The 63,714-nt window shown below is 33.5% G+C and overlaps 2 protein-coding genes and 1 pseudogene across 3 annotated transcripts; all 3 read left to right on the top strand.

The window, feature by feature from the left end:
* Positions 1-3,214: 3,214 nt before the first annotated feature.
* Positions 3,215-7,873, top strand: LOC146936429 (uncharacterized). Its single transcript, XM_085751271.1, has one exon. The coding sequence runs from the start codon at positions 4,679-4,681 to the stop codon at positions 7,685-7,687; it is 3,009 nt and encodes a 1,002-aa protein (XP_085607397.1). The 5' UTR covers positions 3,215-4,678; the 3' UTR covers positions 7,688-7,873.
* A 22,862-nt stretch (positions 7,874-30,735) lies between these two features.
* LOC146936428 (uncharacterized) lies at positions 30,736-42,312 on the top strand (annotated as a pseudogene). Its single transcript, XR_015029971.1, has 6 exons — positions 30,736-31,281; positions 31,313-31,583; positions 36,725-38,093; positions 38,186-38,247; positions 41,377-41,511; positions 41,751-42,312. The product of XR_015029971.1 is annotated as an uncharacterized LOC146936428 (transcript).
* Positions 42,313-54,610: 12,298 nt separating this feature from the next.
* On the top strand, positions 54,611-58,061 carry LOC146936427 (uncharacterized). Its single transcript, XM_085751270.1, has one exon. It carries the CDS (start codon positions 54,688-54,690, stop codon positions 57,859-57,861), a length of 3,174 nt encoding a protein of 1,057 aa, XP_085607396.1. The 5' UTR covers positions 54,611-54,687; the 3' UTR covers positions 57,862-58,061.
* The last annotated feature ends 5,653 nt before the right edge of the window (positions 58,062-63,714 follow it).

Here is a 63,714-nt window from a genome sequence, read left to right as displayed (position 1 = left end):
AATTAAAAATATAATTGTAGCAATTAGTTTTTAAGGTTATATAATTAATTTTTATTCGTTACAAAATTATATTACATAATATTAATAAGATATTATTAAATTTCAAATGTTTCTTTTTGAAGGAACGGTATTATTAAATTTCAAATGTTATAAAGTTAATTTTTTTGTAGGTTACATGAAATATAATCTAATTGTTTAATGCACATTTTATAATATTAAAGACGCTGATGATATTAAGATTAAAATGGTCAAATTAATAATTAATAGATATTAACCGTTATGATACTATATTTCTATATAAATAGTAGCGCTTTTGGATACGAGTACACAACAATCACAAAATATAGTTCTTCTTTTTCTGTTCTCTGGTTCTCTGATATCTATATTCTAAGTTATTTCTGTAATTTTTTCTATGCAAAGAAAAATGTCTACGAAACACGACTTCATCTCTAATGTTTCGTCAAGAAAACAATCGTGGACATTGGTTGTGAGGGCTGTTCGTGCTTGGTTTGTTCAAGACTACAAAAATAAAAAACTACCATTTTTCATGGAGTTGGTTCTAATGGATCGAAAGGTACTTTTTTCATATCGTTTTTGTTTTTTTTTGTTTTTTTTTTTTGTATTTTTTTTTGTTTAAAGTATAATGTTTTAATCTTTATTATCTACGGTGATCGAATTGGTGCGTCTATACGAAGAACATTGATCTACAAGTTCAAGGAGCAGCACCAAGAGGGAATGGTGTTCACGATTTCCTCATTTAATGTTGCTTGCAACAATAGTTCGTATCGACCATCACGCAGCGAATACAAAAGTCAAACTATCTAAAACTGCTTTGGTCCCAACAAACGTGTATTCGTTTACATCTGCACCTGATCTTTTCAATGAATCTTACGAGAATAACTACTTGATTGGTAAGTGACTATAATTTTCTTTCTATAAATTGGAAGAAATATTATTGTTTGTTTACAAAAATAACACAATAATTTAATTATTTTTTTGTGAAAATAATTTTATTTTTCAATGTTACGGTTTATTTTTAGACGTTATATAATTATCTTAACGGTTAAATTAATAAGGATGGTGGAACACCACTTGCTCATGCAACAAAAAAGTGTGATCGTCATGTTGTGCATGTCTCACCTAGGTATATGCTAACTTAAATTTGTTGAGATTTTTAATTAGCGTAAAGTGCTATCCTTAAGTTTGTTATTAACGCATCCAACCATTTGATGCAGGTTCAAAATCAAGATTCGAGTAGTTGATAACAGCGGAAGTGCACTTTTTGTTTTATTTGATAGAGATGTTTCCGGATTTTAATAAATCATGTTCTGACATTATCGAGTCCAACAACATTGTCGTATGTATTTTATCAACCTTTTTTATAATACAAAGCTCTAATATTATATTTACTTTGGAAATGTATAATTGTACACAAATAATAATAACAAATGTAAGATACTTTTATTCTTATAATATTTTGGCAGGGTGATCCATCTCATGATTTACCAAATGAGATTGCACAATTGGTTGGTACCGAGTTATTGTTTAAGGTTGACGTGAGTGTTAGATTCAACTCTATGTATGAGACTAGCTATCGTGTTATGAAGCTTAGCAACGAACCAAACATCCTTTTAAAGTTTAAAAAAGTTGAGACACTTGAGGTATCGTAACACTCTAATTGTTTGAAACAATTTTTGTGGATATTAGTTTCCTTAATGTAATACAAAATTGTAATTTTTATTATTTGTGTGCATATTTAAACAAATAGGATGATTTGGTTGAACCTGCAATTCTCGAAAACAGTTGGTCTCGAGAAAGACAATGCTGTCATGATATTTAATAACTATTTGAAGTTTATTTTATTTGATTTTTTGGAAGAAAAGTAAATGGCAGTTGTAATTATAATATATACTTATTTTACTCTAAATTGACATATTTTTCATATTATATGACTTAATGGATAAGGTTTCTGAAATAAGTCCCACAACTCCATTATTTGTGGACTCGAAAGGTGTTATTGAATTGGATTGTGAATCATTTGCACCTCCTAAGAAGAGAATGTTAGCAACAAATGAAGATTGTTGAACAACTGACGCAATTGTTCAACCGGTTAAAAAATTGTGAAGATAGAGAAATAGTGTCTTCAAGTGACTTTGTTTTGTTGCGTTCAAGTTGTTTGTCCATTATATCAATGTTTCATGTATGTTCTTAATGTACAAAAATAAGGTCCATGTCATTGACAACGAAATTACTATTTTCAATTGAATAAATCGATATTGTTCCATGTATTGACCCTTCAACTAAAAAATATTTCAATTTTCATATTATCAATTTACAATTTACTTGTGTCTTAAACTTTACATAAATTCTAAAATACATATAAATATTAAGACCGTTTTTTATATCTACCATCTAGGCCAGATATGTAACTCAAGACCACCAAAGCAATCCTGACCCAAAATATACCTTCTCTTTGTCAAAAGACCCGCACTGTGACCTCGAACCACCAAGTGAGAACGACGAAACCGTGATGTGAAACAAGTCACAGGGTGCAACACCAGTGACTATGAACGAGCCCAAATCGACCAGTGGCAACGTGGGCACCAAATCCACTCTATCCTCATATTTCAAGTGGTGCAACAGAGAAGCGACCACACCACTCACACGGCAATTAAATGATGACCTTGAAGGAGAGGACACAACAGGGAAAGCAGTGGGCGGCGGCTAGGGTATTGTGTTTGAGAGAGATGAGTGAAAAAAGAGAACTCCCATAATATATTAATTATTCATAGTATTTTTATATTTTAAGCATAATTGTACTTTTGCCCACTATTTTATCATTCTCACAAAAATAATTATATCTTTATAAATTTTAACTTTTTAATTCCCAATAAACGGTGATTTATTCTTTCAATTTTAAATATGAGGATAAAGTACCATATAATGTCAAAATTCTGGAATGAAATCAAACTAAAAAAATTCAAATAATATCTAAAAAAACTTATTTATGGGTAAAACCCATTAAAAATTTTAAATAAAATGTAACCCGTGCTTAGCACGGGACATTACACTAGTGTCAAAACATAAGGAACAATTATTGATCGAAAAATTTGTTTGATGGAGGAAATTTAATTTATTATAATTTATGCCTAAATTATATCAAATATAAGTGTATCTTCAATTGTATGAAGATTCCACATATATTCACACAAGATCAATTTATATATTTTTTTTAAGAAGCTAAAATGAAGTTTATTCAAAACACAAAGAGTCCTAGCAAGCATAAGGAATGCTTGGCTAGGAGACTTAAATAAGAAAATACAAAGGAAAAGTGTGTCGTATATATGCGGAACACCCAAACAAACACCTATGCATCAAATGCAAACTTCTACAAACAAACCAAAAACACCCTCCACCGAGGGTCCTCGAAACCAATAAAATTAAACACCAGAACCAAAAAGTTATCTCCAAAAACCAAAGTCTAAACGCCTAAGCAATAGCATAAACAAGTCTTATGCCAAATCGTTGCAAAACTCATCCAAAATAACCACCAATCCTACCAAAAATCTGTGTAACCACACTTAGCAGCAGCACCACAACACAAAACTACCATTAACCACCACAAAAACCACCATTAATCCTCACCAAAATTCAGTACTAACCACCACGAGCATCACCACGAAAACCAACACCAGCCACCACGAGCATCACCATGAGCAATACCACAAAAGACCCAGTATCAACACCACCATGGAAACCACCACAAAACACCACAAACGAAAAAAATCCCCAAAAACAAAAGAACTCGCAAGCTTCTAATCATCAACACCAAAATATCACCACCAAGATCAATTTATACTATTAATCTTTTTGTAGCAAAATATTGAGCAATAGTTTTGTACTAACCAATATGAACTGTGATGGTGGTGAATCTTTGATAGTTTCTTACGGTTGTTTTGGTAGTCCTTGTTCGTTGATCACTACTGATGCTTTAGGTTTTGTTTGCGAGTTCCTTGATAAGTAAGATCTCAAATCAACATCACTACACCAACTCCCAAGTGGATAACTGTACCATAATTAATGATAACACCATAAATTTAGAAAAATATTTTATGGTTATTAATTTTGTTATGGTTATTTCATTTTTAAAATGGTTTAACTTATAAACAATGTTATATGTTAAGACAATGAAGTTATTATATCAAAACTCTATCAATTTGAATAAATAAATATCGTTCATTTTTGTAAAAAAAAAATTACAAATGTCGAAATGATAAATTTATAGGCGTCAGATGAGGTATATTATACCTTCATTGAATTCATGATCATTCTATACATATACATTCAGGTGTGTGGAAAAATGAAAAAAACCTTAATATGACTCCACACATATATATTTGTTATTATTATTTTTTTTTGTTTACAACCACACATATATTTCATGTGGATAGACATTCTCCAGCCATAGATTCCAATAGAAATATTAACAATTATTTATGTTGCGATGTGTTGGTCCACCAAAGAAAAACCATAACTGAATTTTGCTTTTGAAAATATTGTATTTCCAATTTGGATATAAATATATACGTTGGTAACATTTCATCCACACTTACTTTTCTATTGATCTTCATTCACGTAAACCATTTGGTAACAATTTTCACAAAATCATTTATTCATCATGGTGTGGTTTCTTCTGTTTTTGCATCTTTTTCTCTTCCATTTTCCATCCCTCTCTTCTTCTTCTTCTTCTTCTTCTTCCAATTTTTCATGCCATCATTATGAGAGCTCTGCTTTGCTTCATTTCAAGTCATCCTTCACTATAATTTATGAATGTGATGGAGATCCTCCTTTGAAAACAGCAACATGGAAAAATGAGACTGATTGCTGCTCATGGGATGGTGTAACGTGTGACACCATCACTGGTCACGTGATTGGCCTCAACCTTGGTTGTGAAGGCCTTCAAGGTACATTCAATCCTAACAGTACCCTTTTCCATCTTGCTTATATTCAAAAACTCAACCTTTCTAACAATGATTTCTCTGGCTCTTATTTTCATTCAAAGTTTGGTGGGTTTTTGAGTCTCACACATCTTGACTTGTCTAGTAGTTTCTTTGAAGGTGAAATTCCAGCTCAAATCTCACATCTTTCCAAATTACAATCACTTCATCTCTCTAGTTTAGTTTGGAAAGAGACCACCTTAAAGAGACTTGTGCAAAATGCAACAAACTTGAGGGAGTTGGTTTTGGAGGATACAGATTTGTCTTCACTAAGACCAAACTCCATTGCTTTGCTTTTTAACCAATCTTCCTCTTTGGTTACTCTTAATCTTGCAATAACAGGATTAAGAGGAAAACTGAAAAGAAGCCTTCTTTGTTTACCAAGTATTCAAGAACTAGATATGTCAGGTAATGAACTTCAAGGCCAACTTCCAGAATTGAGTTGCAGCACTTCTCTTAGAATCTTGGATCTGTCATATTGTCAATTCCAAGGTTCAATCCCATTCTCACTTTTAACACTTCCACGTCTAACTTTCTTGAATCTCCGTGACAACGAACTCAGTGGTCGAATTCCAAATGCATTTCAGATGTCAAACAAATTTCAAGAATTAGATTTGAAGGGTAACAAAATTGAAGGTGAAATGCCATCCTCACTTTCAAACCTTCAACATCTCATTCAGTTTGATCTCTCATACAATTCATTTAGCGGTAAAATCCCAGATTTGTTTGGTGGGATGACAAAACTGCAAGAACTCTACTTATATTCTAACAATTTAGAAGGACCAATTCCATCTTCATTATTCAACTTGTCTCAGCTTGTTGAATTAGATTGTTCTGATAACAAATTAGAGGGTCCTCTGCCTAACCAAAATATAGGGTTCCAAAAGCTAACTGATTTGAGATTATATGACAACTTGCTAAATGGTACAATTCCTCCCTCTTTATTATCCTTGCCATTTTTGCTAGTATTAGATTTATCAAATAATCGATTTACAGGGCATATCAGCACAATCTCATCATATTCCTTAAAGTGGCTATATCTAAGTAACAACAGCCTACAAGGCAATATTCCAGAATCCATTTTCAACCTTGCAAACCTAAGTAGACTAGATCTATCATCAAACAAATTGAGTGGTCATGTTGATTTTCAACTCTTCTCCAACCTTCGAAGCCTAAGAAGACTAGGTCTATCATCAAACAACTTGAGTGGTGTTGTCAATTTCCAACACATTACCAAACTTCAAAATTTGAGTTCTCTGTGCCTTTCAGATAATAGCCAATTATCAATAAACTTTGAATCTAGTGTCAATTACAGTATTTCTGGACTACTTGAATTAGGTTTGTCTTCTTTGAGTTTGACTGAGTTTCCTAACTTCTCAGAAAAACTTCCAATGTTGGAATACCTTGATCTTAGTTATAACTTACTAACCGGTGACATCTCTTTGTCAATTTGCAATGCAAGTGGCCTTTTATTTCTCAGTTTGGCATACAATCAATTGACAGGCACCATTCCACAATGCCTTGCTAATTTATCATCCCTTGTAGTTTTGGATTTACAAATGAACAAGTTTCATGGCACTTTGCCAAGTAACTTTTCAAAGGAAAGTGCACTTGAGAGTCTGAATCTCTATGGCAACCAATTAGAAGGTCATATTCCTAAATCCTTGTCTCTATGTAAAGGGTTGAAGTTTTTAAACCTTGGCCGCAACAAAATAGAAGACAATTTTCCACATTGGCTTCAAACACTGCAATATTTGAAAGTGTTGCTTTTGCGAGACAATAAGCTGCATGGTGTCATTGTTAATCCAAAGATCAAGCATCCATTTCCAAATTTAACTATTTTTGATATCTCAAGCAATAGCTTTAGTGGTCCTCTACCAAAAGCCTATTTCAAAAAGTTTGAAGCCATGATGAATGTTACTGAGTTGGAATATATGAGGAATAGTATAACCTTAATCCAAAAACATAGGGACAGCCAAGCCTTTTTCCAACAACATGCACCCTACTATGATTCTGTGATTGTGGTGACAAAAGGGAACAAAATGAAACTGGTAAAAATTCCAAACATCTTTGTAATTATTGATTTGTCAAGAAACAAATTTGAAGGAGAGATTCCAAACATTATTGGTGAGCTTCATGCAATCACAGGGCTTAACCTTTCCCATAACAGACTTACAGGTCATATTCCCAAATCCATAGGAAACTTGACATACTTGGAATCTTTGGATCTTTCCTCAAATATGTTAACCGGTGCGATTCCTTTGGAATTAACCAATCTTAACAGTCTTGAAGTCTTGGATCTTTCCAATAATCGTCTTGTGGGAGAAATACCTCAAGGAAAGCAATTCAATACTTTTACAAATGATTCATATGAAGGAAACTTGGAGTTATGTGGATTACCCTTGTCAAAGATGTGTGGACCTGAACAACATTCTGCACCTTCAGCCAACAACTTTTGCAGTGAAGAGAAATTTGGATTTGGATGGAAACCAGTGGCAATTGGATACGGATGTGGATTTGTGATTGGAATAGGCATTGGATATTATATGTTTTTAATTGGAAAGCCTAGATGGCTTGTCATGATATTTGGTGGTGAGCCTAAGAGGAGAGTGAAAAGAAGGACAAGAATGAAGAGGAACCAAAGTTCAATCACGAATCAGAATCAGAATCAGATGGTGCAAATGTCTTAATTTTATTGTTGTAATTATTTTCTCTTTTGTCTGTTTGTTTTTTACTTTATGTTAAAACAAGCTTGATTCTGAGTGTGACAATCTTGTCACTCTTTTGATCCAGCTAGTTTGATTTTCAGTTGTAAGTTTGTACTCTTTTGATCATGCCACAAGTTGTGTTATATAATAAAATTCCAAGTTCATATATATGTTTGACCATTTTACCTTTGCTATTCTGTTTTTACCTCCTTTCATGTATTCTTGATTTTCTATGATTGGCTTTTCAAATGAGTTGTGTTCAATTTTTATGGATATATAAAAAAACAACGGGATTTTGATTGAAAAGGAAATATTAATTTTCAGAAGTTTGATGAGTCTTTTGAATATTAGTTTATGTTTTTTCAAATTTTAGATGATATTTGCTCTTGGTTCTGTTATGGCTTTTGCATCAAGTATAACAGGTTCATGGTGATTTCTACCAAATGGCTAAGAGTTATGTTATCCCAACAATTTTTATGGTAGAGTAGTTTGAGACTTCTGAACTATAGATACAAACACTTATTCTTTCTGAACACTTATTCTTTAGGAAGCAATAAACTAAATGTATTCTATAGAGAAGTCTCAAGAAATAACAGACATGGTAAGTGTGATATTTACAAGAAATAATGTCAGAGTAGTGAGTGTAAGGGGACTTCAAAATCAAATTTTTGCTTTGTAGTAGGTCAAATGTTTATTTGAAATTTAATAGGTCAATTTTACAACATTCAGTAGGTTATGTGAAGGATTTATCTATAGTATTTGTTGAACTTAGCCCAACATAAAAGTTTAATGTTCAAATTTGATAAAACTGAATTTTTACGATACTCAATCTCGATTTTTATCTCAATTCTTTTTCTCAAATATTGATAGGTTTGTTTTCCTCTGATCTATCTGACAATCGTTTAGTGATGTCGATGATGATACAGTTTTTCTCTGATCTATAATATTTTTTCCAGGGATTAAATTAAGTTCTACGATTTTTTTAGAGATTAAAATTGCACTTCACTATTAAAAATAAATTATAAAACAAAAATTAAAGTAACAGTATGAAGTGGAAGAAATTGCGAGATGAAAAATCAAACCAATCAGCTAGGGAAAAATTAGACCAATCAATGAGCTAGGGAAAAAACTAATAATTTTTTTTGAGGAATACTCGTAAAAATTGATAAGCCGTATAAAATAAGTAAAGATATGATGTGGAGGAAATTGTGAGATGAAATATCAAACAACTCATCTAGCAAAAATAACAAACCAATCAATGCACCTATAATATGATAACAATGACTTTGAAGTCAATCTGCATCTACAACCACAACTTTTTAGCCAATGGAATGTTGAAAGATTCAAAAAAGTCATTATCATGTAATGGATGAACAAAAAATGAATGATCCTTATTAGAATGACATCCCGCAGTGCATCGAAATTAAATCTTAAGAGAAATAGTTTTTCCATTCATTGCGGTCCTATTTAGCTTTGATGATTAGTTTGTTTAGCTGAAAGCAAATGATATCTTATTCACATAAAAATCACAACGTAACGTCAAAAGAATTGGAATAGTCATCATAAGATAATGATTGTGCTAGAAAATGAACGATGCTTATTAAAATGGCAAATGAAGAGACTCTGACTAGTAGAGAGAGAGAGAGAGAGAGAGAGAGAGAGAGAGAGAGAGAGAGAGAGAGAGAGAGAGAGAGAGAGAGTAATTTGGTTCGATTGAAGGACCAAGTTGACACAATTTATTTTTCTTTGATGCTAAATTGCTTAACTTTTCAGGGATAAATTAAGGTTTATGATTTTTTTTCACAAATTAAAATTGGACTTCACTCTTAAAAATAAATTATAAATCATAAAAATTAAAGGAACAATATTAAGGGGAAGATATTGTGAGATGAAAAATCAAACCAATCACTTAGGAAGAAAAAAAATAAACCAATCAATGGGCTATAGAAAAGTCATAAGTCAATGGGCTAGGAGAAAAAACTCATAATGTACAACCACAATTTTTAGCCAATGTAATCTTGAAAGAGTTGGAAAAGTCATTATAATGTAGATGACTTAGAAAACAAATGATACTTATTAGAATATTCTCAAAATACTTCAATATTAATTTTTTTAGGGGGAAATTTTCATTCATTACAGTTCTATCCGACTCGATATATTAGTATTTGTAGTTGCATGTAGAGGAGATTCAGTTTACACACTCATAAAAATGATATTGTAATGTTGAAAGACTCGAAACAGTCATCATAACGTAACATATAGGGTAGAAAATAAATAATTCTCATTAGAATGGCAAATAAAGAGACAAGGACTAATTTGTTTTTTTGTTACACTGACAATGACTATATAGAGAGACTAATACGACTCTTTCTATGATTTTGATAAAATTTAAAAATTAATGAATATATGGACCTACTAGGAAAAATCACAACCAACAGACCTTTTCAAGAATCGGCTTTTTAAGTTTTTTTTTATTTTTTGAAGAAAAGTTTTTTTTATTGGAATAGATTTTTCATCATACAAGAAAATTGTTCCTCTTATTCATAATATTCATCAACCTTTTTTTATAAATAATATTCATCAACCTAAAAAATTAAAATCCAGAAAAAAAATCTTTCAAACTCATTTAAAAAAACAATACCTATTCTTTGTGCACTATCTCATCTTTTCTTTCTTTCCTCTATTCTCTTTAATTTTTTTTCAAACTACATTTATTTTTAAACCTCTTGTTTTTTTAGCAGTTGCTTCATGCAAGTAAAAAGAAATATATATATATTTTTTATAAACATCTTGTTTTCACGGTTTTTGATCAAAAACTTTTATGTAAATTTTAAACCTCTTTTTTTTTTTTTTTAGCAGTTGCTTAATGCATATTTTTCTTAATATTGTTTCCTTACATACTGAACTACTAAATAATAATCATCTAATTTTTTGTAAAAAAAAAAAATCATCTTATTTTCTCCTATCGAAAAAATCTATTTTATTTTCTATTTATTTTCTCTTCTTTTAACTGTATTTTACTACATCTATCGTTTCTTCATCAACCAAACAAACTGTAAAGAAAATAGGGATTAAGTTGACACAATTTTTTTTCTCATAAACTAAAAATAGCTTGAACTTTTTGATGGATTAAATTGAGTTTTGTGATTTTTTTCAGAGACTAAAACCGGACTTCACATTATATATGTTGAGGTCGTGTTTTAAATAATCAGCTAGGGAAAAATCAAACCAATCAGCTAGGGAAAAATTAGACCTATCAATGAGCTAGGGAAAAAAAAAACTCATAAAAATTTATAAGCCTCATAAAATAAGTAAAGATATGATGTGGAAGAATTTGTCAGATGACATATCAAACCACTTAGCTAGGAAAAATAACAAACCAATCAATGCTCCTATAATATGATAACCATGACTTTGAAGTCAATCTACATGTACAACCACAACTTTTTAGCCAATGTATGTTGAAAGATTCAAAAAAGTCATTATCATGTAATGGATGAGAAAAAATGAATGATGCTTATTAGAATGACCTCTTGCAGCAATGTACCAACATTAAATCTTATGAGAGATAACTTTTCGACATAAGCTCTGATAATTGGTCAATTTAGATGAACACAAAGGATATCTTATTCACACAAAAATCACAATGTAATGTCGAAAGACTTGGAATAGTCATCATAAGGTAATGATTGTGTTAGAAGATGAACAATGCTTATTAAAATGGCAAATAAAGAGACTCTGACTAGGGGGAGGGAGGAGGGAAGAGAGAGAGAGAGAGAGAGAGAGAGAGAGAGAGAGAGAGAGAGAGAGAGTAATTTGGTTCGATTAAAGGACTAAATTGACACAATTTATTTTTCTCCGATACTAGATTGCTTAATTTATCAATGATCAAATTAAGTTTTACGATTTTTTTTTCACAAATTAAAATTGGACTTCACTCTTAAAAATAAATTATAAATCATAAAAATGAAAGTAACAATATGAAGTGGAAGAAATTGTGAGATGAAAAATCTAACCAATTAGCTAGGGAAAAAATTAAACGAACCAATGAGCTATAGAAAAGTCACAAGTCAATGAGCTAGGAAAAAACTTACAAGTCAATGTACATGTTCAATACTTTTGGCCAATGCAATCTTGAAAGAGTTGGAAAAGTCATTCTAACGTAGATGAGTTAGAAAACGAATGATGCTTATTGAACTGACACACGAATTAATGCATCAATATATTATTTTTTTGGGGAGAGTTTTTTCATTCATTACAATTCTATCCGACTCTAGATATTAGTCTCTGTAGTTGCATGCATAGGAGATTTGGTTTACATAACTCTATTTTTCATTCATTACAATTCTATCCGATTAGAAACAGATGGGAAGATAACACTATTTTTCTTTATCATTGCTTTAACCATTGAGGCCTACACAAGAGATACCTTCCACTCACTTTTTGTTTTTATTAATAATGCTAAAACGTAAAAATACACTACTCTCAAACCCACACCAATACATTCCCTACTAAATAAGTAAATGGTCTGTCATACCACTTTCTGAGGTATTTCTTCGTGTTGGGCGTTAGGCCTTCACGATTTTGTCATTATAAATTACATTTGACTTCGTTTGAGTTAGGAGTGTGTGTGTTTTTTTAATATAAACTACATTTGACCTTGATTCTTGCACAATGGGAGACTTTTACATGCATTAGAAAAATATGCGATGTTTTCATTCGCACATCATGTGATAAGAACTAGAAAATATGGGTGAAGTTATTTGACTCGGAGGATAGTGTGTAATTTTTGGGAAATTCTAATGTTTTCAGCCTTCTTGTAGTGAGAGTAGTAGGTCAAATGTTTATTTGAAATTTAATAGGTCAATTTTACAACATTCAGTAGATTAAGTGAAGGATTTATCTATACTATTTGTTGAACTTAGCCCAACATAAAAGTTTAATGTTCTAATTTGATAAAACCAAATTTTTAAGGTACTCAATCTTTATTTTTATCTCAATTGTTTTTCTCGAATATTGATATCTTTGTTTTTCTCTGATCAATCTGACAATCATTTAGTGATGTCGATGATAATACAATTTTTCTTTGATCTATCATAATTTTTTCAAGGATTAAATTAAGTTTTACGATTTTTTTGAGAGATTAAAATTGCACTTCCCTATTAAAAATATATTATAAAATATAAAAATTAAAATAACAGTATGAAGTGGAAGAAATTGTGAGATGAAAAATCAAACCAATCAGGTAGGGGAAAATTAGACCAATCAATGAGCTATGGAAAAAAACTCATAAAAATTTATATGCCGTATAAAATAAGTAAAGATATGATGTGGATGAATTTGAGAGTTGAAATATCAAACCACTCAGCTAGGAAAAATAACAAACCAATCAATGCTCCAATAATATGATATGATAACAATGACTTTGAAGTCAATCTGCATGTACAACCACAACTTTTTAGCCAATGTAATGTTGAAAGATTGAAAAAAGTCATTATCACGTAATGGATGAACAAAAAATGAATGTTGCTTATTAGAATGACCTCCCGCAATGCATCGACATTAAATCTTAAGAGAAATAGTTTTGTCATCTATTGCGGTCCTATTTAGCTTAGATGATTAGTTTGTTTAGTTGAAAGCAAAGGATATCTTATTCACATAAAAATCACAACGTAATGTCGAAAGACTTCGAAAAGTCATAAGTCAATGGGCTAGGAGGAAAAAAACTCATAAGTGAATGACTTAGAATGATGACTTAGAAAACGAATGATGCTTATTAGAATATTCTCAAAATACATCAATATTAATTTTTTTGAGGGAGAAGTTTTCATACATTACAGTTCTATCCGACTCGATATATCCGACTCGATATATTAGTCTTTGTAGTTGCATGTAGAGAAGATTCAGTTTTCACATTCATAAAAATGATGTTGTAATGTTGAAAGACTCAGTCATCATAACGGAACAGATAGGGTAGAAAATAAGTAATTCTTATTAGAATGGCAGACAAAGAGACAAGACTATTTGTCCCAAAAAAAAAAAAAAAAGACAAGGAGTAATATTTTTATTTTTTTTTACATAGACAATGAGACTAATACGACTCTTTCTATGATTTGGATAAAATTTTAAAATTAATGAATATATGGACCTACTAGGAAAAATAACAACCAACAGACCTTTTTAAGAATCGGCTTTTTAAGTTTTTTTATTTATTGGAATAGATTTTTCATGATACAAGAAAATTGTTTCTTCCTTCCTTCAAAAAAAAAAAATTGTTCCACTTACGAAATTACTAAACTTCTGATTATTTTTATAAAATATTAAAAAAATAATAATGACATGTCAGTGCCACGTCAGCACCGTTAAAGGTCACTTAACAGTAGGGACTAAAAGCTATAACAAAAAATTTTGTAAGGACTAAAAAGTGTGATTTATTTTTTATAGGGACTAAATACAAAACTGCAGATATTTATAGGGACCAAAAACTTAATTAACCCTTTTTTTTATAAGCATCTCGTTTTCACGGTTTTTGATCAAAGACTTTTATGTGAATTTAAAACAACGCATTTTTTTTCTTTATATTGTTTCCTTACATACTGAACTACTAAATAATAATCATCTATTTTTTTTGTCAAAAAAAAAAATCATCTTATTTTCTCCTTTCAAATAAAATTATTTTATTTTCTATTTATTTTCTCTTCTTTTAACTTTATTTTACTACAGCTGTCGTTTCTTGATCAACCAAACAAACCGTAAAGAAAATAGGGATTAAGTTGACACAATTTTTTTTTCTCATAAACTAAAAATAGCTTGAATTTTTTGATGGATTAAATTGAGTTTTGTGATTTTTTCAGAGACTAAAATTGGACTTCACATTATATATGTTGAGGTTGTGTTTCGAACTTTAAATTTCCCACTTATTCATTTTAGAGGTGCCTCAACAAGTAAATTTCTTGTCACTAAGCTAATTGATTTAAAAATAAAAATTTGACTTTACTCATAAAAATGAATCATAAATCGTATAAAATAAGTAATGATATGATGTGAAAGAATTTGTGAGATGAAAAATAAAACCAATCAGGTAGGAAAAATAAGAAACCATCAATGCTCCTATAATATGATAACAATGACTTACAAGTCAATGTACATGTACAACCACACCATTTTAGCCAAAGTAATGTTGAAAGATTAAAAGAGTCATTATAATGTAACGGAAAAGTCATAAGTCAATGGGCTAGGAGAAAAAAAAACTCATAAGTCAATGTGGATGAACAACCACAATTTTTAGCCAATGTAATCTTGAAAGAGTTGGAAAAGTCATTATGATGTAGATGACTTAGAAAACGAATGATGCTTATTAGAATATTCTCAAAATACATCAAATATCAATTTTTTTGAGGGAGAAGTTTTCATTCATTACAGTTTTATCCGACTCGATATATTAGTCTTTGTAGTTGCATGCAGATGAGATTCAGTTTTCACACACATAAAAATGATATTGTAATGTTGAAAGACTCGAAACAGTCATCATAACATAACATATAGGGTAGAAAATAAATAATTCTTATTAGAATGACAGACAAAGAGACAAGACTATTTGTCCCAAAAAAGAAAAGAAAAAGAGACATGGACAAATTTGTTTTTTTGTTACATGGACAATGACTATATAGAGAGACTAATACGACTCTTTCTATGATTTTGATAAAATTTAAAAGTTAATGAATATATGGACCTACTAGGAAAAATCACAACCAACAGACCTTTTTAAGAATCGTCTTTTTAAGTTTTTTTTTTATTGGAATAGATTTTTCATGATATATGGAAAATGTCCCTTCCTTCCTAAAAATAAAAAAAGAAAATTGTTCCTCTTATTCATAACTAGCTAAAAGACGTGCACATGGTGCCAGTCTTTCCGCTCTTTTTATTGCACTAACGTTTAAATTTTTTTTTTTTGAAGGAAACGTTTAAAAATTATTAACGGTGTTTTTATAATGAAATTTTGATTTGGATTAAAATTATTTGACTTGGAGGATAGTGTGTTATTTTTGGGAAATTCTAATGTTTTCAGCCCCTGCGTCCATTTATGTTAATAAATTCAATGGAAATGTATATTGGTAGAGTACTGCTATATCTCCCGAGAGATATTTCCACGAAGGGATAGCGCTATATCTCCGGAGAGATATTTCCACTTGGAAAATGCTAGATATCAAGAATGGATTTTCTTGATGAATTCAAGAATGACATGGCAAAATAATCACCCTTAGATTTTAATCTTATTTATTAAAGTTTCAAAAAAAAAAATACATAACACCCATCATCCCATGATTTCCGGCCAGGCTGAGATTTTATTGGCTAACATTAATTTCGGGACAATTTCTTGATAAAATCTTTCTTGATAAATAGCATTGCTCTTTCCACTTAGGGATAGCGAAACATAGTTTAGCCAATAAAAATTGCTGCTGTCCGGAAAAAATAGCAGTGTGGTTCCCCCTTTTTTTTTTTGAAGTAGCGGTTTGGCAAACAATCAAATAAAATCAAAGGGACAAAATGTTGCCAATGCCATCGTGAAATTTCCCAAGCTTTTCCCTCGCACTCTCTAGCATTATCCATATTGGTATTCTTTCCGGATGAGCTGCATATCCTTTATATGAGTTTTGTGTCATTCCTTTGTCTAGTGAATACTCATCCCAGAGATTAATCAATAGATATTGGGGAGACACTAAGCTTATCCAAGTGACATAGATGCATAATTCATCAATGAAAGAATGATAATAAACAATTCAATTGGGTTTATTACTAGATAAATCTGACAAGTGTTGAAAATATGCAATAGTTCACCAAAAAGAACACCTCTTTCCCCAAGTGAAATAATTCTACCTAGATTTTCTCATTCTCATTCAATTTAAACACTTTAAGAGGATGGTCACTTAAAAAATAAGAAAGTAGTAACTCTACCCAGTGGCGGAGATAGTCATGGGCTGAGGTGGGCCACGGCCCACCCCCAAAAATAAAAAATTCAACGATTATAGGTCTATTTTGCGAGATTTTATACAATTTTGTGTCGGTTTTAGGTGTCGGTTGATCCAAATTTCCGTAAAGTGGTGTAGTGGCCCACCCAAAATTTTTAAATAATTCAATTATAGGTCTATTTTGCGAGATTTTATACAATTTTATGTCGATTTTAGGTTTCGATTGATCCAAATTCCCGTAAAGTGGTGTAGTGGCTCACCCAAAAAATTTAAATAATTCAATTATAGGTCTATTTTGCGAGATTTTATACAATTTTATGTCGGTTTTAGGTTTCGGTTGATCCAACACTAAAACTCCTTTACGCGGTAAATTTGCACATGAAATAATTGGTCACTTGAATGGATAAAAAATAATTTGGCCCACCCCCAAAATATTTTCTAGCTCCGCCACTGACTCTACCCAGATTTTTTACACACTTTGATATTAGTCCTTATCAGTTCTCTTTGTTTTTTGTTTTGGCTTAGGTTTAGCTCTCTACAATTTGCAAACAATTGCTTTAGGTCCCTTTGTTTTTTCTTCTTCTTTATTTGAACATCAAGGGGTACTCACTTCACAAAAATCAAACCCCCTACCCCGGACATAAAACAAAGACGAGGGTTCGAAAAACCATTTGTAGTACAAACAATGACTTTCCATTTTCCTAGTGATATACTATCTCCAAAAGGTGATTTTGAACGCTTCAACAATTTCCTCCACCTCCATCTGCGCCGCTCAATTTTTTTCAATTGTTGCTTGCCAAATAAGAGTAAGTCCCTTCCGATGTTTTAGGTCCCTTTGTTTTTTTTTTTGATAAGCCAGGAGATAGGACAGACATCAAGCGACATCATCGACATCCCAACTAGGTTGGCACCCCGAAAGTCCTCCATCCTATGCCGCCTACCTCAAAAAAATTTATTAAAAAAAGGGGGAAAAAACAAAAGGAGGGTGACGTTAAAAAAAAAAAAAAAACTAACGAAGTGTCACATGGCTTAATTGTTTCAGACCACGTGACACTCTGTTAATGATTGGCTTTATTTTTTAATGTCACACTAACATAGGGATCTAAAGCAATTTTTTTTTACAAAGTGTAAGCATCTAAAACTAAACAGAAAAATTTACAGGACAAATACCAAAAGGTAGCGAAAATACAATAACATATTTAAGTCTTCTTTGTATGAGACTTTGTAAGCACCACTTTATAAACCTTCACTATGCGCATTTGCATCTATACCTCAAAATTATCGTTTTGCAACACTAAATTGACAACTGGATTGACCAGATTATTAAATCCAACCCTGCAGCACAATATCAGATCCATTTAAGCATAATTTAAGCATAAACAATAATCCAACAAACTTTCAAAAACACCATAGCATATGTGAGAGAAGTTCGATCCATTTTATTCCTGTTTGAATAAAACATCGATTTAATATTGGCGGCCTAACTTGACATAAAAATATGATTTAGTGGAATTTACTGTATAAGTTACAAATATAACTTTTAAACAAAATTAAAGTAGTAAAAATTAAAAAGGATTAAACTCCTACAATATGGTCCACATGAGTGTAACTCAGTAGGTATTGCATTATGTATGTAGGGGCTAGAGTTTGAATCCAAACATCCCACTTAGGGTGCGTTTGTTTTAGCTTTAAAAAAAATAGATTTTGTGTCAAAAGAATCTAGAGATTTTTCTTTAGAGATTTTTAAAAAAATCTGAAGTTATTTGTGTTTGTCTACTATCCATAAAAATCCATTTTTTAAAAAAAAATGAGTTCTAACATGTACATGTGTTATCTCCTTGTTGTTAAACAAAATAGATTTTGAGAAAAGTTAATCCTAATAGCTTTTCATTTTAGGGTCAAAATAGATTTTTTTGATAAAATGATTTTTCTAAAAATCCTAAACAAACACTTAAAAATGAAAAAAGTGATTTTTTTAAGGGAAAAAATAGATTTTTTTTGAAAAAAATCTGAAACAAACGCACCCTTATTTTAGTTTGCCACTAGGCAGTAGATTTGGTTTGATTTTATGAAATCAAATAAAAGAAATAGATTTGATTAAGAAAATATGGAGAGAGATGAGATCAGGTCTTCGAATCCTCTATGTTTCCCCTAATTGGTTACTGTACCTATTATTACTAATGATTCTCTAGTTTCACGATGGTTAACAAATTAGCCCTAATCAATCCCTTGAGTTACGACCCTCTTCTTAAACTACAACCCCTAATTCCTTAGGTGATCTAATAATCTTTGAAGGTTTTATGAACGTTAACCTAATATCACGAACAAACGATTATCCATTCCTAGACTAACCATGTTTATTAGAACAATTCAATTAGGTCTAAGTCGAAAGCTATGATCAGTAGTCATTCGTTCTCACAAAATCATGTTTATATTTGATCAGGATATAAAAAGCATTAAGAACAATTGAATTGAATAAAAACTAGAAATTCATTAATAGATAATAGAGTTTCACAGCAACATATGATCAATTAGGGTTACATAGATTCATCTCTGACCTAATCTCTAAGAGATTTAGCTACTCATAATTGAGATTACAAATAGCATAATCAATGAAAGAATTAAAACATACATAAACTGGGTTAGAGATGATGAAATCCTCTCCGCTGCAGCCTTCTGGGTGTCAAAATCGCACTTTAGCTTTCCAAAATCGTAATCCCCTTTGTTTGAGACTGACTACAGCTTAAATTGGCAATTCTGGATCGCCCACAATCGTACCACGATTAGTAAATCGTACTACGATGACTTCATTAAACCCTAATTTACTTTCAGCTCCTTCTTAAAATCGTATCACGATAGGTTGGATCGTATTACGATCCAGCTCCTTCAAAAACATGCTCTCTGACTTCAAGAAATCGTAGTGCGATGGTGAAATCGCAGTACGATTGGCTGATTCCAGTTCTTCAAATTTTGTTGCTTTTAACTGCTCCTGGACACTTTATATTGCTTAGAACTCTCCAAAATGTCAAAATAAGTCCTAAAAATTACGTAATGACAGCATGTCATCACAACCCCAAACTTAAACCATTCCTTGTCCTCAAGGAATTCATTTGCAAAATTGACAGTCGACAGTAAAATAACAAATACCTGATCAAGTAATAGTACCCAAAAAGTTCAATCACCTTACTAGCTAAAGATGAGCTAGTTTGACTTGTTCGCATCCACCAATTCACAACTCCACGCAACAATTCTAATAGGGTTCACAGTCGACATGTAATCTACATATTGCCATACGCTTGAAAAGTTTCTAAACGTCAATCAAAATCAATGTCAATGCACACTTTGAGGTCTTTAAGGGTGCGTTTGTTGGTCAGGATAGGGAGACAGGATATGATACATTAATCATATCCGGCTGAAATCTCATGTTTGATGCACCAATGGGATAGGATAAAATAAACCATTTTCCTATCCTATCCTGACTTTCCTTTGTAATTTCTATCCTGAGTATAGGGTGGGTTAGAAATTATCCTGATGGGATTAGAAGATCATTCCTAATTTATTATCTTGATATTCTTCCATTTTTAAAATATTGTCATTTTTAAAATAAATGATAGCATGTATTTTCTATTACAATTAATAACATGCCATTTTTACAATATTTAATTAATTATGAGAGCAATTTTTCATTTAATTACAATGATATCTTGTTTGTTATCATGTGCGCATCAAACACATGATAGGATTAATGTTTATCATGTCCTTATCATATCCTATCTCTATCCAGCTTTATATCATATCCTGCCGCTATCCTATCCTGACCATCAAACGGACTCTAAGGGTTATAACGGGGCTTAGGTGAAGGTGGGATAATATTTGGATAAGTAGGCTACACAAAATTTGAGTTAGGCATTCCTACGGAAGTTAAAGCACATCATTCAATCCTTCATTCATTCACCTTATGGAACAACAATTCTTGTAAAGGTACTAGAGAATATTTTTAACATTAGGGACAATCGAGTTTGAAGTTACTCGGATTTTCAATGTTTTGTCCCTTTCTTTTCATCATTCATTTTCATTTTTTTTTCATACACCATTTTTGTGTATATTTTTCATTGATAAAGTTCATTCTTCATTCTTTGTTCTCTTATTCTCTAGTACCCCCATCCCAAACTTAATTGGTTGCAAATTCCAATAGCAACCCCAAACTTAATCTTTAGCAACATTCTACAATGCCTAACTCAGAAAAAACAATGAGGGACAAGTCCTAAAAGTCTCTAAGTTTGTAATGTAGTTTGTCACCGAACAAAAAGTTCTAATCCTACCGGATCAAATTGGCTAAGAAAAGGATAAATTTAACAATTAAAATCAGGGTAGGCTTCAAAAGGCTCACAGGACCAAGCATTTTTGCCTCAGTGTGCTAATGACAAAGATCAATCAACAATAGAGAAAAATCGCAAGTTCTAGAAATGTAGATGCATGAAATAATCTAATATATGTAAATTGAAAAACAAAATTTGGCAATGAACCTTATGGCTGAGATTTCTGGGAGTTGTGACTACCTATCTTTACTGCCGTACACTTCGCCTTTGAAATACCAAGTCACTCCTCCTTTTGAACTTTTGGAATATCACTTTGATCAAACATTTGTTACTAAACTATAAAGAGTCAACTAACAAACAAATTCGTCAATAATAAACAAGTGCAAATTTATCACAAATGGGGAAATAAGTTGTTCACGGACTTTTGACATTGAGGGGAAAATAAAAACAGAATAAAACAAAAACAAAGTAAATCTAGTGGGTTGCCTCCCACTCAGCGCTTCTTTATCGTCACTAGCTTGACTGCTAAGGATCCTTAGAGGTCCTTTAGAATAGTCCTACCCTTCCTTTTGGTAGGTCGCCACCTAGGTATGGCTTAACTCTTTGTCCATTCACTTTGAAACTTCGATCTCCTTCAGGTGTTACTAGTTCAACAGCTCCATATGGTGACACACTTTTGACCAGGAATGGTCCAGACCATTTTGACTTGAGCTTCCCAGGAAACAGCTTCAACCTGGAATTATACAACAAAACTAGTTGTCCACAATTAATATCCCTAGACACTAAGTTTTTGTCATGATACCTTTTTGTCCTGGCTTTATAGATGAGCGCATTTTCATATGCTCTAAGCCTCATCTCCTCAAGTTCATTAAGTTTCAAAAGTCTTTTCTTACCAGCGGCTACTTGATCAAAATTTAAGGCCTTAATGGCCCAATAAGCTTTATGTTCTAGCTCGTCTGGAAGATGACATGCCTTCCCATAGACTAACTGATAGGGTGAAAACCCAAGATGAGTCTTAAAGGCTGTCCTATACGCCCACAGTGCGTCATCTAATTTCCTAGACCAATCTTTCCTATTTGACGCAACTGTTTTCTCTAGAATCTGTTTCAGCTGTCGGTTTGAAACGTCTACTTGACCACTGGTTTGTGGGTGATAGGGGGTTGCAACTTTGTGCTTAATATTATACATTTTTAGCACATTTTCAAGAAAATTATTGCAAAAATGCTTCCCCCATCACTAATCAATACTCTAGGGGTTCCAAACCTAGTGAAAATATTCTTTTGAAGGAAGTTGACAACCGTTTTGGCATCATTAGCAACACAAGGTATCGCTTCAACCCACTTTGTGACATAATCTACACATACTAGAATATGGAGATAAGAGTAAGAGGAAGGGAATGGTCCCATAAAATCAATACCCCAACAGTCAAATGGTTCAACTTCTATGATTCCTTTTAGGGGCATTTCATTCCTCTTTGATATGTTACCTGTCCTTTGGCATCTGTCACATCTTGTGACAAAGTCGTGGCAATCCTTGAAAAGGGTGGGCCACCAGAATCCACTTTGTAAGACTTTTGCAGCTGTTCTTTCTCCACTATGGTGGCCTCCATAAGCTGAACTATGGCAGTGCCACATGATACTATGTGCTTCCTCACCTGCAACACAACGTCTAATCAAACCGTCAGTACCTACTGTAACACCCATACTAGACGTATCTAGAAAGTCTAGCATGTGTATTATTTTAATACTGGATACATTAAAAATTTACAACAATACAACTACAAATGAATATATATATACAACCAAATGCTTTCGTACATAACAATACAACTCAACTTTCTAAAGTATAATAGATGCATCCTTGAATATCCACATCGTCCTGCAGCGGTACGAACGAACACTTGTCGCATCATCCATTCGGCTACTAGCTTGCTAATCAAACCTGTTTATCTGAAACAAATAAGGATTGGGATGAGACATAATGTCTCAGTGAGTTCCCCTAAATCCTAGGCTATAGGCAACCTCAGGGGAAATCTACGGTCACCACGTGTCTAAAATACAACCTGACGGTTGATTATACGTGTGTGGGGACTCGCATACTTAGACGGTCGTGCATACTAGGGCCGTCATAGTCTTATCTCACTTGTTATAGGCTTCACTTCTATACGTGTCATGGCGGTCAAGGGGAATCTAAAACCGCAATGCCAAGAATACGTTCTACGTATCGAGGCCTAATTCTAACATAATCATGACACGGTTCTAAACCGGACGATTAGGGGAAACCTAAGATCGTCATCGGCATATCTTTCTCTATTTGCTCTAATGCAAAATACGATGTTTCTAACAACGTATCTTATCTTGCTATCATACTAGTTTTGACGATCTACGTCTATGGCTCTATAACATAACATAAATATGTCTAATGAATATGCACAGTCAGATTCATTCATAAGTTAGCATTTAACAAACAAGCATTATCTGAGTTCATTTTACGGAAAGCCCCGAGTGGAGTAACCCCGAGCGCAATCCCTATCTATCCGATGGAAACCTATCTAAGGTATAACCAACGTCACTCTTATTAAAGATGCTTTTTGTCTGTTGGCTCAGTGTGGGGTCGGTGGTGCGTTCCGATGCTTTTCTTTCAACGTATAATAACTTTATAACCCCAAAACAACATCTAGGCAATGCACATAACATCAAACGATTCTTGAAATGAAAATCTTGGCAACCTTAACATGAATGGCAAGAGTGATTCAAGAGAGATTAGCCGAATTACTCGGGTAGCAAAGAACTAGGCATGGGATGAAAGTAGAGCCTTGACATAGCTTGTCAAGAACTAGAATAGTTAGTAAAGAGTAGAATGCTAGACATGAGTAGTATGTTGAATAGATGCGAAGTGATATAGAGTATTCTCTTCGTATAGAAACTAGAGTGCCATACGAGTGTGGCTAGACGTGAATTGATTAGATATCTCTTCACATAGCAAGTTAAGCAAGCATATAGTTTACCTCTAGTCGGATCGTATAGGCATCCGAGGTAAAAGAGATAGCATTTGTAGATTTAATACTCATGCATATATATAGACCAAGACTTTTAAGTTAAAAGTGCCATGTCTCTTGTGTCCACACTAGGTTGGCTCAAGGGGTTTCCATTAGGTGAAACGGGGTTAGCCGTAAGGAACCCGCATGTCACTTAGTAAGCAAGATGTAGTGGTCGTGTCTCTTGTGTCCACACTAGGTTGGTTCAAGGGGTTTCCATTAGGAGAAACGGGGTTAGCCGTAAGGATCCCGCACGTCACTGCAGGAGTTCCGTTGGTTATACCTTAGATAGGTTTCCATCGGATAGATAGGGATTGCGCTCGGGGTTACTCCACTCAGGGCTTTCCGTAAAATGAACTCAGATAATGCTTGTTTGTTAAACGCTAACTTATGAATGAATCTGACTGTGTATATTCATTCGTAGTTGTATTGTTGTAAATTTTTAATGTATCCAGTACTAAACTAATACACATGCTAGACTTTCTAGATACGTCTAGTATGGGTGTTACATTTGGTATCAGAGCAGACCTCTCCTAGTACGGTGTGGTTCGGGGACAAACCAGGCAGAAGCTGGTGGGCATGTAACACCCACAACGTGGCCCAGTAACAGTGGCGGAGCTAGGCCTGCCCCGCACTTAAACTGGATGAGTCGGACCACCGGGCTGTTACAGGATGACCCCACGTTGATAGGAGGAACCGAATCACATCGGAATGAGAGGGATCCGGAGGCCGTGTAGGTATGGGACTACATGGTTGAAGGAAGGCTTATAAGAATTGTTAGGTACTACCCATATCAACAAGATGCATCTTCTTTTCGGGAGCTCAATCCATAGGAACTCCACAGTTAAGCGTGCTTGGCTTGGAGTAGTACTAGGATGGGTGACCTACCGGGAAGTTTCCCGGTAAGCATGTGAGTGAGGACAAAGCATGCTGAAAAGACTCGTGTTGGTTTGTGGGGTTAGTCGGCAATCCTGTAAGCAGTCTGGGATGTTACACTTAGATAGAACCCACCATTGGGATTATGTGTTTAATTGCAAGCAAAACATGATTTTTAGTTAAGATTAGAGAAATGAGAATTTTATACCTTAGCCTTGATCTAGTATTGTACATGTTAATATTGCCATGAATGATGTTTTATAATGCATATATATGTTGCTGGATGTTTTGGTGCATTGCAGGAACCATTAGAATGAGTTTTGGGTCAAAAATTGGAAATTTGGTACCACAGACCCGAAGAACTACGCTATTAGCGAAATCTACGCTAATAGCGAAATTCATCAGGATGAGCTACACTCCAGGGGCGCTATTAGCGCATCCCTCTGGTTTGGCCAGCTAGCTTTTGGCTTGTTGGCTCATTGTCGGGTCGGTGGTGCATTCCATAGCCTTTCTTTCAACGTTTTATAACTTTATAACCCCAAAACAACATCTAGGCAATGCACACAACATCAAACGATTCTTGAAAAGAAAATCATGGCAATCTTAACATGAGTGGCAAGAATGATTCAAGAGAGAATACCCGAATTACTCGGGTAGCAAAGAACTAGGCATGGGATGAAAGTAGAGCCTTGACATAGCTTGTCAAGAACTAGAATAGATAGTAAAGAATAGAATGCTAGGCATGAGTAGTATGCTTGATTAGATACGAAGTGTTATAGAGTATTCTCTTCGTATAGAAACTAGAGTGCCATACGAGTATGGCCAGACGTGAATTGACTAGACATCTCTTCACATAGCAAGTTAAGCAAGCATATAGTTTACCTCTAGTCGGATCGTATAGGCATCCAAGGTAAAAGAGATAGCTAGCATAGATTTATTACTCATGCATTTATAGACCAAGACTTTAAAGTTAAGGTGCCATGTCTCTTGTGTCCACACTAGGTTGGCTCAAGGGGTTTCCATTAGGTGAAACCATCCCACAAGTAGTGGTTTGCATCTTTGAAGAACTTTTTCCTCTGAGGATAGGTCATATCATCAGGAACTATGTTACCGGCCTTAAAGTTTGCCATGTCAGCAAACCAGGGCCTTTCTCCAATAGCAAACAGCTGTTCATCGGGGAACTCGGCCTTGATGGCCTTCTCCTTTTTTGTAACCTCATCATTCTCCAGCCTTGAGAGGTGATCAGCTACCACATTCTCGACTCCCTTCTTGTCACGAATCTCAAGATCAAATTCTTGTAATAATAGGATCCACCTCAACAGTTGAGGCTTTGAATCCCCTTTAGTTAAGAGATATTTAAGAGCTGCATGATCTGTAAAAACAATGACTTTGGAGCCTATTAGATAAGAACGAAATTTTTCCAATGCAAAGATTACCGCAAGCAATTCCTTTTCAGTTGTGGAATAGTTAACTTGATTTTCATTTAAAACCTTGCTTGCATAGTAAATTGCATGAAAAAATTTGTTCTTGCGTTGGCATAGGACTGCACCAACAGCATAATCACTTGCATCACACATAAGTTCAAAAGGTAATTCCCAGTCGGGTGCAATGATTATTGGTGCAGTCACCAACTTGTTTTTAATCAAAGAAAAAACATTTAGACATTCAGAATCAAAATTAAACTCATTTTCTTTGATCAAGAGGTTACAGAGGGGTTTGGAAATTTTGGAAAAGTCTTTTATGAAACGCCGATAGAAACCGGCATGCCCCAAGAAACTCCTTACTCCTTTAACATTAACAGGTGGAGGAAGTTTCCCTATAACCTCTATTTTAGCTTGGTCCACCTCAATACCTTTAGCACTTATTTTATGCCCCAAAACTATACCTTCAGTTACCATAAAATGACATTTTTCCCAATTCAAAACAAGGTTAGTTTCGGTGCATCATTTAAGTACATCATTTAAATGGAACAAGCATTGATCAAAAGACTTACCAAAAACAGAAAAGTCATCCATTAATACCTCAATGTTCTTCTCTATCATATCAGAGAAGATGGAGAGCATACACCTTTGAAAGGTCGCCGGCGCATTACACAGCCCAGAGGGCATCCTTCGATAAGAAAACACACCAAATGGACAAGTGAAGGCAGTCTTTTCTTGATCTTCCGGAGCCACTGCTATTTGATTATACCCCGAATACCCATCCAAGAAGCAATAAAAGGCTTGGCCAACCAATCTCTCAATCATTTGATCCATGAATGGTAATGGGAAGTGGTCCTTTCTTGTTGCGGTATTCAACCTTCGGTAGTCTATACACATTCTCTAACCAGTGACAGTACGGGTGGGTATCAATTCATTTTTTTCATTAGCCCCCACCGTCATTCCTCCTTTCTTAGGTACCACGTGAACTGGACATACCCATGAGCTATCTGAGATAGGGTAGATCATACCTGCATCTAGTAACTTCAACACCTCTTTCTTCACCACTTCCTTCATTGTTGGGTTAAGTCTCCTTTGAGGTTGAACCACCGGTTTGTATTCAGCCTCCATGTGTATTTTGTGCATGCAATAAGCTGGACTAATACCCTTCAAATCAGAAATGTTCCACCCCAAAACTCCTTGATTGTCCCTTAACACCCTCATTAATTTTTCTTCTTCCAAAGGTGTCAAGGTATTGCTGATGATTACTGGTTTAAAGGCATCTTTGGTGAGGAAAACATACTTCAAGTGAGAAGGGAGTTCTTTTAATTCTGGATTTTTCTCTCCTTCTCCACTCAAAATAGGAGCATCCATAGAGTACTTACCCATTAATTCTTCTATTTTCACCGGTCCCAACTCTTGCTTGCTTGCTTCTAGTTGCTTGACACAATCACTTACTTCAAGATCTTCAACATCATCACAACTTGCTATAGAATTCACAATTGCACGTTCAAGAGGTTGTGTTGGTTGATGTTCACAAGAGTCATCTTCAACTATTTCTTCAACAATGTCAATCCGGTAACACTTGGGATTTTCATCTTTGTGCTTCATGGCCTCAAATATATTAAACACGACTTGCTCCTTATGAAATCTCAACATTAGCTCTCCTTTCTCAATATCAATCAAAGCACGTCCAGTTGCATGGAAAGGTCTTCCTAGAATGAGTGTCATTTCTTCATCTTCAGTCATATCCAAGATTACAAAATCTGCTGGAAACACCAAGTCATTAACCTTGACTAGCACATCTTCAAGCACACCGAAAGGATAAGAGATTGGCCGATCAGCTAAAGTAATGGTCATTCTTGTTGGTTTTGGCTCCCCACACTTAAGCTTCTTCATCATTAAAAGAGGCATCAAGTTGATACTTGCTCCCAAGTCACATAAAGCTCTACCAATGTCTACCGGTCCAATGGAACAAGGGATAGTAAAAGCACCAGAATCCTTCAGCTTAGGTGGCAACTTCTTTTGGAGAATAGCACTACAATTCTCTGAAAGTGGTATGTTCTCATCATCCTTAAGCTTTCTTCTTTTAGTCAACAAGTCTTTCATGAACTTAGCATATAACGACATTTGATCAAGAGCTTCACTGAAAGGAATATTCACCTGAAGTTGTGAGAAAAGTTGCATGAACTTCTTGAATTGACCTTCATCCTTTTCTTTCTTCTTGGCTAAGTGAGGGTATGGAAGCTTCACATATGATGGAACAACTTGTGGTTTATCTCCATCTTTCAAGATTTGACTCTTCGACTTCCTCAAGATTGAATCCTCATCAATTAACTTCTCACTTTTTTCCCCCTCTATTTTTTTCTTCCTTTCATTTTCAACTACTTCATGATCATTTTCTTTTTCAACTACACCCTCATTATTCTTTTCAACTACTACATCATATTCTTCCTCCTCAACTACTACATCATCCACCTTCTTTGGAGCTTTTGGAACTAAAGGTGTCAAAACCTTTTTGCTCCTCAATTCAATAGCATTACAAGACTCATTCTTAGGGTTGTCTTTAGTGTTACCTGAGAATCCGCCTTTGTTTTGTTCAGCCAATTGCTTAGCTAATTGCCCCAATTGAGTTTCAAGCATCTTTCTGGAAGCTTCATTGTTCTTTCTTTCAGCTTCTTGACTTTTCTTCATCTCCTCAAAGTTGCCTTGAGTCATCTTCATAAAGTTCATCATAGTTTCCTCAAGAGCTGATGGCTTTCTTTGTTTGAGACTAACTACAGCTTAAATAGGCAATTCTGGATCGCCCACAATCGTACCACGATTAGTAAATCGTACTATGATGACTTCATTAAACCCTAATTTACTTTCAGCTCCTTCTTAAAATCGTATCACGATAGGTTGGATCGTATTACGATCCAGCTCCTTCAAAAACATGCTCTCTGACTTCAAGAAATCGTATTGCGATGGTGAAATCGCAGTACGATTAGCTGATTCCAGTTCTTCAAATTTTGTTGCTTTTAACTGCTCCTGGACACTTTATATTGCTTAGAACTCTATCAAAATGTCAAAATAAGTCCTAAAAATTACGTAATGACAGCATGTCATCAGTATTCTTTGATTTTTTAGTTTTTATTATAAATAAATATTGTTTATTTTTGTAAAAATAAATAAATATAAATATTGAAATGATAAATTTATAGGTGTCAGATGAGGTATATTATTCCTTCATTGAATTCATGATCATTCTACACATATACAGTCAGGTGTGTAGAAAAATGAAAAAAAGCTTAAGATATATTTCTTTTTTTGGTTTACAACCACACATATATTTCATGGGCTTCCAATAGAACTATTAAAATTATTTATGTTGCGATGTGTTGGTCCACCAAGGAAAAGCCATAACTGAATTTTGTTTTTGAAAATATTGTATTTTCAATTTGGATATAAATATATACCTTGTGTTCCTTAAGGTTACAAGGTCAAACTTTTGTTGGTAAAATAGTCGGATTTGTTCAAGTTTTGCTTGATCATTCATTCATATATTGTTAGAAAAACAACTCGTAACAAAAGATTAAATAAGAGAACGAAGAGAGAAAGACAATGAACACACGATATTTGTTAACGCAGTTCGGCCAATTGTGCCTACCTCCGTGACTACTACGATTCAGTTTCCAATATTAAACCCTTATTAAGACAGAGTAGATTTTTTAAAATTAAGTCTCCATGGTATATTTCTACAACAGAGTTTCAATGAATAGTTCATACGGCTTCAACATTTCATACTTTAACAATTTTCAGTCGATATTAGTTAATTGTTTACAGGGACCAAGTTTTAGATTTCTTAAGAGTATTATGTGCTTTTGTATTATTTTTTAGAGAAACCAACTCTGGTATATAAGGATAGAATTTAACATATTAATTTTACTCAAACTAAAGCTTAAACCTTGAAGCCTGCTTCCAAGTATTGAAAAATGGGAAATAACAGTAGATTGATACTGACTTAAGTTACTTCTCAGATTTTCTATTGGTATATGATTTCGAATTTGGGTCTCCACTCTACCTTTCTACATGATCATTTTTTCATAACTTGTTTATTGTTTAGAGATTGGCTTAAAGGATCTTAAACTTTAATATTGGATGGACTCCCATTTGAACTTTCTCAAATATTTGTTTGAACAAGCTAAAAAAATTTCTTTGATGAAAAGTGTGTCATCAAGTATCATTTTTCAAATTAACAGATCCTGAATGAAGAAAATCTTCCTACACAACAAGAACATGAATGATATTTACAACACACACACACACACACAGACACACACACACACACACACACACACACACATATATATATATATATATATATATATATATATATATGTTTAACTTCGATCTATTGAAATTTATTTGGATGGCTAGTTTTCTGACTGATTTGGCGAAGCCTTATGTGGAGAAATTGATAAATGGGGCAATCGCAGAGTCAAGTTATATATGTTGCTTCACATGCATTGCTAATGATTTTGAAGAAGAAAGAGCTAGATTGGAAATAGAAAGCACAACTGTTAAGCAACGTGTAGATGTGGCAACAAGAAGAGGAGCGGATGTTCAAGCTAATGCTCTTTTTTGGGAAAAAGAAGCTGATAAGCTCATTCAAGAAGACACCAAAACAAAACAAAAATGTCTTTTTGGATTTTGTCCCCATATCATATGGCGATATAGAAGGGGAAAGGAACTGACAAATAAGAAGGAGCAAATTAAAAGATTGATTGAAACTGGAAAGCAACTTTCAATTGAACTCCCTGCTCGTCTTCCAGATGTTGAACGTTATTCATCCCAACACTATATTCCTTTTAAAAGTAGGGAATCCAAATACAAAGAGCTTTTAGATGCTCTGAAATATGACAACAATTTTATAATCGGATTGCAAGGGATGGGGGGCACAGGAAAAACTACAATGGCCAAACTTACCAATCAAACTGCCTAATTGGAAACCCATGCACGGTGTTGATGATGAACTTGTTAAAATTTATAAACGCTTGCAAGTTAGCTATGATAATATGAAGAATGAGAAGGCCAAGAAACTATTTTTCTTGTGTTCTGTATTTCGAGAAGATGAAAAAATTCCTACCGAAAGGTTAACCAGACTTGGCATCGGAGGAGGTCTTTTTGGGGAAGATTATGTCAGCTACGAAGATCCTCGAAGTCAAGTTGTAATATCCAAAAATAAACTCCTAGATTCTTGTTTGTTGTTGGAGGCCGGTGATAGAATATAGAATAATAAGGTAGAATATGAGAAGGGTATATTGAGGAGGTTACTATATTTCTTGTTCTCTGTTGAACAGCCCAGAGATATTTATTATAATTAAAGAAAAGGAAACTGATGGAGATTACAAAATGTAACTGCTGGAAATTAATCAACCTCTAGGACTTAGAGAGCCTAGAATCTCCCAAACCAAACCCAAACCATAAAACAACCGATGACAGTAAAATGTCACTCTTATTCTATTTAAAGCAAAACTAGCCACCTCAATTGGGCCTAATTGATTGGGCTTTTAAACTTATTCCTCACATACACCTTTTTAATAGGAGGTCTACTAACAATACTCCCCCCCAAAAGTTTCACCTTGTCCTCAAGGTGAAAGAGTGGAAACTGATTATTAATAACATCATAAGACTCCCAAGATGCCTCAAAGTCTGGTAAGTCCTTCCAGCTGATGAGTACTTCTACTTGGCCGCCAGCAGTAGTGCGCACATCTTTGAGAAAATCTGGTTCCACGTTCAGCTCCAAGTCCTCTGAAAGCATAGGCGGTAAAGGTTGAGGATTAACAGTTGGAGTTATAGCTTTCTTCAACAAAGATACATGAAAAACAGGATGAATTCTAGCTTCCGGAGGGAGATCCAATTGATAAGCAACCTGTCCAATAATCTTGATAATTTTATAAGGACCGTAGAAACGAGGACTCAACTTCTCATTAATTCGCTTAGCCAAAGATTTGAGTCTGTATGGCTGAAGTTTGAGATAAACCCAATCACCAACAACGTAGGAAACCTCACGCCTGTGTTTATTTGCTTGGGTGCGCATCTGATCTTGAGCTTTCAGCAAATTAGAACGAAGGTCATGAAGAATGGTGTCTCTTTCCTCAGTTATCCTATTAACCTCATCCACAGATGAAGGAATAGTTGTACCTTTAATCAAATGAGGAGGGTCCCGACCATACAAAGCTTTGAAGGGAGTAGTTCTTGTGGAGCTGTTGTAATTTGAGTTGAACCAGAATTCAGCCCACCCTAACCATTTAACCCATAATGTAGGTTTGGCACCGGTTAGGCATCTGAGGTAAGTTTCTAAACACCGATTAGTCACCTCTGTCTGACCATCGGTTTGAGGATGATAAGCTGTACTGAACTTGAGTTTGGTTCCTGCTAATTTGAATAACTCAGTCCAAAAATGACTGAGGAAGAGTTTGTCACGGTCAGAAACAATAGTGGCAGGGAATCCATGCAAACGTACAACTTCTTGAACAAAGACTTCAGCAACTGATTTGGCTGTAAATGGATGGCTGAGAGGTATGAAATGAGCATACTTTGTAAATCTGTCCACCACTACGAAGATAGTGTCTTTACCGTGACTCCGTGGTAACCCCTCGATAAAATCCATAGAAATGTCCTTCCAAACATGAGTAGGAATGGGAAGAGGTTGCAACAGACCTGCCGGAGACAAAGTTTGATATTTATTTTGTTGACAGATTTCACAGGAGGCCATAAACTGCCGAATATCCTTTTTCATGCCCTCCCAGTACACCAAAGCTCCCAATTTTTTGTATGTTCGAAAGAATCCGGAATGACCACCAATTGGGGAAGAATGATATTCTTGTAAAAGAGTTTGAATCTTGGAAGAGTTGCGAGGCAATACCAATTTCCCTTTGTAAAATAGCTTCCTATTCTGAAAAGAGTAATTGGGATGACTGGCACCATCTGCAATCAGATCATGAATAATGGCCTGTAATTTATTGTCATGCATCACCTCGGCCTCCCATTCTTCATAATCAGCAAAATGAATCATAGAAATAGCTGCATACGTCATGCGACGAGAGAGAGCATCTGCAGCTCGGTTGTCACTGCCAGGCTTATAAATGATCTCAAAATCTAATCCCATCAATTTAGAAGTCCACTTGAACTGATCTGCACCCAAGACACGTTGATCTTGCAGAAATTTCAGACTTTTCTGGTCAGTGTGGATGATGAAATGGTTGCCCATCAAGTAATGTCTCCACTTTTGAACTGCAAACACAATGGCCATCAATTCTCGTTCATAGACCGATTTTCTTTGGGCTCTCTCTGACAATGGTTGGCTCAAAAAAGCGACTGGCCTGCCTTGCTGCATTAGTACCGCACCTAAACCTGTGTTAGAAGCATCCGTCTCAATCACAAATGGAATTGAAAAGTTTGGAACGGATAAAATCGGTAATTCAGCCATGGCCTTCTTCAAAGTGTCAAACGAAATTTGTGCCTCTTCGTTCCAAAGAAAGTTGTCTTTCTTTAACAAGTGAGTAAGAGGTTTGGCTATGCTTCCATAATTACGAACAAATCTACGATAATAGCCGGTCAAGCCAAGAAAACCCCTTAGTGATTTCAAATCCTTTGGCCTTGGCCAAGTAAGCATAGCATCCACTTTCTTTTGGTCAGCAGCAACGCCTTGAGCTGAAATGATATGACCAAGGTATTCTAATTGATGTTGGCCAAATGTACATTTTTTATAGTTGGCTACTAACTGATGCTCTTTAAGCAAAGCCAAGACAGCCCTGAGGTGGTGTTTGTGGTCCTCTACATCCTTGCTATACACCAATATATCATCAAAGAAAACCAAAGCAAATTTACGTAAATAAGGACGCAATACCTCATTCATCAAAGCTTGGAAGGTAGAAGGGGCATTAGTAAGACCAAAAGGCATTACAATAAATTCATAGTGACCCTCGTGAGTGCGGAAAGCAGTTTTCGGAATGTCGTCCTTCTTCATCCGAATTTGGTGATAACCTGATTTCAGGTCCAATTTAGAAAATACGGTTGCTCCTCCCAATTCATCCAATAACTCATCAATAATCGGAATAGGAAACTTGTTAGGAATAGTGATCTTGTTCAAAGCTCTATAATCAACACAAAATCTCCAACCCCCATCTTTCTTCTTAACAAGTATGATAGGACTTGAAAATGGACTGACACTAGGCCGAATAATCCCAGACTTAAGCATATCCGTCACTAGCCTTTCAATTTCATTCTTTTGGTAATGAGGGTACCTGTAAGGACGTAAATTTGGGATTGCAGCACCCTCCTGTAAGACAATGGCATGGTCATGCGTTCTTGACGGTGGCAGCCCTTGAATTTCCTTAAAAACAATCTGAAAATCGTTCAGAATTGCTGTTAACCATGTGGGAACAGTGTTGTGTTGGTCAGATACGGCAGAAACCGCCTCAACTTGCAATAAATAACCGTCACCTGAAGCTTGCAATGCTTTGTACATGGTTTTGAGAGAAGCTGGTGCTCTTGACAAAGTTGGATCCCCTTGCAAAACATGAAAACCCGATGAAGTTGGAACTTTGAGAATTAAATCGCCAAAATTGGCACGAACCTCGCCAAGTTGAGCTAACCATTCCATGCCTAGTACAATATCCACATTACCCAAATCAAATACATAAAAATCTTGTTGAACCTGCAATCCCTGAAGAGTGATAGTCAACTGTGAGCACACCCCTAGACAAGGAATCTTCCTTCCATCACCCACCTCAACTGTGAAAGAAGAATTTGGTTTAAACTGCAAGTCCAAATTCTGTACCAAAACCGAGGAAATAAAGTTGTGCGAAGCCCCACAATCCACCAACACCAGCACTTTATGGTTCAGCAAATCCCCCCATAATTTGAATGTTTTCTTAGAAGTAAGACCAGACATGCTAAACATAGATAATTGAAGAGAATTAATATCACTTTCAGATTCCAATTTCTGGTCAGCCGTGTCAGCCTCGTCCTCATCCCCTTCCAAAATGAGTACATGCAAGTGCTTGTTGGCACACCTATGACCTGGTGAGAATTTTTCATCACAGCGATAACACAAACCCTTAGCTTGCTTGTCCTGCAACTCTGCATCAGTCAGTTTCTTAAATACTCGACCACGAAAAGGTGCTGATTGAGATGTTGTATTAGCATCAGCGGTGGCAGCAGAAGTGATGGATGGTCTAGCAAATGAACTCTTATTCGCATCCACTGTTACTGTACGGTTAGAAGGGAAGTTCCTCGTGAAACTTCCTGTTTTTGGGGCATGAGAATTGCTTGGGTTCAATAGAGTGTTTTTCTCATCAATGCGTTGAGCAAAATCCATCAGTTCCGGCAAGGTAGAGACCGGGTGTAATTTTAATTCCGCCTTCACAGCCTCTTTGAGGCCATTCAGAAAAATCCCCTTGAGATATTCTGGTTCTGCAGCACGTAATGGACCGGCGTACAATTCAAATTGCGCACGATACTCCTCTACGGACCCTGATTGTTTCAAACTCAACAACAATTCATAAGGAGTTTGGAGCATAGAAGGTTGGAACCTTTTAAGAAGTGCTGCTTTGAAATCTTCCCATGTGGGATTAGGAGAGCAAAATTCCCACCATTGGTACCACGTCAATGCTTTTCCTTCCATAGCTACCATGGCTGCCTGAATTTTCTCGGCTTCAGTTACATGTCGCAATTCAAAGTAGCGCTCCACACGACTTGTCCAGCCAAAAGCATCGTCTCCTTCAAAAATTGGAATTGTTAACTTCCTCCATTTGTCCTCTGGATTGTGAATCTGCTGCGACGATCCCTGTTCACGGCGTATTGACAAACCGTTAACAGTTTCCGTTAATTCTTCCACTCTGCGTTGTGCTTCAGCCTGTTGCACTTCCAGTTGTTGTCGCAAGTTTTTTACCTCATCACGAGTGGCCCTGTAATCCTCATATGCTCGTTCCAGAAATTCCAATCTTGCTTCCATTTGAGATCGTGTTTGGACCATGCACAGGGGGAAAAGGATCGATTTTCTGATACCAGTGATAGAATATAGAATAATAAGGTAGAATATGAGAAGGGTATATTGAGGAGGTTACTATATTTCTTGTTCTCTGTTGAACAGCCCAGAGATATTTATTATAATTAAAGAAAAGGAAACTGATGGAGATTACAAAATGTAACTGCTGGAAATTAATCAACCTCTAGGACTTAGAGAGCCTAGAATCTCCCAAACCAAACCCAAACCATAAAACAACCGATGACAGTAAAATGTCACTCTTATTCTATTTAAAGCAAAACTAGCCACCTCAATTGGGCCTAATTGATTGGGCTTTTAAACTTATTCCTCACATACACCTTTTTAATAGGAGGTCTACTAACAGCCGGTCAAAGCAGAGTGAAAATGCATGACTTGGTTCGTGATGCAGCCCAATGGATAGCGAACAAAGAGATTCAGACAGTGAAGTTGTGTGATAAGAATCAAAAGGCAATGGTTGAAAGGGAGGCAAATATTAAATATTTGTTATGTGAAGGCAAGCTTAAGGATGTGTTTTCCTTTAAGCTTGATGGTTCCAAGCTTGAGATTCTAATTGTCACGGTGCATAAGGATAAGTATCGTCGCGATGTGAGAATTGAAGTCCCAAACTCATTTTTTGAAAATATTACGTGCCTTAGAGTTTTGCATTTAATCCATGATCATTATTCTAGACTATCTCTATCATTACCTCATTCAATTCAGTCGTTGAAAAATATTCGATCGCTTCTCTTTACGCATGTCGATTTGGTTGACATCTCTATTTTGGGAAACCTGCAAAGCCTTGAGACTCTTGATTTGAATGATTGTAAAATTGATGAACTGCCTCATGAAATCTCAAAACTAGAGAAATTTAGATTGTTTAACCTGGAATGTTGTTGAATTGCAAGGAAAAATCCTTTTGAAGTGGTTAAAGGATGCTTATCACTTGAAGAATTGTATTTCAACAGAAGTTTTAATGAATTTTGCCGAGAAATAACTTTCCCTAAATTGCAAAGGTTCCATATCGTTGAAAAATGGAGTGCAGATGATGAATCATCATCAAAGTGCGTTACTTTTGTAACCAATGATGTTTTCCTATCCAAAACAACACTCAAGTATTGTATGCAAGAAGCAGAGGTTCTTAGACTAAGAAGAATGGAGGGAGGATGGAGAAATATCATACCTGAGATTGTTCCATTAGATCAAGGTATGAATGATATAGTTAAGCTTGATTTGAGTTGGATTTCACAATTACAGTGCCTCATTGACACTAAGCATATTGTATCGAAAGTCTTCTCCAAGTTGGTTGTACTAGATATTTGGAACCTAGAAAATTTGGAAGAATTGTTCAACGGTCCTTTTTCCTTTGACTCTCTAAACAATTTAGAAAATTTGTCTATCAGGGATTGTAAACATTTGCAAAGCTTATTCAATTGCAACATAAACCTCTTCAGTTTAAAGAGCGTGTCATTGAGAAGATGCCCGATGTTGATGTTCGTATTTCAACTCCAAACTGCTAGCAGCCTAGTGTCGTTGGAGACATTGAAAATAATTGATTGCGATCTTCTTGAAAACATAATAATTGTTGATGATGATAATGATAACACAAGTCATGGCTCAATGTTTCAGAAACTGGAAGTTCTTAGTATTAAGAAGTGTCCAAGAATTGAATTAATACTTCCGTTTCACTCTCCTCACGATCTTCCAGCACCAGAGTCCATCACAATAGAAACTTTGTGATAAGGTAAAATACATATTTGATCGATATTTTCCCAGAATGTAATAGTATCATGACTTCATCCATTAAGGGACCATCTTCTCTTTCTAGATATGCTTCTAAGCTACCAGCACAATCAGACCCTATCAAATGCAATATCTTTTCATGGACTGGTAAATATTGTTGTGGTAAAAAATATGGGCACAACAAATTGAGTAGTACCACAAATACGAAAATCCCATTGGTTTCTGAGGAGCAACCACAGGACAACTTAATGGTAACCCTCTCACCTTTTTTATACTTTCTCTAATCAGAAACTATTGATACTTTTTTTTAGCTAAATGCTATTGATACATTTTATTATAATAAAAAAAGAAAGGAAAAGAAACCTAAGATAGATTTGTTTTATTAGATATTTATAGTGTCGTACGTCGCATATTAAAGATCCTAAGGTTAAAGGTTACTGTTAATATAATAGGAAATCACTAAATACCAAAAGGTACCTAGAATACCAAACAATAATGTCCAATTTTTAGTATCATTTAATAGTGTTACAAGTTTAAAAGCTTTGGGACATTGAGTTAATTTCTTCAAATGCATAATTTCTTTGATTTTGATTTGGATTACATAAATGCAGAAATCAAATGCATATTGCCTTAACATATGGAAACATGCTCAATGTCTTTTAAGACATTTACATATCATGTGCAATATTAAAAAGATTGAATTGTGTGCAATTGGAATATATAGTTGGACAATACACTGGTGATCCTCAAAACCCCACTAAGATTCATCTTCATCTTCCAGCATTGGAAGATCTCAGTCTTTGGAATCTGCCAAGTTTAGTCGGATTGTGTCCCAAACAATATCACACAACACTTCCACGTTTGAAATATCTTTCACTCAAAGAATGCCTGCAATTTAATATAAAATCCTTTGCTGATTTTATAACTCATCATTTGGTAACAAGATCTGTGGACAATACAATCATCAAGGTATACATCCCTAATTCTATTTTTTCATATTATATGCATGTGTTTATTTCGCATTCATTTATCGTAGAAATTGAGTGGGAATGTGGATCATTTTCTCGCTTTGGAGACACTGGTGGTAAACAATAACTCCAAAGTAGAAAGTATATTTTGTCTCAATGAAGTAAATAAACAGAAAATGAACTTAGGTTTGGAAAGCATCGAGCTGCATGTTCTGCCTATGATGACACGCCTTTTTGTGGGTCCCAAAAAATTCATTTTCCCTCCAAAACCTTGGAAAATTAAAAATCATGCGATGCGAAAAACTGAAAAGTGTTTTCTCCAGTTCTACAATAACGTGTCTACCACAGTTGCATGATATGAGAATTGAAGAATGCAAAGAGTTGAAGCATATTATTGAAGATGATTTCGAGAATAAAAATTCCTCAATTTTTATGTCTATAACAAAGACATGCTTTCCAAAGCTAAAATCACTTGATGTAGTAAATTGCAGCAAGTTGAAATATGTCTTTCCAATCTCCATATGTAAAGAGCTTCCTGAGCTACAGGGTCTAATGATAAGAGAAGCAGATGAGCTCGAGGAAATATTTGTAGGCGAAGATGATCATCAGAAAGTGGAGATTCCAAATCTAAAACTTGTAGTATTTGAAAATCTACCAAGCCTCAGTCATGCCCAGGGAATTCAATTTCAAGCTGTAAAAAATTGTTTCATACAGAATTGTCAAAAACTCTATGGCTTCAGCATCAACAACAGACCTCAAAAATGATATTTATGGTTTAAATATTGGCTATGGTACACACTCTATCCAATATTTTTAAATAATTACATATCATGCAGTAATATTTACATCATAAAAAAACATACCAAGGATTTAAGGATGATTTTCCTCTAAATTTCATCTCTAATAAATTATACCATTTGATTACAATTGAAGCTTCTATAGTAGAGGTATGTGTGATAGGTATTTCTAAAATATAATAGCTCGTGAGTGACCTATACAAGTTTTAAGGGAAATGCTAACGAGTGTCCCCAGGACACTCTTTAAGGAATTTAAATAGTAGAGTTCTTAATTTAGAATCGTCAAAGAGTGACCCAACTATATATATAATGATGTTAATATTTTGCTATAGGTTATGAATTGCGCAAGGATTTTCTGAAGCTATTCGAGCAGGTACATGATGAGTCCAAAGGTCACGATACTCGTAATGAATATCCAAGTTCGAAAATCACTGAAGTTCAAGCTACATCAGGACACGAGTTGACTTCTTCACAGGTCAATACTATTCTATTTATTCAAGCTAACCACATATGAATAAAGCCACCAATGCAATTCATTTGAAACAAACATTTTATTTTTTATGCAGCAAGAAATTGAACAACCACTAGAGACAGAGCATGAGTTTGTTGAAAATGTAGCATCAACTTTGTCCACCATTTCAGAAACAACAAAGAATGAGATACCTCTACAATTAGCTGCTTCTAAACAAAAGGCATTTCCCTCATTTTGCTTGTATTCTTTTTGAAATTTTTCTATGTAGGAATTGAATTATGTTATGCTACAATCTTCTAAGTAGGGTATCGAGATAAGTGTTGAAGAAGGAACCATATCAGCTAATGCCAAGACAAAAACTTCATCACCTCATTCAAAAGTGAGTTTATTTTCTTTAACAAAGCCTTCAAGTATTGTTGTCGTTTTTTTTTATTTAAAAAAATTCACAGATGGCATCTGACTCAGCTAAGTCAGTTGCCACATATGCGTTGACTTGGTTAGAATTGAGGGTTGGGGCCACTTTTGCAAAAGGGGATAAAGTTAGGAGTTAAATTATAAATTTTTTTATGGAAGGAGAAAATGGCAACGTTTTAAAACATAGAGAGGGGAAAACTGCATTTAAGCTTTTTTATTATTAAATTTCGATGAGATTCCATTTATAAGAGTCATTTTGAAAAGAGAACATAATTGGAGTCTACTTCTTTTGACATTTGAATTCTTTTGCTTTCTATACTCCTATTTGCTTTTTCTATAATAAAGTAAGCTTACTTAGGAAAAAATATATAGTAAGTTTTTTTTTTTTGAAGGATAGTAAGGTTGATCCTATAATATTAAGAATTCATGAAAAATATATTCTTTTAAATGAATTTTGTAGGAAGATGGTGATGTTACCACTCAAGATGTTGATGTTAAAATCTGGCAAGATAACACTAATATTGATCAAGGTGAAGACTCTTTGGATCAGTTTTAGTTTCTTAAGTTACCTCGTTAACTTTTTCATTTTGAAGTTGAACCCTCTTCTTTCCCACCCTTTGTTCAGCTTCCCTAAATGATGATGCTGTCATGAATGTAAGCTCAAATATTCAGGATGAGTTTCCTAAGGATGAAGAAATATTAGTTTCCAAATCAAGACTCTCTTGTATTCCATCTCAGTCTCCTTCAAAGCCTTCTGAAGGTATTTTTATTTTTTTATCGTTAATGGATGGTTTTGGTATAGTCCCCCCTCTTGTACATATTTTTCTCCTTTTTTTTTTATAAAAAAAACAAAATTTTGAGTTTGGTGGCATAAGATGGGGGTTCATTGGGGTACCAACCTAGTTGGGATGTCGGTGTTTCTCCTTGATGCATGTCCTTTCTTCGCTTAGTGAAAAAAAATAAAAAAATACGCATAATTATTTTTTCCTATACTTTCAGGGGACCCTTCTCAAATAGATGAAGATTTAAGCTCTTATTTGGTTGTCACAAGGGAGCTTGAGAATCTAGTCTCCAAAATCATTTAGCTACTAATAACTTGTCTTTGTTGACTGATTTCCTTGTTAAGCATCCTTCAATTCTTTTAACGGACGCTTCACTAAGTAATAGATACAAGGGTTATGCCTACAACTGTCTAGTTGAGCTATTGAAATTCCTCCAAACCGATAGTGTGTTGGATGTGTTAGGTTCAAGCCAATCTGAATTTGTTGAGTTATTACAAGATGTGCGCAAATTTGGTTTTGATAAGGATTGGTTGGATCGTGTTGAAAAGCGCGCTTTGTTTCCTGATTTAAAATTCTCTCAAAATGCATTGCAAAAGCTATTGGATTCCCATAAGCGTGTAACCAAGGAAGTTGAAGATATGCGCTTAAAAATTAACACTTTAAATCGACATGTGTGGAAGATCTTAAGCAGCAATTGACAGTCTCTGAAGCTATTTTGGAGACTATCATTCAGCAGATTAGAAACTAAGGCTGCTTTAAGTGCCCCTCTTGGCTATTAGACTATCTTTTGTTGTTGGAGCTTTTTATCATTGAATATAGTTTATTTCATGTGTAGTTTCTGCATTTCTGTCCTCGTGAGCTTAAGTCAGTTGGTATGAACATTGCATAATATATGTAGAGTCTGGGATTCGAACCCTGCACACCCTAAAAAAAAAAAAGTTTCTGCATTTCTCATTTGAAATGAACTACTTTGTTTGAGTACTTAATTACCACAACCATTAATATCCTTTATTATCATCGAGTAACTTACAACAAGCCACCATTACTTTTGTTTACATTTTAGGTGGCGTTTAATTTGGCCTGCAACCATTAACTTAAACCATTGATTAAATAAGATGTATAGATTTTATGATAGTCCATTCACACGAGTACTCACTCTTCCAGTATCTCTCTCCTTTGATACACCATCACCAACCTTTCCTTTTCTCATTCTTGTGTTCAACTATTGGCAATTTTCTTGGACTTCACATTATCAGATTAATCGATCATCTAAATGTTTAATTCTTCATGTTTTGTTGGTGTGCTACCTCTCTTTTTTTTTCACTCCCAAATTGGAGTTCCCGATCTTTTTCCATTTTAAAACGAGGAAGAAAGGGAAGGTTTGAGAGAAAATTATGGTCAACAAATGAGGTGAAATTAGGAAAGTTGTACACTTGTTGATGAAAGAGAAGGAAGGGAATTGAGAAAGAAAGAGAAAGAGTATGAGTAAGATAGAGTTAATGGGTTAGATTTGGTGTTAATAGACCATGATAAAGTTAGTTAGATGATCTAATCTGTGATGGAAAAAATTTTGTCCATCATGGACCATTACCTCCGTTGGTCCAAACTAAACGCCACCCTCCAACAAACTATCATATCGACTCAGTTATGAATTGAAATAACACTTTCAGTAGGCTATGAAGCCATCGAATTCAAGAATTTGAACATGTGATGTAAAATGAACGTGTATTTTTGTATAATACGCTCGTGTAAGAAAGATACTAAAAAAAATAATACGGGCAAAACTCTATGTTGCTTGAATATAATAAAAGGAAAAGTTACGGGCACAATAAAAAGATGTAATTGTTGTAAAATTAGGCATAAATTATCTCTATAAATAATAATCAATATATAAATAAAAGAATCACTAAAACATAAACAAAAGAGAGATTAATAAACTTATTTCTTTTTAGATTGTTGTTGATTTAGATCACCGATCACAACTTTATCAACATCTTTGATAATCAAATCAAACCTGCTACCGACTTTCAAAATCTGTAGAACGAACAACCAGTGAGAATTCTGAGACGTGCTGATCGCACTGTTCTTAAGGATTTTCTGCGTAATTATACGTTAATCCCCAGGATTTAACAGACCCTTCCCAATATAAAATCAAGGATGCAGAACTAGCAAGAATATATTTTCAGGAAGATGATAACCCATAATTGTGTTATTGTGTGGAAGAGCTCATACTTGTTTTTGTTTCAATATTTATGAAATTAAGCAAGTGAAATTGTGTAACTTCCATAGAAAGAAGGTTAAAAAATATAGAATTAAAAATATGTTACAAAACCTAGTCAAATATTATAATTAATAATAAGATAATGATTTTCTATTAAAATATTTTTCTATATTTTTCAATTAAAAATATATTGGACTCAAAATATTTGAAACTTTTGAAACACACTCCAAATTTACAACAGTAATTTAAGGGTATAATTGGAATGATGAAAAAGTAAGTATAAATATACTCATCTAGTTTGTTACACTTTTTAAATAATAAAAGAAAAAAAAACAAACCAATCAATGCTCCTATAATATGATAACAATGACTTTGAAGTCAATCTACATGCACAACCACATCTTTTTAGCCAATGTAATGTTGAAAGATTCAAAAAAGTCATTATAACGTAATGTGTAACACTCATACTAGATGTATCTAGAAAGTCTAGCATGTGCGTTTATTTAGTACTGGATACATTAAAAATTTACAACATAAAAACTCACAATGAATATATATACAACCAAAAGCGTTCGTACATAATAATACAACTCAACTTTCTAAAGTATAATAGATGCATCCATGAATATCCACATCGTCCTGCAGCGGTACGAACGAACACTTGTCGCATCAACCATTCGGATACTAGCTTGCTAATCCAACCTGTTTATCTAAAACAAATAAGGATTGGGATGAGACATAATGTCTCAGTGAGTTCCCCTAAATCCTAGGCTATAGGTAACCTCTGGGGAAAACCTACGGTCACCATGTGTCTAAAATACAACCTGACGGTTGATTATACGTGTGTGGGGACTTGCATACATAGACGGTCGTGCATACTAGGGCCGTCATAGTCTTATCTCACTTGTTATAGGCTTCACTTCCTATACGTGTCATGGCGGTCAAGGGGAATCTAAAACCGCAATGCCAAGAATACGCTCTACGTATCGAGGCCTAATTCTAACATAATCATGACACGGTTCTAAACCGAACGATTAGGGGAAACCTAAGATCGTCATCGGCATATCTTTCTCTATTTGCTCTAATGCAAAATACGATGTTTCTAACAACATATCTTATCTTGCTATCATACTAGCTTTGACGATCTACGTTTATGTTCTACTATTCTTGACGATCTACGTCAAGGCTCTACTAATTCTTGACGATCTATGTCAAGGCTCTATGACATAACATAAATATGTCTAATAAATATGCAGTCAGATTCATTCATAAGTTAGCGTTTAACAAACAAGCATTATCTGAGTTCATTTTACGGAAAGCCCCGAGTGGAGTAACCCCGAGCGCAATCCTTATCTATCCGATGGAAACCTATCTAAGGTATAACCAACGGCACTCCTGCAGTGACGTGCGGGATCCTTACGGCTAACCCTGTTTCTCCTAATGGAAACCCCTTGAACCAACCTAGTGTAGACACAAGAGACACGACCACTACATCTTGCTTACTAAGTGACATGCGGGTTCCTTACGGCTAACCCCGTTTCACCTAATGGAAACCCCTTGAGCCAACCTAGTGTGGACACAAGAGACATGGCACCTTTAACTTAAAAGTCTTGGTCTATATATATGCATGAGTATTAAATCTATAAATGCTATCTCTTTTACCTCGGATGCTTATACGATCCGACTAGAGGTAAACTATATGCTTGCTTAACTTGCTATGTGAAGAGATGTCTAATCAATTCACATCTGGCCACACTCGTATAGCACTCTAGTTTTTATACGAAGAGAATACTCTATATCACTTCGCATCTAATCAAGCATACTACTCATGCCTAGCATTCTATTCTTTACTAACTATTCTAGTTCTTGACAAGCTATGTCAAGGCTCTACGTTCATGCCCTTCCTTAATTCATCACTACCCGAGTAATATCGGTTTAAACTCTCTTGAATCACTCTTGCCATTCTTATTAAGTTTGCCATGATTTTCATTTCAAGAATCGTTTGATGTTATGTGCATTGCCTAGATGTTGTTTTGGGGTTACAAAGTTGTAAAACGTTGAAAGAAAAGCTTCGGAATGCACCACAGACCCTGAACTGGGCCAACAGGCCAAAGCAAGTTGGCCAAGTCCAGAGAGCTGCGCTAATAGCTCAGCTGGGGCGTGGCTCATCCTGAGAATTTCGCTATTAGCGTAGATTTCGCTAATAGCGTAGCTCTTCGGGTCTGAGGTACAAAATTTCCAGTTTTGACCCAAAACTTGTCCAGTTTGATCCTGCAATGCACCATAATCATCCAGCAACATATATTGACTTTAAATAACATATTTCATGGCAAACTAACATGGAATCAACAAGAATTGCTCAAAGAACATTAGGGTTCTAAATCCCTCATAAACATAAATCAATCCTTTCTAACATGAATTTACACAAGTTTCTTGCATATCTTCAATCTTCAAGCCCAAACCCTAGGTTTTGATCCAATTCTTGATCCTTAGCTTTCAAACCAAACCATGCTTTATTCCTTTTCTTATGTGTTTCTTGCTTGCTAAGCTGCCTTAATCCATGCTTGATCATGATTTGGAAGAAGTTTGGATGATTATGATGGAGAGGGGAAGGCGTGGCTAGAGAGAAGGAGGAGAGAACTCTTTCTCTCAAAACCTAGAGAGAGAAAGAAGAAGAAATTATGAGGTTTCTACCCCCAAAATCCCTTATATACTCCCTTGTGCGAGTTTACTTAAATGCCCCTTCGTCTTGGTCGCTCTTAACCTGACACTGATACATAAACCCCTGCTCGACTGATATCTCATAAAAACATCTTCCGTCGTACTTGACGTTCTGTAACACTTAATCTCTGATATCTAGCTCATACCTGACTTATGCTATTAATAGACATTTCCATGAACATTTGTCTTCTGACGCGTCTGATGGGTAATATTCTGTTACTGATAAGCGGGATATTACATAATGGATGAGAAAAAAATGAATGATGGTTATTAGAATGACCTCTTGCAATGTATCAACATTAAATCTTATGAGAGATAATTTTGCCACACAAGCTCTGATGATTGGTCTATTTAGTTGAAAGTGAAGGATATCTTATTCACATAAAGATCACAACGTAATGTCGAAAGACTTGGAATAATCATCATAAGGTAATGATTGTTCCAGAAAATGTACGATGCTTATTAAAATGGCAGGTAAAGAGACTCTCACGAGAGAGAGAGAGAGAGAGAGAGAGAGAGAGAGAGAAATTTGGTTCGATTGAAGGATGAGGTTGACACAATCTATTTTTCTTCGATACTAGATGGCTTAATTTTTCAGGGATCAAATTAAGTTTTACGATTTTTTTCACAAATTAAAATTGGACTTCACTCTTAAAAATAAATTATAAATCATAAAAATTTAAGTAACAATATGAAGGGATAGGAATTGTGAGATGAAAAATCAAACCAATCAGTTAGGTAGAAAAACTTAAACCAACCAATGAGCTATAGAAAATTCATAAGTCAATGTGGATGTACAACCACAATTTTTAGCCAATGTAATCTTGAAAAAGTTGGAAAAGTCATTATAATGTAGATGACTTAGAAAACGAATGATGCTTATTAGAATATTCTCAAAATACATCAATGTTTTTTTTTGAGGGAGATTTTTTCATTCATTACAGTTCTATCTGACTCGATATATTAGTCTTTGTAGTTGCATGCAGAGGAGATTCAGTTTACACACACATAAAAATGATATTGTAATATTGAAAGACTCGAAACAGTAATCATAACGTAACGTAACAGATAGAGTAGAAAATAAATAATCCTTATTAGAATGGGAAATAAAGAGACTTTGTCCAAAAAAAAAAGAGATAAGGAATAATTTGTTTTTGGTTAGATAGACAATGACTATATAGAGAGACTAATAAGTAATAGGAAAAATCACAACCAAGAGACCTTTTTAAGAATCGGCTTATTCATGATATTCATCAACCTAAAAAATTGAAATCCAGGAAAAAAAATCTTTCAAACTCATTTCAAAAAACAATACTTATTCTTTGTGCACTCCCTCGTCTTTTCTTTCTTTCCTCTATTCTCTTTAATTTTTTCAAACCTCATTTTATTTAAACCTCTTGTTTTTTTAGCAGTTGTTTAATGCAAGTAAAAAGAAATAACAACATTTTTTTTTATAAACATCTTGTTCTCAAGGTTTTTGATTAAGGAAATTTATGTAAATTTAAAACTATGCATATTTTTCTTTAATACTAAACAATAATCATCTAATTTTTTGTCAAAAAAAAATCATCTTATTTTCTATTTATTTTCTCTTCTTTTAACTTTATTTTACTACATCTATCTTTTCTTGATCAACCAAACAAACTGTAAAGAAAATAGGGATTAAGTTGACAAATATTTTTTTTCTCATAAACTAAAAATAGCTTGAACTTTTTTTATGGATTAAATTAAGTTTTGTGTTTTTTTCAAAGACTAAAATCAGACTTCACACGCCTCAACTAGTGAATTTCTCGTCACTAGGCTAATTGATTTAAAAATAAAATTTGATTTTACTCTTAAAAATAAATTATAAATCGTTTAAAATAAGTAAAGATATGATGTGAAAGAATTTGTGACATGAAAAATAAAACCAATCAGTTAGGACAAATAGGAAACCAATCAATGGTCCTATAATATGATAACAATGACTTTCAAGTCAATGTACATGAACAACCACAACTTTTTAGCTAATGTAATGTTGAAAGACTAAAAAAGTCATTATAAAGCAATGGTTGGGCAAAAAATGAATGATGCATATTAGAATGACCCATCGAAATGCATGAGCCAACTTTAAGTTTGTTCTCTTTTCCGAATCGGCTTTTTAAGTTTTTTTATTCAAATAAATTTCGTATGAACGGTCCAACGATATTTTATGTGGATAGAAATTCTCCACCTATTGGATCCCAATAGAAATCTTGTCAAAAAAGAGATTCCAATAGAAATATTAAACAATTATATTGAATGAAAATGACCTTTGGTCACCAAGCAAAGACCATCAAAACTGAATATTGTATTTTCAATTTATGCTTAAATGCAATTTTGATCCTCCTATTTTCAATTTTGTTAACTTTTGATACCCATTTCTAAAACCAACTTTTTGATCCCCCTATTTAAAAAGTCAAAGAATTTTTTTGGTTCCCCTCCTCTTTGGATGATGTGGGGCTCTCATTAATGACGTGAATCCTACGTGGCATTACTAACATGGTACCATCATTTGACACCTCGTTTCCATGTCATTAATTTAAAAAAATCTATTAAACAATATAATAATTATAATTTATAAAAAATAAAAAATAAAATGTCTACACAAATGAAGAACCTTAACTTGGCAAAATCCCCAAATTGATGATGTGGTAATGAGGTGTCTAGTGAGGATACTATGTAAGCAATGTCACGTAGGATCCACATCATTAATGAATACGCCACATCGTCCAAAATGAAAGGGTACCAAAAATTTCCGTTGACTTTTTAAATAGGGGGACCAAAATGTTGGTTTTAGAAATTGGGATATCAGTTAGCAAAATTAAAAATAAGGGGAACATTTAAGCCTTCAATTTATGTTGCGTTCCTCACACTTTCTAATTTTTGTCCTTTTGTTCTTTTTCCAATTTCTTATGCAATCATGATGAGAGTTGTGTTTGCTTCATTTCAAGTCATCCTTCACTATGCATGATTGTGGTGAAGGGTTAGTCTCTTTTTAATCTCTACAGTTGCACACAAAAGATACCTGATTTAATTTTTTTTAAGGTAATAGATGATCTTGAAAATGAATAAGGATTATTAGAATAGCAAATAAAGAGACAATGATTAGTTGTAAAACAAATCCAGTATGTTATAAATATTTTGCTTTTGGTCCAGAAAAGGGGGCAGGAGATGAAGGTTCATAGGAAATATCAGTTAATCTATGAATCTGTACACTGCATAAATCGACAACAACAAACATGTTGATAATTAACATATGAAAATTAAAAGCAAAACATTTGGAACTTACAGAGTTTGTTTTGCAACAAAAATAAATACAGAAACGAAAAAGAAAAAAAAACAAATGAATTTACGGGAACGATTTAACTATTTATTTTGTTTAATGGAAGTAAATAGAATAAAAAGCATCTTCTTCAAAAAAAGAATAAAAAGCTTCTTAATTTTTAAACCTCTTGTTTTTTTTTTATAAAATATATTTATATCGTTTTATAAATATGCATGTCTTTTCTTGACAAATAAATATGCATGTCTTGTTTATTACTCCCTCCGTTCCTTAATACATGTCGCAGTCAACCACTTCACACACGAATACACAGCTTTTACAATTAATATCTTTAATTATTTATAGTAAAAAATTATAAAAAATTGATATTTTGAAAATATTCATTAATTAAGACAAATCGAACAACAATTTACATGCTAAAATTTGTATTTATATATTAATGAAAAAATATAGCCAATGTAATTTATGCCAATAGTGCACATTGTAAAAATGTGATATGTATTTAAGAACGAAGGAAGTATTGTTTTCTTTCACTTTTTTTATACTAACTATATATATACTAAATAATAATCATCATATTTTCTATTTATTTTCTCTTAGTTTTACTTTATTTTATTTGTTTTATCTTTTCTTCGTCAACCAAAGTTTAAAGAAAATGGGGACCAATTTGATACAATTTATTTTTCTCAAAACCTAGAAGTTTCTTAAAAACAAATCAAAGATTAAATTGAGTTTTGCGATTTGTTTCAGAGAGTAAAATTGGTCTTCACTTTGAAACAATATATTATTAACTAGACTTTTGACCCGTGCGACGCACGAGTCTTCTCGACTATAATAGAGACCAATAAATAATCTTTAACCCGTAAGATCATGGGTCAATCAATAAACGCAAATTAGATTATTAGAGATACAATATTACAATCAAATGATAATAAAAAAATTATAAAGAAAAAAGATAAAAAGAATACAAAATTATATTGTTGCACGGGTCAATTTTATTTATTACTTTTATAGTTAAACATCAAAAATTAATGCAGCTCATGGTTCCTAACAAATTATGTAGGGTTGCCGAATTTGCATGGAAATTAGGGTATTCTATTTGTAAATATGTATACAACAACTTGTCAAAAAAAAAATAATCTACAGAAACAATAGGTTGAATTGTTGCAGACCTAATAAAATTAACAAATAATAAGGATAAGGATTAAGATATCTATTACATTAAAAAAAATCTACAGAAACAATAGGTTAAGTTGCTGCAGACCTAATATAATTAATAATAAATAATATGGATAAGAATTAAGATATCTATTAAATTTTTGCTTTGAAAAATATTCACGGTTATTAGAGAGAGAAATGAAAAACATATATGATGCAAATTTAGAGCCAAAATTTTAGGATAGAGTTGTTGCAAACCTAATAAGGGATTAGTGGAGGAAAAAAATTAGGTTAAGTTGCTGCAGATTTAACAAAATTAATAAATAAGGATTATAAAAAAAATAAGTAAAGATGTTTGGAAATATTTTTCTTTAGATTAGTCTCCAGCGTTCTTAATGCATTCGACGACTTGCGAAAATTTTAGGATGAGTCTACACATATATTTTTTGTGGATAGACATTCTCCAGCTGTTAGATTCCATTGAAAATATAAACAATATATATTGAATGAAAACAACTTTTATTTATTTATTTTAAGGATGAATAAAAATGACCACTGGTCACAAAGTAAAGACCATCAAAACTAAATATCGTATTTTCAATTTGGCTGGAGAAGAAATGTGTTAGTGTGACCTATATTCAAGCTATAAAGGATATGTACGAGGGACCTCGACTAATATCAAAACATAATGTGGAGACATGAAAGATTTTCCCATAATTATTATTTTGACTGTATACTTGTGTTAGTCATGTTACTTATAACCGATTCGGTTTTTTGTATCGAAGGACGAATATGGAAGCAATATACTTACTATGACATATGATTGAGCGGTATCGAATGACTCAAAAGGACTTGACTTGATTTTCATTGATTTGAAGAAGACATATGATAGACTGTCTTCGAGAGATTTTGTAGAAAGTCCTAGAGAAGAAAGATGTTAGTGTGGCCTATATTCGAGCTATTAATGATATATTTCCCCATAAAAATAGGATTGAACCAAGTTTCAATGCTAATACTTTTTCTTTTTAACTTTGTTTTTTTATGTACTTACAAAACACAACAAAGAGTGAGCACCAAGGTGTATTACTCTTGCATATGATATAGTCCTACTTGGAGAGTTGATGAAAGAATTAAATGGGAGGTGGAACACTTAGAGAAAATTCTTAGAAACATATGGATTTCGCCTAAGTAGAAGTAAGACATAGTATATTGAATGTAACTTTAGCAAGAGGCATAATGTTTCTAGCTTAGATGTGAATGTTGGGTATATAGTACAAAACGACGGAGGAATGAAAGGAGACGTAAAACATCGAATCCAAGATTGGTGGTTGAAATAGAGGAGCGTCTCAGGTGCTTTATGTGTTGTGAAAGTACCAATTAAGTTGAAGGGAAATTTTTTATCGAAAAACGAAAAGACATACAATGTTGTATGGGATAGAGTGTTGGGCGGAAAGAACCAACAACAACATAAAGTAAGTGAAGTAAAGATGATGATGTTGCATTGAATGTGTGGTAAGACTAGACATGATAGAATTAGGAATGACATCATTTGAGAGAGTTGGGGTAGCACCTATAGTAGAATTGTTTTTCTTGGAAAATAGGCTTTAATGCTTTGGGAATGTAAGAGAAGACATTTAGATGTTGTAGTAAGAAGAATAGATGAGATAAATGAAAGTAAGAGGAAGACCTATAAATATTATATAAGAAAGTAATAGAAATGATATAGAGACAAATGAGTTAGAGAAAGACATGATTTTTAATAGCATATTATGACATTGTTTAATTCATGTAGTCGACCCCACTTAATATGACAAGACTTAATTGTTGTTGTGTCAATTATTTCTGTTCTATCTTTAAAACTATTAAAAAAATAGAGGAGTGTCGAGATTTTAGCTATGCCACATCAGAAATTAAACATGAGGTGGGGAAACAAGGATTATTTGGCGTTCAAAAGGATGAAGTGGCAACGAATAATTTGAGTGTCTGTTTCCAATTTTTAAGCTACTCAATCTTGCATTTTTATTTACTTTATTGTTTTCTTCATATTAAACAACTTGTAAAGAACATAGAGACTATGTTAACACAATTTGTTTTTCTCATAAACTAAAAATTCCATACTTTCTTTTATGGATTAAATTGAATATTGCAATTTTTTTAGATTAAAATTGGACTTCACTCTTCAAAATAAATTTTAATAAATAAAGCAAGGATATATGGAGTGGAAGAAATTATGAGATGAAAAATCAAACCAGGTAAAAAAACTAACCAATCAATACTCATATAATACGATAACAACCAGTTTTCAAGTCTATGCACATGTACAACCAGAAAAGACTCTGAAATATAATGTTGAAGGGATAATATAATGTGGAAAGTCTTACAAAAATATAGTATAACGTAATTGAAGGGCTAGAAAATGAGGGATGTCTATTTTATGGAAGAAAATATAGTATAACGTAATATAATGAGAATTTTCCTTACTCTGAATTTTGTCCTTGAAACAGTCATCATAATGTAATGGATGTGATAGAAAATGAATAATCTTTAATAGAATGATAAATAAAGACAAGGGCTACTTGTAAAAAAAAAAAACACAAGGACTAATATATATATTTTTCGTTATATAGACTAGGACCAATACGAGTTTGATAAAATTGAAGGAGAGACTAATACGATTCTTTTATGAGTTTGATAAAATAAAAAAAAGGAATGAAATTAGGAGCCTGCTAATAAGTAACTTATGCCTTCCATCAAAAAAAGTAACTTATGCCTTTATGCCTTTCAAAAAAAAAAAAAAAAAAGAGACAAAGTAGGCAGTTACTTAATGCAAGTATATGCTATTTATCCACTGAGCGACAAAGTAGTTTATGCCTAGTAAAATTAGGCCAACAGACCATTATGTTAGACCATTGTTTTTTCGGTAGTTACTTAATGCAAGTACTTTTTGTCAAAAAAAACTTAATGCAAGTGCTTCATTCGTTCTCAATTATAAGTAAATTTTGACTTTTTAAATTTATTTAATTAATGATACATGTGATCTATAATATAAATAAGATACATCATTAATTGAATGAACTTAAAATTACAATAATATTCCACTGAAAAAATTTATATGACTAGTTGAATAGGTTTAACACTAAGCTAGTAATATATTATTCAAATTAATATGCTATTCAGGTAGTAGAATGTTCGTATCATAAGCATCATTTAACTAAAATTGGATTTTGTAGTTGTAAGTTACTAAAATTGGATTCGCAGTTTGCATATTATTTAACTCTAAATTAATTTTGTTTAGAAGTTAAACTAACTAACCTAAATTGGTACCATGAAGTGAGGGTATCTTTAGAAGCAAGATTCCAAACCACCACACCAACCCAAGTGGATTAGTGCACCATAATTAATGAAACACCGTATATCTAATATTAAAAAAATATTTTATGGTTATTTATTTTTTTAAAAATATTTTATGTTTTTTTTTGGTTACAACCACACATATATTCCATGTGGATAGACATTCTCCAGCCATAGATTCCAATTAGAAATATTACAATTATTTATGTTGCGATGTGTTGGTCCTGGTCCACCAAGGAAAAACCATAACTGAATTTTGTTTTTGAAAATATTGTATTTCCAATTTGGATATAAATATATACGTTGGGTTCCTTAACATTTCATCCACACTTACTTTTCTATTGATCTTCATTCACATAAACCATTTGGTAACACTTTCCACAAAATCATTTATTCATCATGGCGTGGTTTCTTCTGTTTTTGCATCTTTTTCTCTTCCATTTTCCATCCTTCTCTTCTTCTTCTTCTTCTTTCAATTTTTCATGCCCTCATTATGAGAGCTCTGCTTTGCTTCATTTCAAGTCATCCTTCACTATAGATTATGAATCTCATTATTGTTCTGATGGATATCCTCTTTTGAAAACAACAACATGGAAAAATGAGACTGATTGCTGCTCATGGGATGGTGTAACGTGTGACACCATCACTGGTCACGTGATTGGCCTCAACCTTGGCTGTGAAGGTCTTCAAGGTATATTCAATCCTAACAGTACCCTTTTCCATCTTGCTTATATTCAAAAACTCAACCTTTCTTACAATGATTTCTCTGGCTATAATTTTCATTCAAAGTTTGGTGGGTTTCTGAGTCTCACACATCTTGACTTGTCTGATAGTTTCATTAAAGGTGAAATTCCAACTCAAATCTCTCACCTTAGCAAATTACAATCACTTCATCTAAGACAAAACTTGCGGCATTATAATGATATGTTAATTTGGAAAGAAACCACCTTGAAGAGACTTGTGCAAAATGCAACAAACTTGAGGGAGTTGGTTTTGGACTTTACAGATTTGTCTTCACTAAGACCAAACTCCATTGCTTTGCTGTTCAACCAATCTTCCTCTTTGGTTACTCTTAATCTTGCAGGAACAGGATTAAGAGGAAAACTGAAAAGAAGCCTTCTTTGTTTACCAAGTATTCAAGAACTAGATATGTCAGTTAATGAATTTCAAGGCCAACTTCCAGAATTGAGTTGCAACACTTCTCTTAGAATCTTGGGTCTGTCATATTGTCAATTCCAAGGGAAAATTCCAATTCCCATTTCTAACCTCACACATCTTACCTCTTTAACTCTCTCAGAAAACTTCCTAACAGGTTCAATCCCATCCTCACTTTTAACACTTCCACGTCTAACTTTGTTGAATCTCCATGACAACAAACTCAGTGGTCAAATTCCAAATGCATTTCAGATGTCAAACAAATTTCAGGAATTAGATTTGAGTTATAACAAAATTGAAGGTGAACTGCCATCCTCACTTTCAAACCTTCAACATCTCATTCAGTTTGATCTTGCATCCAATTCATTTAGCGGTAAAATCCCAGATGTGTTTGGTGGGATGACAAAACTGCAAGAACTCTACTTATATTCTAACAATTTAGAAGGAAGAATTCCATCTTCACTATTCAACTTATCTCAGCTTGTTGAATTAGATTGTTCTGATAACAAATTAGAGGGTCCTCTGCCCAACCAAATTATAGGGTTCCAAAAGCTAATTGTTTTGAAATTAAATGACAACATGCTAAATGGTACAATTCCTTCCTCCTTGTTATCCTTGCCATTTTTGATAGAATTAGATTTATCAAATAATCGACTTACAAGGCATATCAGCGCGATCTCATCATATTCCTTAGCGACGCTATATCTAAGTAACAACAGCCTACAAGGCAATATTCCAGAATCCATTTTCAACCTTGCAAACCTACGTGCACTAGATCTATCATCAAACAACTTGAGTGGTCATGTTGATTTTCATCTCTTCTCAAACCTACCAGGCCTAAGGAGTCTAGATCTATCATCAAACAACTTGAGCGGTGTTGTCAACTTCCAAAACATTTCCAAACTTCAATATTTGGAATCTCTGTACCTTTCAAATAATATCGAATTATCAATAAACTTTGAATCCAGTGTCAATTACAATATTTCTAGTCTATTAGAATTGGGTTTGTCTTCTTTGAGTTTGACTGAGTTTCCTAACTTATCTGAAAAATTCCCTAGTTTGGGACATTTTGATCTGTCTAATAACAAGATTAGTGGAAGTGTGCCCAATTGGTTACATGAAGGTGATTATTGGACCAACGTTGATCTTAGTTATAACTTACTAACCGGTGACATCTCTTTGTCAATTTGCAATGCAAGTGGCCTTTTATTTCTCAGTTTGGCATACAATCAATTGACAGGCACCATTCCACAATGTCTTGCTAATTTATCATACCTTGAAGTTTTGGATTTACAAATGAACAAATTTCATGGCACTTTGCCAAGTAACTTTTCAAAGGAAAGTGGACTTGAGACTCTGAATCTCTATGGCAACCAATTAGAAGGTCATATTCCTAAATCCCTGTCTCTTTGTAAAGGGTTGAAGTACCTAAACCTTGGCAGCAACAAAATAGAAGACAATTTTCCTCATTGGCTTCAAACACTGCAATATTTGAAAGTGTTGATTTTGCGAGACAATAAGCTGCATGGTATCATTGTTAATCCAAAGATCAAGCATCCATTTCCAAATTTAACTATTTTTGATATCTCAAGCAATAACTTTAGTGGTCCTCTACCAAAAGCCTATTTCAAAAAGTTTGAAGCCATGATGAATGTTACTGAGTTGGAATATATGTGGAATAGTATAGCACATACAGGTGAGGCCCCCCTAGCCTTTTTAAAAAAGGTTGCATACTATGATTCTGTGATCGTGGCGACAAAAGGTAACAAAATGACATTTGTGAAAATTCCAAACATCTTTGTAATTATTGATTTGTCAAGAAACAAATTTGAAGGAGAGATTCCAAACGTTATTGCTGAGCTTCATGCAATCAGAGGGCTTAACCTTTCTCATAACAGACTTACAGGTCATATTCCCAAATCCATAGGAAACTTGACATACTTGGAATCTTTGGATCTTTCCTCAAATATGTTAACCGGTGTGATTCCTTTGGAATTAACCAATCTTAACAGTCTTGCAGTGTTGAATCTTTCCAATAATCGTCTTGTGGGAGAAATACCTCAGGGAAAGCAATTCAATACTTTTACAAATGATTCATATGAAGGAAACTTGGAGTTATGTGGATTACCCTTGTCAAAGATGTGTGGACCTGAACAACATTCTGCACCTTCAGCCAACAACTTTTGCAGTGAAGAGAAATTTGGATTTGGATGGAAACCAGTGGCAATTGGATACGGATGTGGATTTGCGATTGGAATAGGCATTGGATATTATATGTTTTTAATTGGAAAGCCGAGATGGCTTGTCATGATATTTGGTGGTCAGCCTAAGAGGAGAGTGAAAAGAAGGACAAGAATGAGGAGGAACCAAAGTTCAATCACGAATCAGAATCAGAATCAGATGGTGCAAATGTCATAGTTTTATTGTTGTAATTATTTTCTCTTTTGTCTGTTTGTTTTTTACTTTCTGTTAAAACAAGCTTGATTCTGAGTGTGAGAATCTTGTCACTCTTTTGATCTAGCTAGTTTGATTTTAAGTTGTAAGTTTGTACTCTGAATGTGGTCTGTTTATAAGTGCATGCCACAAGTTGTGTTATAATAAAATTCCAAGTTCATATATATGTTTGTAGCTAGCTTAGTGTATAAAATATAATTCAAATTTATATGACCTTTTTACATTTGTTATTCTGTTTGGGCTTATTTGGTGTGTAATTGGTACAAAATTGTGTTTTACAAAAGGTATCAAATAAATACAAACACTTGTTCTTTTTTAAACACGATTAGTTAGCTACAGAGAAGTCTCAAGAAATAATAGACATCGTAAGTGTCATATTTACATGATTAGTTAGCTAAGAAACCATCGGTAACACGATATTAGCTGAAACAATTTCTATTATCCTTAAAGAAATCTATTCAGAAGTGGGCTTGGAATTTGGTATTAGAGCTTGTTTCACTTGAAATTAAGTTTTTGCTTCTTTTTTATCGGATCGATGCCGTAAAACTAAAACTTTCCAGTGTATCAGAAATGGAATTTATCATAAATGGTATTAGAGATGAAAATTCTGCTGCATAACTATGCAGAACAGATGCCAATGTGTAAGGGGACTTCAAAACCAAATTTTGGCGTTGTAGTGAGAGTAGTAGGTCCAACATTCAGTAGATTATGTGAAGGATTTATCTATAGTATTTGCTGAACTTAGGCCCAACATAAAAGTTTAATGTTCAAATTTGAAAAAACTGAATTTTTACAATACTCAATCTCGATTTTTATCTCAATTCTTTTTCTCGAATATTGACAGGTTTGTTTTTCTCTGATCTATCTGACAATCGTTTAGTGATGTCGATGATGATACAGTTTTTCTCTGATCTATTATATTTTTGTCAGGGATTAAATTAAGTTTTACGACTTTTTTGAGAGATTAAAATTGCACTTCACTATTAAAAATAAATTATAAAACATAAAAATTAAAGTAACAGTATGAAGTTCCTAAAAAAAAGTAACAGTAGATGTGGAAGAAATTGTGAGATGAAAAAGGGGAAAATTTAACCAATCAATGAGCTAGGGAAAAAACATAAAAAATTATAAGCTGTATAAAATAAGTAAAGATATGATGTGGAAGAATTTGAGAGATGAAATATCAAACCACTCAGCTAGGAAAAATAACAAACTAATCAATGCTCCTATAATATTATAACAATGACTTTGAAGTCAATCTGCATGTACAACCACAACTTTTTAGCCAATGTAATGTTGAATGATTGAAAAAAAGTCATTATCACGTAATGGATGAACAAAAAAATGAAAGATGCTTATTAGAATGACCTCCCGCAATGCATGACATTAAATCTTAAGAGAAATAGTTTTGTCATCCATTACGGTCCTATTTAGCTTTGATGATTAGTTTTTTTAGTTGAAAGCAAAGGATATCATATTCACATAAAAATCACAATGTAATGTCGAAAGACTTGAAAAAGTCATAAGTCAACCGGCTTAGGAGAAAAAAAACTCATAAGTCAACGTGTGATTTATTTTTATAGGGACCAAAAACTTAATTAACCCTTTTTTTTTACAAGCATCTTGTTTTCACGGTTTTTGATCAAAGACTTTTATGTGAATTTGAAACAACGCATTTTTTTTCTTAATATTGTTTCCTTACATACTGAACTACTAAATAATAATCATCTAGTTTTTTTGTCAAAAAAAAAAATCATCTTATTTTCTCCTTTAAAATAAAATTATCTTATTTTCTATTTATTTTCTCTTCTTTTAACTTTATTTTACTATAGCTATCGTTTCTTGATCAACCAAACAAACCGTAAAGAAAATAGGGATTAAGTTGACACGATTTTTTTCTCATAAACTAAAAATAGCTTGAACTTTTTGATGGATTTAATTGAGTTTTGTGATTTTTTCAGAGACTAAAATCGGACTTCACATTATATATGTTGAGGTTGTGTTTTGAACCTTAAATTTCCCACTTATTCATTTTAGAGGTACTTCAACAAGTGAATTTCTTGTCACTAACCTAATTGATTTAAAAATAAAAATTTGACTTTACTCATAAAAATGAATCATAAATCGTATAAAATAAGTAAAGATATGATGTGAAAGAATTTGTGAGATGAAAAATAAAACCAATCAGGTAGGAAAAATAAGAAACCATCAATGCTCCTATAATATGATAACAATGACTTACAAGTCAATGTACATGTACAACCACACCATTTTAGCAAAAGTAATGTTGAAAGATTAATAGAGTCATTATAATATAACGGAAAAAAACCCATAAGTCAATGTGGATGAACAACCACAATTTTTAGCCAATGAAATCTTGAAAGAATTGGAAAAGTCATTATAATGTAGATGACTTAGAAAACGAATGATGCTTATTAGAATATTTTCAAAATACATCAATATTAATTTTTTTGAGGGAGAAGTTTTCATTCATTACAGTTCTATCCGACTCGATATATTAGTCTTTGTAGTTGCATGCAGAGGAGATTCAGTTTTCACACACATAAAAATGATATTGTAATGTTGAAAGACTCGAAACAGTCATCATAACATAACATATAGGGTAGAAAATAAATAATTCTTATTAGAATGGCAGACAAAGAGACAAGACTATTTGTCCCAAAAAAAAAAAAAAAGAGACAAGGACTAATTTGTTTTTTTTTTTGGTTACATGGACAATGATAGAGACTAATACGACTCTTTCTATGATTTTGATAAAATTTAAAAGTTAATGAATATATGGACCTACTAGGAAAAATCACAACCAACAGACCTTTTTAAGAATCGTCTTTTTAAGTTTTTTTTTATTGGAATAGATTTTTCATGATACAAGAAAAATGTCCCTTCCTTCCTAAAAAAAAAAAAGAAAATTGTTCCTCTTATTCATAACTAGCTAAAAGACGTGCACTTGGTGCCCATCTTTCTGCTCTTTTTATTGCACTAACGTTTGAAAATTATTAACGGTATTTTTATAATGAAATTTTGATTTGGATTAAAATTATTTGACTCGGATGATAGTGTCTTATTTTTGGGAAATTCTAATGTTTTCAGCCCCTGGCACTTGTGAAATTTCCCGAGCTTTTCCCTCGCGCTCTCTAGCATTATCGATATTGGTATTCTTTCCGGATGAGCTGCATATCCTTTATATGAGTTTTGTGTCATTCCTACTCATCCCAGAGATTAATCAAGAGATATTGGGGAGACACTAAGCTTATCCAAGTGACATAGATGCATAACTCATCAATGAAAGAATTATATAAACGATTCAATTGGGTTTGTTAGTAAATAAATTTGACAAGTGTTGAAAATATGCAATAGTTCACCAAAAAGAACACCTTTTTCCCCAAGTGAAATAACTCTACCCAGATTTTCTCATTCTCATTCAATTTAAACACTTTTAAGAGGATGGTCACTTTAAAAATATGAAAGTAGTAACTCTACCCAGATTTTTTACACACTTTGATATTAGTCTTATCAGTTTTTTTGTTTTTTGTTTTGGCTTAGGTTTGGCTCTCTACAATTTGTAAATAATTACTTTAGGTCCCTTTGTTTTTTCTTCTTCTTTATTTGAACATCAAAGGGGTACTCACTTCACAAAAATCAAACCCCTTACCTCAGACATAAAACAAAGACGAGGATTCGAAAAACCATTTGTAGTACAAACAATGACTTTCTATTTTCCAAGTGATATACCATCTCCAAAAGGTGATTTTGAACGCTTCAACAATTTCCTCCACCTCCTAAGCTTAAGCAGAAAAAAAAAACCCATCTACGCCACTCAATTTTTTTTCAATTGTTGCATGCCAAATAAGAGTAAGTCCCTTCCGATGCTTTAGGTCCCTTTGTTAGTGTGACGTTAAAAAAAATCAAAACTACCGAAGTGTCACATGGCTTTATTGTTTCAGACCACGTGACACTCTGTTAATGATTGACTTTATTTTTTAATGTCACACTAACATAGGGATCTAAAGCAATTTTTTTACAAAGTGTAAGCATTCTAAAACCAAGCAGAAAAATTTACAGAACCAATAGTGAAAATACAACCACTAATAACATATTTAAGTCTTCTTTGTACGAGACTTTGTGAGCACCACATTATAAACCTTCACTATGCGCATCTGCATCTACCTCAAAATTATGGTTTTGCAACACTAAATTGACATCTGGATTGACCAGATTATTAAACCCGACCCTGCACCACACAATATCAGATCCTTAAAACATAATTTAAACATAAACAATAATCCAACCAAGTTTTAAAATCACCGTAACATATGCGAGAGAAGTTCTCCATTTTATTCCAGTCTGAATAAACATCGATTTAATATTGGCGGCCTAATTTGACATAAAAATATGATTTAGGGGAATTGATTGTATAAGTAACAAATATTTGGTCAAAAAAAAAAAGTAACAAATAAAATTTTTAAACAAAATTAAAGTATTACAAATTAAAAAGGATTAAGCTCCTACAATATGGTCCACATGAATATAACTCAGTAGGTATGAACATTGCATTATATATATATGGGCTAGAGTTTGAATCCAAACACCCCACTTATTTATCTCAAGAGGTTAAATTCTAACCATTATGCTTCTTGACTAGAAAAAAACTCCTACATCATGACGGATTAAAATTCATATTTTGATTAAGAATGATTATTCATATTTATTTTTATCATGTTTTGAATATGATTACATCTCTTAAAGTGACCTCTTTGTATTCTTTGATTTTTAGTTTTTATTAGAAATATTCTTTGGTTTTTAATTAGACAGAGTTTGTGGCTCAAGGACAAAAGGAAAGGTAGAGAAAATAGAGAAACACTCTAATATTCTCAATGAAAAGTTAATATTATTTGAATGCTTAGATGCTTGAATATCTTGAGTATTGAATATGTCAAAACACTTGGTGATGAGCCTTATTTATACTACTCTAGTAAGACTCATAGAAAATCTAGAAACATTTAACGCTAATACTTAATTACAAGAACTATCTAGATGCTAATATCTAGTTCATGTTCCTAGAAAGTTCTAGAGATATAAAAATGCTCCTAGTTATCATGATTTTATTTAGTAGTATTCTTGAAAGTTCTAAAATATTCTCCACATCTTGAAAGTTCCATAATGTTCTATATTATTCTCCATCATTCTCTATCAGTTTGCTTTTTCCATTCTCTTTTAGTTGGTTACTTCCTCGCATGTACTTGCCGTCTAAACACAAAAGTTGAACAAGGAAAAGGTCTAGATTATTTAGAATGATACTCGCTCCGATTCTGAATATAAAAGAAAATTAGATCAACAAAAATTGATTATTTAGTTAAAATTTGGATCAAATACATCGGTTTTTGTTAATCTATCATTCTTTTATATATAAGATAAGATCGGAGGAAGTAATATGATAATGGCGCACAGACTACAATTAGCATGAATCTTTATATGTAACTTTCACAATGAGCATGAATCTTTTATATGTCTACTTTTCTCAAAAACAAATAAAAGAAGGTATAAAATTAACATCATGAATGTAACACCCTATTTCTATTAAAGCGATAAAACACGGGAATATAACAAATATTCAAGAAATAGACGCTACGTCTCATCTAAACAACAACCAGCATGCATATATAATAATATCTCAACAGTCACAGCGGAATATAATTCATACATCTCCAAATATATAGATATATATATATATATATATATATATATATATATATATATGTCATGGTCAAATAACACCAACATAAAATTCTCCAAATC

The sequence above is a fragment of the Medicago sativa genome, chromosome 3 (genome assembly GCF_051527215.1).
Source record: "Medicago sativa cultivar Bolivia chromosome 3, Bolivia_mono, whole genome shotgun sequence".
NCBI lineage: Eukaryota > Viridiplantae > Streptophyta > Magnoliopsida > Fabales > Fabaceae > Medicago > Medicago sativa.
Note: the sequence above shows the minus strand (reverse complement) of the source record. Positions and strands in the feature narration are given on the sequence as shown.

Coding starts and splice junctions, on each gene's coding strand:
- LOC146936429 (XM_085751271.1), top strand. CDS start 4,679: ATGGTGTGGTTTCTTCTGTTTTTGCATCTTTTTCTCTTCCATTTTCCA.
- LOC146936427 (XM_085751270.1), top strand. CDS start 54,688: ATGGCGTGGTTTCTTCTGTTTTTGCATCTTTTTCTCTTCCATTTTCCA.